This window comes from Mytilus californianus, unplaced genomic scaffold, assembly GCF_021869535.1.
Source record: "Mytilus californianus isolate M0D057914Y unplaced genomic scaffold, xbMytCali1.0.p SCAF_11, whole genome shotgun sequence".
Classification (NCBI taxonomy): Eukaryota; Metazoa; Mollusca; class Bivalvia; order Mytilida; family Mytilidae; genus Mytilus; species Mytilus californianus.
Genome location: NW_026262593.1, coordinates 69416509 through 69479525, shown reverse-complemented (window position 1 = coordinate 69479525; position 63017 = coordinate 69416509). Strand labels below are relative to the sequence as shown.

Below are 63017 nucleotides of genomic sequence, written 5' to 3'. Positions count from 1 at the left end.
AAAAACAACTAAAGACATGACATCATTACTGAATACCTCATGGAAAACAAATAAGATATCGACGAAGACAACCATTGACTACGTTGCCGAATTCAGGCGAACAGACGAACTTGCAAAAAAAAAAGTAAAATAATAAAAATACCGAGCTCTAAGGAAAATTCAAAACGGAAAGTCTTTTATCAAATGGCAAAATCAAAAGCTAAAACACATCAAACGAATGTAAAATAACTGTCGTATTCCTCACTTGGTACAGACATTTCCTTATGCAGAAAATGGTGGATTAACCTGATTTTATAGCTAGCTATATAAACCTTTCACTTATATGAAAGTCGTATAAAATTCCATTATATTGACAACAATGTGTGAAAAAAACCCAGACCTAATAGGTAAAAATGTCAAAAATTAGGATACAGCAGCCAACGTTGTGTTATTGTCTTAATCACTATAAAAACAAACAAATATGTCAACAAAGAAAAACAAAATCGCATATAGACAAAGCACATAAGCAAAAATGAAAGACAAGAATACAAAAAATGACTATAGCACAATAACACAATGGCGGGGTGTATAAGTACCGAGCCATGCCAAAAGAATATTACCAAAAATGGACTCAGCACTTCTGTATTGACATGAACTATCATTGATATGGTCATAATTACAAATTAACTGTTTACAAAACTTTGAATTTGTGAAAAACTAAGGGTTTTCTACCCCAGGAATAGATTACCTTAGCTGTATTTGGTATAACTTTTAGGAATTTTTGGTCCTCAATGCTCTTCAATTTCGTACTTTATTTGGTTTTTTTAACTTTTTTTTATTCGACCGTCACTAATGAGTCTTTTGTAGAGGAAACGCGCGTCTGGCGCAACTATGAAATAAAAGAACACTATAACACGTAATTAATATGATAAACAATGTCAGTACCTAAAATCTATACTTCAAGACCATCATGTATTATTTGTGAAGTTGATACGGAATATTTATCAACAAATTCTTGGTATCTTCTGATGAACTTTTTTTTAAAAAAGATGAGACGTTCTTTGACATAACCCTGGTTCATCAACTTTCTGTACGTTGACGTTTATAAATAAAATTGAGAATGGAAACGGGGAATATATAGTCAAAGCGACAACAACTTAATCAAAGAGCAGAAAACAGCTCAAGGCCACCAATGGGTCTTCAACACAGCGAGAAAATCTCGCCCCCGGAGGCGGGCTTTAGCTGGATCCTAAACAAAATACCGAATGAGTTGGGAAATGTATATCCCATATGCAGGTGAAGTTGGTACATTGCTACTAAGGTGGGCGAAATTGATAATTTCAAAATTAAAATCGTGTCGTTTGTCATAGATTCTGGTACTGAGATGACCGTTTATGTCAAATTCGAGGTATAAGTCTAAAAATGAGGCGAAGGAAGACGTGTCTGTTGTTACTCTAATTTCTAGTTCTGGAAGATATATTAATGGAACCCAATCATAAAAGTTTGGATTATTAATGGAAAGAACAGCATCAATATATCTGAATGTGAAATTAAATGATCTTGCTTTTTTTATCTTCTTGTTTTTGACAAGTGTCTGAAGGATTTCCGACTCATATGAAAATAAGAAGAGGTCGATAAGGAGAGGCGCACAGTTCGTTCCCATAGGAATGCCGACAATTTGTTGAAAACATCTACCTCCAAATTCAACAAATATGTTGTCAACAAGAAACTCCAGCATACTGATCACTTGTTCCTCGGTGTAGCATACTACTGTTGCCTTTATTTACCTTTTTGTTCACTATTAACAAAATATTCCGTATGGTATCCCAAAACAATAAAGACATTTTTATATTGAAAAGCATTGTAGATTATTTCTTATAAACGATTTTTCAATTTGACATGGGGAATGGTAGTATAAAGGGTTGAAAAATCAAAGGTTTTGATAGAAGTAATTTCAGAGATGATCGAGATTCAAAATTATCCAGAAGTTCTTTACAGTTTTTTAGAATCCGCATATGGTTAATACCACTACGAATGGGTTAAACTTGTTCCAGTTAAGTAGCAAAATGACACGTCTTTGTTCTTCATCAGTAGAAACAACAAAAGGTATAGAGAAACAATTATAACAGTCAGTATAATAAATAAAAAAAAATCGGGTTCATAAAATTAATCTTTTGAAAAAGGCAACAAGACTCCTTGTACTTTAATAAGACCATTGTTCTTCTACAAAAGTATTACACAACTACTAAAGGTGGAGTCCACATTTTCCTCTGAAATAATATATATAAACCCTGCGCACTAATATTTCATCCATCACTAAAGAAAAAACAAAACAAAACAAATAAAGTATTCAAACTATGTTTTATTTTGCAGATAAATCTATCAAGACATAATGGTTTCTAATTATATTGGATAATTCTATGCATTTTTGTAATTTGTTACACTACAAACCCGTAAAAAAACAGTTGTCATTAAATCGCTTACAGTTGAATCGCGTTCAAACAAAATTCCCCTGTATATAAAATTCGTAACACATAGTTTAAAAATTTATATCCATAGCCATGTAGTTAAATCTTTGTCACCGTACAAATATTTTCATAACTAACGTCATTTCAAACACATTTATTTCAAAACCGATAAGAACTTTTAGTACTCAAAGTTTATAAAAGTGCAACGGTCACTTTTAGGTTTGGATAAGCGATCGTAAAATAAGATAATAAATTCCTTCGGTTTAATTGGGTTTGTATGCAAACAAATTTACCCTGTACATAAATGCCTATAGTATTGAAATAAATGTACCGACTTGTGTTTTTGTGGTCATTATCAAGTTTAGCCTTTCATTTGTATCGTAACATACAGAAATCAACAAATCTGTGATTGAAATAGCAGAACTGGTCCCCATAGGAACACCAATACTTAATCATGTACCTAATATCTAAAACGAATTATAGCATGGCATTGACTCATCAGTTTTAAGAGAGCAACATGTAATCTGTGATAACTATCAGACTTAAATTTAGTGATTTAAATCGTTTGTCATAGATCTTAGTTTGAAGTCGTCCATCAGTGTCAATCACATGAATCAGAACGCTTTTTTTTAGTAGCATCTTTAATTTCAAGTACACTGGAGTATATGAGTTGCAAGCACTTACTGAAGTGTGGACTGTTGAATGACATGACATTATTAATATAACGATCTGTTAAAGTGGTATTAAAGAACCTCAAAAGATTTTCCCTTTTGGTAGAAGGCTCTGTTTGAATTGTATTTCATATTAGTACAAAATTATGTCGGTCTGTAAGGATGCACAATTAGTATTCACTTGAATACCGATTTTCTGTTTGAATAACAATTGAACAGACACAACAGATATGTTGTCGGCCATAAGTCCGTCATAATATTGTCTTCAATACATTAGTTGTTGGAATCAGTGTGGTTTTTATCAAATATATTTTTCATGACTAAAACCAATAACTTGAATCTACGATTTCCATTTGGTAGAAACAACACTGTTAAATAAAAATAGATAATGAAACGATACTATGTTACTCCCATAAAACTTTTAGTAACATCTAAAATGTAACCAATAACAGAAGTGAAAAAGAGCTTCAAATCACGAAAAAGAAATTTTGAACTATTGTTCTTGTGTTGATAAGTAAAAGGGCAATACAATTCAATAGTTTTACAAGAATTTTAAACTAAACTAAATAAAGACCACCAGGTTCGACGAAACAATCATTCACATATAGCTCCTAAATACTTTGGAATAAACTACCAAATGAAATAATTCTATGTGAAAATATTAGTTCTTTTTAAACAAAATGTGAAGATGTTTTTAGGTAACAACTCTCTCATGTCTTTAATGTTTGAGCATGTATAGTGTTTAGTATTGTTTTCTTTTTGTATAGACACTCATTTAGCATAAAAGTTGAATTATGTGTAGAAAAATTGATATGTTTGTTATTCTTGTTCTGCATGTTGTTTCTGAGGGCCTCGAGGTTGAATAGCGAAGGCTTATTGAGTCTCCCTCTTTAAGCGAAGTCATTATTATCATTAATATTATTACTAACCGGGCCGACATATTGAATCCATTATAACTTTGTAAAATGCATAGTACACATTTTATAGAGCAAACATATAGCATGTGCCAAAAGAGACATTGAAGCACCCAACCAGCTAATGTGTCAAAAAAAAACAACAACTGCAAAACGCCAATTTCTAAAAATAACCATAAGTGTTGAGGAACCGAACTGTTTATGAAATAGTTTAAACATTTAAAGATGAAAATGATATTTTTTGCGTCACCAATTATCCAAAATTCAATTCTGAACAAAACAGTAAATTAAAAATATAGGATAAACAGCAATGATTCATCAACATTTAAAACACACTCATACAAAATTATCTTAAAGTCAGCATATGTTCTTCAAAGATAGAAGTGTGCATTTTGTATAACGTAGAATTCGAATGTGCTTCTGAATGCATAACTGAATAGGAATTTTATGCGACTGTCATACAAGTAAGAGGTTTAGCTAGCTATAAAACCAGTTAATTCACCATTTTCTACATAAGAAAATGCCTGTACCAAGTCAGGAATATGACAGTTGTTATCCATTCGTTTGATGTGTTTGAGCTTTTGATTTTGCCATTTGCTTATTAACTTTCCGTTTAGAATTTTCCTCGGAGTTCGGTATTTTTGTTATTTTACTTTTTGATCCATTTTCATATAAAGTGTTTAGGTTTGGTTCATCTGGTTCAAGAGATCGAAGCTGCTACTCAGACTTTGTAAAACGTTATAGGTGTCTGTGCAAACATTTAATGAGCCACAGTTTTGTCAAAGAACGTCCATTTTCTCAAAAGTTCAACGAAAAGTACCAATATCTTATTGAGAAAAATTCAGTGTCTTACTCACAAATGATACAAGATTGTCTTGAGTTATAGATTGTTGGTGCTTAATTTGTGTATCTTTTCATTTTACTTTAATTTCCCCGTTATTTGTCTTCTTGCTATTATGTTTCTCTTTGTCGTTTGACTTTTGAATGTATTTATACATCCCGCCATCATGTTTTTGACTATTTAACTCTGGGAATTCCTGGTGCAAGTGAGTTCTGCGATTCGGACACAAAGGGGTTTTACAGAATTTACTACTTTTATCTTCTACACCTTTTTTTGTTGGCGTCTTTGTTCGATAAATTTATATGTTTGTTTGAATTTTTTACGTCTACCACTTTTCGTTGTCAACACAAATTTCAAATTAACTTAAATGACAATTACAAAAGTAGTTTGTTTTACACATTCCAGGTAACAAAACGAAAGAAGAACAACAACAGAAATATGCAATTATAGAATATGAGCAGGCTCAGGTTCATATAGTAAAACATAAATCACCTATTTTTATCAATCTGCGAAAACGTATTAACCTTATTCCACTAAAAGATAGTGACCTTGGAATCTGGGATTGTATTATCACTAACAGTCAGTTGGTGTTTACAGACTGTAGAAATAACAGGTTAATAATCTGCTTTGAAGATGGCAGTGGTGTACGGTATTTACCTCTATCATGGACACCAAATTATATAACAGAGGTAGCTATAAATATTGTTGCTGTATCCAGTCCATTGGATAAAACAATAGTAGAAATGAGTATATCCAAAGGTTATATCATTAGAAAAATCAGAACAAGTAAAGAATGTGAGGGATTGTCATGTTATAAAAACAAATTGTATGCTGTTATTGGAAATCAAATACATGAGATAAACCAGGAGGGTATTGTAACACGGACAATACCATTACCGTCTGACAACATTTACTACATTACAGTAGACAAAGATAAACTGTTTTATACTGATTACACAACGTTATATTGTTGTAATTTAGATGGTAAAGTTATATGGTTGTTTGAAAATGAGGAAAACAAATATCTAAAGGGCCTAACAACAGACAACGAGGGAAGCATATATGTTGCTTGCCATTATTCCAACGATGTAATTTGGGTGTCTTATGACGGAGAGAAACATAGAAATTTTTTCACAAAATCAGATGGGTTGAAATATCCTACTGGAATACAGTATGATAAAAGAGAAAATATCCTACTTGTTTCTAATTTTAGTGACAACATGGCATTTGTGTTTGAAGTGAAATATAAATAAATAAATGTTTACTCCTATTTCAACAGATTTCAAAGAAATACGAAACATTTTAGAATTTTTATGATGCTTACTTTTACAACTGTTTTCCTTAATCTGTTCAGAGCATTTTGCTTTGCTTTGCTTTTATATTATTTTAATTTCTTTTTTCTGTGTTTGCTGTCTTCGTTTTACAGAAGCAGTGAATGATGTAATGAATATTTAAGGTTGTTTACAATACATGTCATGTGGTATATGCCATTCAGTATGTAGTATTTAGAATTTCTATTAGGCAAAACTTAGAATATAAAAGTTTTCCGCAATGGAGCATTTTTAAATGACATCTCTTTAGTGAAAACATATACATGTAATAGCACTTTCTAGGGCTAATAAAACAATACTTTCTTCTGAGGTGGATTCGTTTTATTTCTTGACAAAATCAGGACAATAACAATAACTAAATAAAAAATACCCTGCAAAATAAATACAATAGTAAGATTCTGACCTTTTTATCAAATAAATAATCTGGTACATAGGTTTCTATCCAAGTAATATGATAAACAAATGTTTTACTATTAGAAATATAAATAAATCAGTTCTGCATGTCTTTACAACAATATGCTTATATTGTTGAGCGTATCTGACATAGTTCAGTCCATATGCACTTAACGACTCATATTATATAGACAAGTCTAATATACGAAAAATGACAAAAGCGGTTAACACAAACTTTAACATAAGCAAATTAACAAAACTAAAAGCAAAAGCAGCATGCTGTATAAATGCCGTAAGCATAAAGTAGCAACAAACAAAAATACGAACATTACAAAATTGACACTTAGCTTACCTCGCATGAGGTGCATAGGCCTCCTGAATTATCTAATTGGAATTAAATCACATCTTCCCAGGATTACTTAAAAATATACCTGTATAACAAATAAACAAATTGTAATCGATGTTTTACTGTGATAATCCACCTGTTTACGATATGTACTCTTAGTTAAAATAATCAATCAATACCACATAACTTTTATTACGTTTATATCTTTACCTTTAAAAGTATTTAAAGCATTCGTACCGGAACACTCGAATTCTCATACAATGTGTATTAAATTAATTCTTTACCAAATTAGTTAAAAGTACTTTATTTATGAAAATATGAAAATAACGTCTCTTAAACCATTTAATCAAATATAATACTTTACTGTACTTTATCTATTTTTTTTTTATCATTTTAAAGCATTCATCTCGCATTCAACATTTACGCATCGGCCTTTCATTCTAAACATTCATTCTAGGTAAAATAATACAGGCGGAAACCCAGTTGATTAGAACAAAAGAATCGAAGCTCTTTGTTAGAGAAGGCGATAAATGCTTACTGTAACGTTTACTATAGTAACAAAATTTTTAAAAGTTAATAGAAACAAATAAAATGACAGTTTTCGGCTAAATTACGAAGTATTTTATCATAAAAACACAATTTGCATAAGTTTTCAATTTATCTATTACATAATTAAGCAGAACAATTGGATATCAAGTCGACGACATGGGTGTCTATTCAGTTGGATCTAAAAATGCATAACCTCCGATTTTTTTTTTTACAACGGACGAAGAACATATCAATCTATTTGTTCCTTAATTTTCGTTTCTGCCCTTCCATTTTTTAACTCAAGAAAAAATTCAAAAAAATGGGTAACAATTGCATCGAAAAGATAAAATCGAGTGCACCTTTTTATGTTACGGCGTGTTTGAGTTAAATATTTTGTCTTGAAAACGTATAAAGCAAGAGTATTTAATACATCATCTCGCTTCAGATTCTATTATTTTTATATATCAAGGCTACAGGTTGACTTTATAACATCGAAAGTTCACAGTACTAAAAAATTAAATATATGGGTCAAGTGAAATACCTTTCTAATGAATCACAAAAGCAGAGTAGGTGTGTTCCAATAGAAAATTTTTACTAAAAGTACTTGACGACTGACTTTTAAGTTGGATCTTAAAAATGCATATCTTCGGAAAAACTTCATTTTTTGTGTGTGATAATTAGGATTTATAGTCTTCAACCTCTGAAAATTTTTAGTCTTCCCTTCCACGAAATATTTAATTAATACACCTGGCATATAAGGATCGTAATGGTGCTATGTGGATAAATTTATCGGTTTTCAAGAGCTAAATTGGAAGCGCGTCATCCCTACAATGGCTTCCATTTTTACGATTGTAAAAATGAACTGGCGTAATGGGGAGATAATTTTGACGAAGTAGAATCCTGACTGAATAAATATCTGGACTATTAACATATAATTAGTAATAGAAAAAGATAACTGACCTGTATACAGAATATAGAACACTAAGAAAGAATGTTACTTAAACTTAGAATTATATCAAACACATATGTCTATGTCCACCAGTATATCAAAAAGTGATAACCAGTATAAAGAACAAAAGAAATATAGCGCCAAAACATAATGACCAATAGAAATAAAGAAAGTGTGCGGTCCAATGAACCATGAAAAGAAAGCCTTTGAAGTAAAATACAGTGAAACCAAAGTTACCCAAACCAGTAGAAAATTCGTCTGTCAATAAGTCCAAATGTCAAGAGGAAATAAAATGAACTATGAAAATAAATATACTAATCAATTAATTACAATCTGTAATTAATATACTCATACCTTTTAATTAATCAATATAAGTCATATCCTATACAAAATACAACACTATGAACTAAATATAAAAATATACACAATTACTGTAAAACCTACAGTCTACCACATACTCCCCCAGCTGTTAAATGACGTCTCGTCATTTCTTGGCTGACGGTGTCTTGACAATGTCGAGTATGATCTTCGCTGTTTCTGACTGTAAATCCCGGAATAGATGAGGAATTGAAAATAGAAAACGAACTTGTTCATAAATTGTACTGTTACACCACTGTCGCAGGTTAGAGGAGGGTTGGCGCCTTAAAACTAGTTTAATCCCGCCACATTCTGTATGTGCCTGTCCCAAGTCAGGAGCCTGTAATTCAGTGGTTGTCGTTTGTTGCTGTATATCATGTTTGTTTTTCGTTCTTTATTTTGTACTTAAATCAGGCCGTTAGTTTTCTCGTTTGAATTGTTTTAAATTTGTCATTTCTGGTGCCTTTTATGCCTGACTATAAGGTATGGATTTTACCTATTTTTGAAGGCCGTACGGTGGCATATAGTTGCTAATTTCTGTCTCATTTTGTCACTTGTAGAGAGTTGTCTCATTGGCAATCATACCACATCTTCTTATTTTTATATTCATTTGTATTCTCAGTAAATGTTCATTTGAAAACTGCAGATCATTTGACATTTTCTATGAAAATAAATGTATACAACGCAATATCATTCTATTTCATAAAATTGTCGTGTCTGTTCGTTTCCATGGATGCGGGATCAGGTATCGTAGACAACGAAATAATTTTGAGGGTTCATTTTATGTTTGTTATAATTTGATTGTTATCAATTTTAATGCACAAGATGCACACTTCGGGAATCAATGTTTCTCCAGTAAAGCTCGAATCCAAAACCAAAATCGAGTAATACAATATATTAAAGAGCTGACAAAACCAAGAAGGGCCAAAAGTAAAGCCAAACTCTGACGAGAAATCAGATCGACGTATAAGGAAGATACATTCTTAATTTAAAATCTTTTCCAAATTTTTATAACAGCAAATAAAAATAAAACAATATCCGTTCAAGCACAAACAGTCATCCAGCAGAAGTATCGCCCAGTCATAGTAATAATATGAATGGTACCAATTTGAATAACGAGATGTCCTCTTCGCAATTAATGTCTCTCCAGTAAAAACTGCCAAATACTAAATCACTTGAAAATCCAAAACTTATTCAAACATTAAAGAGCTGATGAATCCTCGTAACAACCGTATTTGATTGATTGATTGTTGGTTGCTTAACATCCAGTGGAAAATATTTCATGCATATTCAGGACGAGAACAAGTTAACAATACATACAATAGGTAGGTTCTGTAATAGGGGCTTCCGGAATTAAGGTCGGAGAAAGTTAGACTGCACGGGAAATGAGGGTATATTGGATAGGGACAGAAGTGTAGCCTTGCAACAGGTCACCTACGGACCCCTCAAAGAGTTGTTGCAAGGGTTCTTTACTTGCGAAGAGTGTGGCACGCTCTTTACACGAGGCATCGGATTTAACGTCCCCATTCTGACCGGACGTGGCTGCAAATTTGTACATCCCGCACAGCCAAACGGACGCCCCACTTTAGCAAGGGTTTTACTGCCGGTCGGAGGAAGACCAATGGTGACCATACTTCTATTCTCAGTCACCCTTGGGGGCAACCGTACTTGAAGCACACTCACTTCAATAAAACTACTTAAACGGTTTGTCAATATCGAGTCTCTGTTGCATTCCATTATTGATAAGCTACTTACTTTTAAACTATCCCCTTTCGGTAAAAACAACTTGTTAGCAACGTGTCGCTACGGAACGCGTTTAATCATCTTACTTTTACTTGGAATGAGTAACGATTGCCATTTAGAAATTAGGAACTGCTTGCATATCCTTTCATATCATATTTCGTTGCTTAATTTTATCAAAAATATAGAGATAAGTATACCGCCATGAATTTAATAAGGAATGCTTTTTTACACCCAGTTGTATGTGATTATATCATTATGAGTTGCCTTTTAACTTACTGCATTGAAATTCTGTATATTTTTATATCAGTAGTATTGAAAAATTTTCTATTTTCAAAAACTGTTAAAGATTTTGCTGTATAAAATAGGCTTTGCACAGTCACTAGTTATAAAGTGTAAGACGTGAAATCATATCAACCTATAAAGTTGATTGAGTACATTAGGTTTATTTTCACTAGTGCGTACATCATTTGATATGTATGTGCTGTTCAATATTTGTTTTTTTTTGTATATAAACTTTTGTTTTCGTTGTACATAATACTTTACACTAAAGTGAGTTTTGTTGCCTTTTATTTAGCTTCTGTAAGTCTATTGAATGGTTAAAGGCGGAATGCTAAGACATAAAAAATAATTTAAACACAGTCACTTGTTACTTTATCTTTGTAAAGTAAGGAACATTTATAGTGGTTTTCTTATGTCTTATTTTTATATGTAGTGTAGTATTATGGGAAAATTGGTATTGATTATAATTATATTGGATAGTGTGTGTCAAATTATTAAAGAAATTCCTAGATTATTGTCAATGTACGTCTCGCTATATAATAAACACACCTCTCTATGTTGATAACTGTATATCGACTTTGGTATCTATCTTATTTGCCTTTACATCTAGTATTATGTCCACACAACCGTTTTTTTTTCGTTAAACAGTGTTAATTCAAAGTTAATTCATAATAGAATGCGCATTATTTAGATAAAGATTTACAAATAAACAAAAGAATAGCCATTCCATAAATTTGTGTTTTGAAAGTCTTACATTCATGACTTAAATTTGATTCTTTATTTTTTTGGGTCTACAATTAGAAGATCAGTTGTCGATTTTTTTCTTTAAGTTAAAGGAACAACATGGTATACGGAAATCACCCATGCTTATCCTTCATGAGCATATGCGTTCACCTCAGGTTTTTGGCAAGGTTCTTGGTGCTCAATCTTTAGTGTTCTATGTAATAATTTTTTTGTTGTTGTTTGTCGTATATTTCAATGTTTGTCATGGTGTGTCTGTTTAATCAGACTTAGACCTTTGATACGTATAGCATCTTGTCTCTCTATTCTTTAATTACAAATCAAAGATTTTGAAATCTTATGTTCAAAGCTGTACATGAAATAAAGTATAACAAAAATACCGAGCTCTAATGTAAATTCATAAAGGTTAAGTCCATAAAAACTGACAAAATCAAACGTTATTAATCATCCGTTTTGTCCAAATTTTCAAAAGAAAATTTAGAAACTCTTCATTTTAACAATTACATATGTGTATCTTTCTATTAAACATATCAGTTAAATCGCTTATAGCTACAGATTTTAGAGCTTACATGATAAAAACGTATTCCATACAACACTTCGCACAGTACTTATACATCCTTAGATTTCAATGTGTTGGCTTTTGGCGTTCCTGATAAAGGTAAATATAGCAAAACGTTTCGGACGCATACAACTTATAAAGTGTGATTCTAATTTTCTAGCACTGGGTCGATACAACTGCTAGTTGAAATAAAGTCCATTAGAATATCATCAGCTCAGTTGTCAGTGCTTCGGTACTGGCAAATTTAATAAATATTGCCGTTGATAAATTTTTAAATCAGTACAAACCAAGCGTCCATTTCCTTCAGGCAAAGTTGACCTCAGATGGATTTGGCTATTATTTCAAGGAACCTATAGCTCTTGGCGTGTTTCGGTACTTATATCCTTGGATTTCAATTGTTTGAATTTGCTTGCTCCTGAAGAATATAAATCCAGAAAAGTGCATCAGACCAATAAAGTGTATAACATGTTATTTTGATTTAGAAGGTGTATAAAACGTCCAATCTTCCAATACATTGATTGGTGATTGCTTTACGCCGCATCAGCATCTTTCAATACAAAGTCAAATAATACAAGTTGTGCACTATTTTTGCTTTATATTTTTTTGGACAAACCTTATGTTGAGGATCATTAATTCTATCGGAAAAGTCTTGACACGATCAAGGGTCGGAATAAAGTTTTTAAAACTGCCTTTTTTCATTAGATATTATTTCTTTTTAATACGGAAGCGTATTAGGGACATAGTAAAAATAAAATTGGCAATGAATTTTTTTTTAAATCTCGAAATTTTGACTTCAACTTGAAATTATGACTTTTTAAAATCTTTTAAAAAGTCGAAATTTCTACTTTTTTAAAACTCGAAATTTCTACTTTTAACTCGAAATTTTAACTATTCAAATCTCGAAATTTTGACTTCAACATGAAATTTTTACTTTTAAAATCTTGAAATTTTGACTTTTTTAGAACTCGAAATTTTGACTTTAAACTTAAAATTTCGACTTTTAAAATCTCGAAATTTCGACTTTTCAACACTGAAAATTTCTACTTTCCTCAGTTTTTATACGTTTGCGATTATCACATTCACAGTCAAAAGTAAAATCACAAAATACTGAACTCGGAGGAAAATTCAAAAAGGAAAGTCCCCAATCAAATGGCAAAATCAAAAGTTCAAACACATCAGACGAATGGATAACGTCTGTCATATTCCTGACTTGGTACAGGCATTTTCTTATGTAGAAAATGGTGGATTGAACCTGGTTTTAAAGCTAGCTAAACCTCTCATTTGTATGACAGTCGCATCAAATGCCATTATATTGACAACGATGTGTGAACAAAACAAACAAAAACAATAGGTAAAAATGTCACAAATAGGGGTAAATAGTCTAATTCGGTAGGTCATATTTGTGAAAAGGATACGGGATTGTAGTAACGACATAAGGAACATATCCGATTTCATCTGTGAAACGGATATTCCATAACGGTCCAACCAACTCGTGATGGCGTCCGTAAAATTTACAAAGTGATGATTTTAACTTCACCATTTGGAACTCTTGGTTTAAAAATGAAAATTCACAATTGGGAAGCTGAAATCATCTCTTTTGTCGTAAAATTTTGTTTTCAACCGACCCTCATAGTCAATTTCTAGATATAAGTCATAATCAAATGGCAAAATCAAAAGCTCAAACACATCAAACGAATGGATAACGTCTGTCATATTCCTGACTTGGTACAGGCATTTTCTTATGTAGAAAATGGTGGATTGAACCTGGTTTTATAGCTAGCTAAACCTCTCACTTGTATGACAGTCGCATCAAATTCCATTATATTGACAACGATGCGTGAACATAAAAAACAGACACAATAGGTAAAAATGTCAAAAATAGGGGTACAGCAGTCAACATTGTGTTATCATCTTAATCACTATAAAAACAAACAAATGTAACGAAGAAGCACAAAAAGGCATACATCAAATTTAACATCATTGTGCTTATATTATACGATTTTATTTATCTATGTAAAATCCACCCATAAAGGATGGAAGGTTTTAAGTACTGGTGTAAAATCGCGCGTTTGAAATTCGCACAGGTAGACATAAAATAATTTTGTCGTTCAAAGTATGACGGGATGCATAAATACAGAGTCACGTAAAATGGATATCACAAAACACAGACTTAACAGTAAAAGTAATATTAATAAATTAAATAATTGTGTGGTTCAAAGTCTGACGGGATACATAAGTACAGAGTCACGTCAAATGTATATCACAAAAAAACAGACTTAACAGTAAAAGTAATATTTATAAATAAAATAATTGTGTCGTTCAAAGTATGACGGGATACATAAGCACAGAGTCACGTCAAATGGATATCTAAAAAAACCAGACTTAACAGTAAAAGTAATATTAATAAAGACAAATAAAAGAATACTATAACACGTCATTGAGATGATAAACAACGTCAGTACGCAAAATCTATACTTCAAGACAATCGTGTATTATTTGTGAAGTTGATACGGAATATTTATCAACAAGTTATTGGTACCTTCCGATGAACTTTTTCAGAAAAAGGACGAGACGTTCTTTGACATACCCCTGGTTCATCAACTTTCTGCTCAGACACTGGTGACATTTTACAAAGTCTGAGTAGGAGCTGCAAGCTCTTGAATACCGAATAAGTTGGGAAATGTATATCCCATATGCAGGTGAAGTTGGTATATTGCTACTAAGGTGGGGGAAATTGATAATTTCAAAATTAAAATCGTCTCGTTTGTCATAGATTCTGGTACTGAGATGACTGTGTATGTCAAATTCGAGGTATAAGTCTAAAAATGAGGCGGATGAAGCCGTGTCTGTTGTTTCTTTAATTTCTAGTTCTGGTGGATTATATTAATGGAACACAATCAGAAAAGTTCGGATTGTTAATGAAAAGAACATCATCAATATATCTGAAAGTGAAATTAAATAACCTGGCTTCTTTGATCTTCTTGTTTTTGACAAGTGTCTGAAGGAACTCCGATTCATATGAAAATAAGAAGAGGTCGGCAAGGAGAGGCGCACAGTTCGTTTCCATATTTATATTTATATCAGCAAGCAGAGACCCATATACATCATAAACTTGATAAGTATTTTTTAATAAACAAAACCATTTGAAAGAGGTTATTTTAGATAGAAAATCTTTTTTTGCTGAAGAATAAATGTAATATGTTTCACGTACATATATCTACTTCAAGTCTGGACTTCAGATATGTGTATCAAGACAACTACGTTATTCCGACACACCTACATGTATATTACGCCATACTTTTATTCACAGTCTAATATATAAAGACACGTGTTAATAGTTATGTCATGAGACTGCCAACTTGTAGAGTTTAATTAATGTTTCAGAAAAAAGAACCAACATTTCAAAATTCCAAAAGTAGAAAATTGAGCAGCTCATGAGTCGTCCTGAATTTGCATGGTATATTTGCCACTTGATTTACCATTGTTTAAACAAGGCAAAGTGAGTGACTTGCGTTGGGGAACCCAACAGGCCTTTAAAACCAACCATAAAACATGGGATGTAAAATGTCCTCAGATCTGACGATCCTATGACAGTATTGTGGAAACTAAAACATGGAATATGCGAAAACAACATTTTTTTCTGTCAACATGCATGTTCTTTCCGAATGAAACACTTCAATACTAAATGCTAATCCATATCATAATTTAAGAACAAAACCAATTTCTGAATATGAATTGCCAAAATGTGTGGATGACGCTTTAGTAATTTGCGTCCATGTCTCCTCTTTTTAAAATTGTAACAACTGTGTTTTGTATACAAATATCAAAGTTTAAATACTTAGAAAAAGTAGAAATTTTTAGATTTTAAAAGTCGAAACTTCGAGATTAAAAAAGTCGAACTTTAAAAAGTAAAACTTTAAGTTAAAATCAAAAGTTCGAGATTTTTAAAGTTGCAATTTTGAGTTAAAAGTAAAAATTTTGACTTTTATAAAGTCGAAATATCGAGTTTTAAAAGAGTAAAAATTTCGAGTTTTTGGTACCCGTCGTGTTGTTCATGTAAGTACAAACCCGGTGATTGTTTACTTCGGTAGGTCACATTCGGGGGAAAGGGACGAGATTGTAGTTTCGACAATCAGAACATATCTGTCGACATCTGTGAAACAGATATTCCATAACGGTCAACCAATGGCGTCTGTAAAATTTTCGAAGGAATGATTTCAACTTCACCACTTATAACACTTCGTTTAAAAGCTTCCTTGTGAGCAGCAACCCTCTATCAAGGAAATTATGATAGGAAACACAAGCCTTAGAATATCATATCAACTGGGAGATATATACTCCGAATGCAGGCGCTGCTGGAATGTTGCTACAAAGAGATGGAAAGTTCACAATTGGGAAGCTGAAATCATTTCTTTCGTCGTAAAGTTTTGTTTTCAACAGGCCCTCATTGTCAATTTTTAGATATAAGTCAAGATATGAGGCAGGCTTAACTGTATCTGTTGTATCCTGTATCTCAAGTTCGATGGGATAGATGCGTTCAACATAGTCACCAAATTTTTAATTATTTAGTGATAGGACATCATCTATATAGCGGAAAGTGGTAACTTCTTTCCTTTCTTCCTACGAAGTTCCTGTATGAAGTCAGCCTCATATGAATAAACCACAAGTCGACAAGAAAAGGAGCACAGTTTGTTCCCATTAGAATGCCTATTGTTTGTTGAAAAGCACGTCCTCCAAAACATAACAAATATGTTGTCAATCTAAAAATGAAGCATCTTGATAATGTAAATTTCAGAGAATTTTTTTTTAATCAGAGTGATTTTTTACAAAGTACGATTTATCCCTCCCTAAGACAAGAAACTTTTATCTACGTAAGCCATTCTTTTTTTGAAGCAAAGCATGACCAACTCTTTCAATTTTTCTTTTAGTTTGGAATTGGGAATACTTGGGTAAAGTGTAGAAAATCAAATATTTTAAAACTGTTGGCAGATGAAAGAGTCTTCGATTGTATATACTCTAAAAGATCTATGAAAATTTTAGTATCCACATCTGATTCACACCACCTATAGAATAGGTAGTTTCACAATAACTTTGATTGCTGCTAAAATAGATGTTAATGATTTAGAAAACGGTTTCGTTGAGCACTTGGAATATCCAACAATATAACGTTGTTTGTAAGGATAATACCTAATTCATTTATCAAGCAGTTTATGTAGTGATTTAAACAAAAAGGGTACATAATACGCCTATTTCTATAGAAGAAAAAAACTTCAAGTACTCGGAAAGAGGTTTGTGTTCTTACCGGCCGCCAAAGCAGCCAACACTGTAGTGGTGGTATAACTTAAATACTACACGGAAGTTCTTAAGAATGAAATTATGAATTCTTCTACCTTCAGGTCCGTGCTCTCCACATAGAGTCATGTAGTAAACAATCATATCATTATCAAATCCCATCCTAAGGCCTCTTTTGAATATTTGAAGGTCCCTACTATGTTTATGACAGTTGTTTTCCATTCATTAGATGTGTTTGAGCTTTTGATCTTGCCATTTAAAAAGGACTTTCCGTTTTGAATTTCCCTTTTTTGTTATTTTACTTTTTAGTTATCTAAACAACACAACAAATCCATAAAATCTTGTTTCATCAGGCCTCCGTTAAGTGTTCTACAACTAATTTTTCATTAGCATTAGCACATCTCATTTCCATGGAGAATATTTGGTCCTTACCCCTCAGTCATGGTCTATTGACTTTGAAACTTTTGCTTAGTTTACATGTATTGGTGTGTGATTAGGTCAGTTTAAGATGAACCACTAACGTTAAGTCAATGATATTCGGTATGCAAATGTATTGGTATTTGCAAGTTTCATTTCCATGGAGATTATATAACCCCACCCCTTAATTATGGTTCATTGACTTTGAAACTTTTACATAGTTTACAAGTTAATGTTTGTGTTTAGGTTTGTTTAAAGGGAACGACTTATGAAAAGTCAATGGTATTTGGTTTGCAGTTGTATTAGCATTGGCACATCTCATTTCCATGGAGATTGTTTAGCCCTGTACCTTCAGTCATGGTTCATTGACTTTGAATATTTGCATAACTTACATGTTAAGGTATTGCTATTTTAATTTCAACATTTGCATTATCAAAATAACAAATAGGCGAGACATATATCTGTGTTAACAGTTTATGATTTATTAACACTTTACACTACACTTCCACACAATTTTATTTAACAAAAATTTTCCTATTCAACTGAATGTTCGTTTGAAAAATCTGAATGCAAATTTATTTGTTTACAAATCATATAAAGGCTTCTTCTCAAATGCTAGGTATGCTTACTGGCGATGTGATTAGATGATTAAAGCTGTAATTTTTCTCCTTTTAGTTTATCGATAGGTTGTAGGTATTCCTATGGGTACAAATTGCGCCCCTTTAATAGCAGACTTGTTCTTGTACGGTTATGAATCACAGTGTATGGCGAAACTCAGTAAAGAACCGTCTAAATTCCATTTAATTGATAAATTCAACAACACTTACCGTTATCTTGATGGTATTCTTTTCATGAGATAGTCAAGCATTTTCTAAATATACTGCCGAAATTTACTCAAAGGAACTTACTTTAAATAAATCAAATATAAACGATTATAACTCTCCTATCCTTAAAATATTTCAGTTTTACACGAAAACCTCAACACTAAAACTTACAACAAAATGGACAATTTTTGCTGTCCCTCTTGTGCATTTTTTTCTTTTTTTGGATGGTGATGTTCCTTTGGCACCATCTTACGGTATTTATATGTTCCAAACTCATTCGCTAAGCTCGTGTCTGTAGTGAAGTTTTGAATTTTAATGAACGTAATCTGTGTATTACTGCTAAGTTATTGAGTCAAATTACCACAAGTGACATAAAACCTTTACTAAATTCTTCCATAGATACAAATATTTGATTTGCAAGTTTCTATAATAAAACTTATTACAAACTGGATAACACATTCTAATTTTTACGATGATGTTTTTTAACGAGCCCGTATATTTAGATACGATCGGGATAACTTATCGATCCTTTAAATAAGCTTATCCTAAAAGGTTCAATTCAACACTGTAATAAGATATTTGAAAATTGTTTTTATCGGTATAAATATTGATTTTGTTATCAGTCAAATAAAGCCTAACTAGATATTATTGTTATACACATATGTTCATTCACGGTTCTATAATCTGTCGGTATCTATATTTTGACATTGCATTAGGTAAGGTTTTTCTCTGACTTTTCAAGACGTCTTTATACTAAATTCATTTGATGTTTGATGTTATTCAGTGGTTGTCATTTGTTTCTGTATATCACATTTGTTTTTCGTTTATTGTTTTGTACATAAATCGGGAAGTTAGTTTTCCTCGTTTGAATTGTTTTACAGTTCTCTTTCGGGACCTTTTATATCTTACTATGCGGTATGGGTTTTACCGATTGTTACAGGTCGAACGGTGACCTACTCTTGTTAACTTCTATGTCATTTGGTCTCTGGTAGAGAGTTGTCTTGTTTGCAATCATACCACATCTTCTCATTCTTATAGTCACAGAATTTTTCAATACACGTGAAATGTGCTAACAAATTTGTCATCAAAACAATCTTTATTATTTTATACAACAAACACAAAAATGTTGTAATGAAAGATTACTGTGTCTTAAAGTATTTAACCCAATACAAATGATTATAATGATAAAAACAATACTTAAAGTGAGCTACATTAAACCAGTTCCATACCAATTTTTTTGTAAACTCTGCAAGAACGTTAGTATTACTTGTGTTTGTGTTATTACGCAATCGAAGAACAGTGACTTATAATTCATTTTCTATTATTTAAAACATTAAATCTACAATTATAAAATGTTATTTTCATTTACGATTCTGCAGAAGAATTTTCCTCATTTCCTCTATTTTCATTCCCGGTTGCTATAGTAGTACAAGTGATTTCAAGATTGCCTTCAGTTGTTAGCAAAAAATTTAGTCCTGTCTGTTCTGGTCCTGTTCTACTTTCATTTTGTGATCTATCCCATCAGTATCTATCCCATCAGTACTGTCTGTTCTGGTCCTGTTCTACTTTCATTTTGTGATCTATCCCATCAGTATCTATCCCATCAGTACTGTCTGTTCTGGTCCTGTTCTACTTTCATTTTGTGATCTATCCCATCAGTATCTATCCCATCAGTACTGTCTGTTCTGGTCCTGTTCTACTTTCATTTTGTGATCTATCCCATCAGTATCTTCTGGTCCTGTTCTACTTTCATTTTGTGGTGGCTTATGATCTATCCCATCAGTATCTATCCCATCAGTATCTTTCCAATCCTTTTCAGCGTTTCGTATATAAAAGTTTTTAGTTACTATCACACCATATCCATCACTTCTGACTGGGTGGTCTTGACACAAGTACATATACTTCCCTTTACCAATATCACTAGGCTTTATGGACACATATGCCGTGTCTTTAGCTTTTTCGGGGAAAAAATCAATCCGAGAAAACCTTTGTACGACTGAAAAGCCAATCTTTGAAGTTTGCTCGAAATTGCCATTCGCCGTTTTAGAAAACTTTCCCAGAGCAATATGTCTATAATCATCTTTGGCACTATCTGATGAAACTCTTGCAAGAACGTTAGTATTACTTGCATTATAAACTGTAACAGGTTTCCTCCATGCCATTGTGTACTACAATAAGAACGTAATTTAATAAACTGGCTTATATATTGTGGCATGGAATATATTCAATTAAAAGATCAGACAATAATGTTGTAATGAAAGATTACTGTGTCTTAAAGTATTTAACCCAATACAAATGATCATAATGATAAAAACAATACTTAAAGTGAGCTACATGAACAAAGTTTTAAAATACCATTCTTAAGATAGCAACTTTAATGATTAATTAACCATTTTCTCTCTTTCGGTCCTTTTTTATCAACAATTCTTAAGCAGACAAGTAGAAAAAATTGCCCTATGCACACTGTATTAACATCCACGTAAACTAACGTATAACTCGCTATGTATTTTGGTGAAGTTTCTATTATTCTTGTACTTTGGAGTGACAGTTTATTTCATTTCATGATAATATTTGTAAATTGATTGTGTATTGATCTTGTATTCCTAAAATACAACATTGTTAAACGATGCAACATGGATCCTTTAAATGCCCTGTTTCACATGAAATCATGAAATCACATTGATAAGTGTAAAATTATATTTGCATCGAATTTTTTCTTGTAGTTATCAGTTTTATCGTATCTATCTAAATAACAAAAAACTCTTCACAATAACCCAGAGCTCTTGACCGATCATGCCGTTCTTCTTTAGTGAAACTTTATCAAAGAAATAGTAACAACATAAGTTTTCACGAGAAGCAAAACATAAGATCCACAGAATTTTGCAATAATTCAAAATTGAATTATTGGTTTAAATGAAAGTTTGTCTTCTAGAATACTTGGAATTTAGGACAATGCTATCAATATATATTTGACCAATTTGGAATAAAATATAACCTTCGATATTCCCATCCAGTTCCGTTTAGCTCATTAAATCATTCTATAGTATATTTAGCAACGAAGACTTCAAAAACAACTAAGGTGTTTGTCGTTGCAATTGTTTTTAAGATGTAAAAAAGTAAACTTAATGATATTGTTTATACCTTTTTAATGAAAAATGTATCGATCAGAATAAACAAAAAATATAAAAGATTCCATATTCGATTAAGATACGTGATACTATTAAAAAGTATCTGTTCTTCTGAATAAAGCTTAACTATTTTCAGTCATATTTTTGAGAAAGTGGTGACACATTAGAAGCGGGTCACGGTTCTTACGTTTTACGTCATGATTTATGCATGAATCGAATTGATTAAAGCATAGAATAACGATAACTTCTAATAAATGATCAAACTGGCCATAACACTGTGCTTATTTCGAGAAAAGGGCAAATGCTCTCACTGAGTATAATCTTATGGCGCTTTATTTGGTAGTTCATCCCATTTTATCAGGGATTTATTTTGTCATTTTAAAAATGAAAAAAAACAAAATACTGTAACAAAAAGTACTATAATCTGAAATATAATTGTTGGCTTAGATGAATATGAATATAACAAAATGTGGGGTTTTACATTTTATGTCATTCAGTTTTATGAATATGATAGCAGTCGATTGAGTGTTTGGTACGTATTCATCAATCGTTTTGTTATACAAACATGATGCTTATCTTAGACTATTGTGGTAGGAGTGATATTCTTTTGGTCACATGTTGATATTATTTCATTTCAAATTTGCAGTGGCCTCAGTGGCCGAGTGGTCTAGGTAGTCGAACTACCGTATCACTAGCTTGTCAACACTGATGTTGCGAATTCGAATCCCGCACATGGCAGGTGCGCCCAACTCCAATCTTAATTGACTTGGATTGTCAGTTTTCCATCCGAAGGTCGGTGGTTCTTTCCGGGCACTCCGGCTTCCTCCACAAATAAAAGCTAACAGCAACGAAATAGCCCAATAGTGTTGTAAGATAAATCAATCAAATTTGCAATTTATATTATCCGTACGATGCTTCTATGTGCTATTACGGTATATTCAAGTACGTTACCACCACACACATGGGGTAAACAAAACCTGTTGCTATGGAAAATCCCAAAACGTGGAAAAGGGGTAAAATTCTTAAAGCAACACCTTCAGATTTTAATAATCATTAAATAAATAAAGACTGTTACCCAATTCAGTGTTTGATAGTCAACTTGTTGTGTATTGTTGGCAAACTATGTAACTGTGACGTGATTTAAACTTTTTCTCATTGTTCATAGCAGTTCATTTAAAATTTTGAAAAAAATATAATTTGATTATTCAACTCAAAATATTCTACCAATCAGAAATTTAAACCAAATCATACTGTAGTAAAACCACAATTAAGTCATCGAAGTCCACAGTTATAAAATAAAGCACGCTAAGAATCCTATGAGACTTGCAAATTCAGGTTTTGTATTTAAATATTGCTTAAAATTTCTACTCGAATATTTATTGAAGCACCTCATTTGAAAGGTAAAATCGTCATTTGTGAATTGAACTAAAAATGTATCAATGTGTGTACCTACAAAACATAATTAGGATTTCTTTGCTTAATTTGGTATCCATCATTCTAGATCAAAAGCAAGCAATGGTTTTTTCGAATAACGACCATTAAATTAAAACTACATATAATTCTTACCTATATGACTTAATCTAAATATATGGCAAGCCGTCGAAACTATGTTTAAAACTTCGAAAAGATTAAACAATTAGATTTTTAATAAAACACACTGAGATTAAGATATTTAAAATCACACACTTAGAATTACAAATCACACACTTAGAATTACAAATCACACATTGAGATTTATGAAAAACACGTTGAAAAAGTAAACACTAAGATTAAAACAATAAACAATAAGAATTAATCAGTCCACTGAGAAATAAAAATTATACCCGGAGATGAAAAAATAAAAAATAAAAGGTTTACACTGAGATGTGTGCGCACACTTTATGCGTACATATCTCATAACCAAAACAATGGTGTGTTTGCATATGTATCTGAGGTTAACTAAAGCTATGATTACTCTAAGTTACCTCAGGCCACCTATCGTTGAAAACTGTGATAAAGAAATCATGTTTACGGTACACATGGTACAGTGTCATTCAAATCGAATTCTTTGTTGACTAATTTCAGGAGTACATGATAACCTCAAAAAGGCATAAGTTGATAAAATTTGTGTATTTGTGTCCGATCTGTTTTGTGTCTTTGAGCAAATAAAATGGTTATAAACTAACCACTAGTATAAAAAAATAAGGATACCAATTATCCAAATTTGGAGAAAATTTGAATATGTCTTTAACTTCCCTTTTAGTACATTAATTTAGTACTATCAGTTTTGCAGCAACCAAGTAGTTTTATTTTGCATATATTAGCACAGGCTACAAATTCCAAAAACATAATTCAGATTTCTAATATCATGTCCTTTAACGGTATTTGTTTGAGAGAGCCAAACCATGATGATTTCTGCTGTGAAAATAAAGTTTTTGAATGCTGGTATGCATCTTGTAATAAAGAAAATGAGTCTAAATTTTCTTAGTCTAAGGTAATAATTTAAAAATAGATTTGACTTAGTCAAAGTGCATACAGTGGAAACAGACCAAGTTCAGATATGGCTGCAACATTTTTTTTTTGTGCCAACCCAGGATAAATTTACAAAATTTAAGGTGTAGCTTTTCACAAGATAAATTCAAATAAATTTTATCTTATTCGATCTGGTTTCCATATCTAAATCTTGCTACAAATGGACGAGATGAGCTCGAAATCTCACTTCCATAAAAAAGAATAGGCTTAATAGTATGATCAAAAATATGTATACTAGTTTTTAAGCTAGGATTTAAAGATAATAAATATTTTCTAAGTTTAAAATTTGCTTTTAAAGCCTTCCTGTATAATTCATTCTGAGCATAGGAGAATGTATCTGAAGCACTAAAATACACACCTAGATATTTACAATGTTGTACACATTCTATATCTAATTTTTAATCATTTTTTCTTTGTATTTAAATTGGAGGCGGATATGTCTGCCTGCTTTGTTGAAAATCTCAATGTTCGTTTTATTTGGGTTTAGAGTAAGACACCAATCTTCACAATATTTTCCCATAATATAAAGTTTTGACTGATAACCAGCAGCTGTCGTAGATATTAAAATGATATCATCGGCATATTACATCAGACAATGGATAGGTCACCCATTTATTTTAACAGGGTCTAGAAATTTTTCCAGATAGTTTGGAAGGTCATTGATCTAAACAGGTTTGGGCTGATATTTAACTCCAAGCTGTATAGGGATAAATCTGTAATGCTATTCTTAATTCAGGATTTGCTTACCTCATACATTTGCTTAATGATATTGTAAAATAATGTGCTTACACCAATTTTTAAAAGCTTGATTTCCAATCCTGTGTGGAAAACAGTGTAAAAAACCATTTAAAAGTCAACAAAGCAGGCATACACCCTATCATCTTTTGAATTACATTATTCATTAATAATACATTTCAAAATAAATAAATGATCACAAGTTCTAGCCTTTCTTATAAAACCTATCTGACACTCATGTTACGACACAAGTTTTCCATCGGATAATATTTGGTCAAATATAAATGTATGCAATAAGTTTAATATTTCATATACTTTTATTATAGTTTATTGGTATACTTTCTAGCTACTTGTGGTGTGAACTATTATCATTATAATTATTGCCAACGTTCGGGTGATACTGAGTTATCAGAAATGAAACGATTGCAACTGTCATTCAAGTAAACTATTTTTAAATCTGCAGAGCCTTTGACAACAAATCACTCCATTTTGAAACCACCTCAACCTCTCTTTATATTATATATTTTACTTTTTTCAAAATGGTCTGATCAGACATTTACGTTCACTTAGATCCCGTGTCTGGACAATTTTGTCTGTTATAAATTGAATCTTACCTTAAAACAGGTGCAATTAAAAATGAAGTGTGCCCCCTTCTATTCAAATTATGAATTCCTTTGTGACGATGTTAGTCTTACACGTGTATTTCATATGTGTCTTTCGATCATTTTTGTTATCTGTACATATTTCTTTTTGTCTTTTATCAGTACAATAAAAACAAGACATTTTATCTTTTATCTGTACAATTTAAACAAACATAGTTCTATTCGATACAATACAAGTGTTTAGGTAAATCAGACATGTCAAAGATTTTCGTCAAATTTTGCATCCACTGCGTAATGTTAAATTTGAACAGAAAATCGAAAAAATAATGGATTTATTTCTTTTGTATTCGGACAGATTGCTGAATGAATTCTTTCAAAATAGGTGAATATTTGTGTAGAAAGCACGTAACAGCTGTTGGTTGGAGACTTTAAGTAAGGAAAAAGAAAACAGAAACGCTCCTACCAAGTTTTTATGAATTCTTATTATACGTTGAAATTGCAATTGGCTCATGAAATCACTATTATTTTTCAGAGGCCAGTTAAAACTGAAAATCATCAGATCAACGCAAGCAAGACATTTATAATGATTAAGTGAGTATAACATCCCGTAGTCCTTGTTGAAAAGATGTTAGACATTTTCCGAATATATATCAGTTTTTAATTTTTGTAAATGTAATAATAGTAAACGGTATTGCCAGGATTCACGGAATAACAGTGAACTGTAGAGTGAGAATAACTGTCGAACAATATGATTACGAAAAATATTTTATTTACAGATGAGACGTCCATTACGACTTTACTTTTTTTAAGGTATTTAAAACTTTGTTGTATCTGTTTCCCTGTTAACGTATTTTGTGTGATTATGCAAAGTTACATTCATTGAAGTCATTTACATTGAAACATATTCTAGCAAATTCTACAAGTTGTGAAATGACCATGCTATTGGTTGAGACAAGAGGGCAATCGCTGTACAATAAAAAATAATAAAAAATAGTGATGTCATAGTTGAAATTGTCCTTCTTATTGTATATTTTAGTGCTATTCTTGTACATTTTTAAACAAAACTCACCAAAAATAAAACGGACAATATTGACTATTTGCTTCATTAAGCTGAAGCTTTTTGGATAAATAAATATATTTTGAATTTACTTGGAATTATACAATGGATAATCGTTGGTTTGGTATAAAAAGTATAATAACACAAATACTGAACTCCAAGGAAAGTTCAAAACAGAAAGTCCCTTCTCAAATGGCAAAATCAAAATCTCAAACACATCAAATGAATGGAAAACAGCTGTCATATTCCTGACTTGGTACAGGCATTTTTGTATGTAGAAAATGGTGGATTAAACATGGTTTTGTAGCTAGCTAAACCTCTCACTTGTGAAACAGTCGCATAAAATGCCATTATATTGAGAACAATGTGTGAACAAAACAAACAGACATAATAGGTAAAAATGTCAAAGACATCACGTGAATGAGCCAAATTGTTGAACGGTAACTTTTGACGAAACAATGGGTATCCATTGTGAGCTTTTCTGTTGTCGTTGTTTGAACAATTACTGTGGTGTCTTTTTTAAATAATAGTTATTTAATTAAACAGACCCTATTATCGGGTAATTGAAATAACCACTTATGATCTTGAATGGATTACTTGATAAAACTCAAATTTCGAAATAAGAAATGCGTCCATAATTTACAAAATAAGACATATTCCAACAATTCTTTATGAATTAATGCATACAATGTATGTAACTGAACATCTAAGACAAATCATAACTCATCTTATTTATCGCTCATAGTAGTTTTCAAATATGTATTTGTAAAGATAGGTATTAAAAAAGATGATACTACCAATCTGTGTGTAGAAAGGACACAATTGAATGTTATTATTTCTTTAAGTATTGATATATTGGAAACAGCCAAACAATTAACAAATTACTCGGAGATGGAAATGGGGAATGTGTCAAAGAGACAACAACCCGACCAAAGAGCAGAAAACAGCCCAATGTCACCAATGGAGGCGGGTTTCAGCTGGTCTTTATAGATAAATTCAAATACGTGACTGGGGAATAGATATATGGTAACTTTGGTCTTCCTCCGGCCGTCAATAAAACCCTTGCCGAAGTGGGGTGTTCGTTTGGCTGTACAGGATGTATAAGTACGCAGCACACTTCAGGTCAGAATGGGGACAATAATCCGGTGCCTCATGAAAAAAGAGTGCCACGCTCTCTGGACGGTAAGAACCCTTGCAACAACTTTTTGAGGGGTCCTTGGTGGCCTGCTGCAAGGGAAAATTTCTGCCCTTATCCAATATACTCTCATTTTCCAGTAACAGTCCAAATGTCTCCGACCTTAATTTCGGACGGCCTCTATTATAGGACCTACCTATTGTATTTATTATTCATTTTTTCTCGTCCTGAACACGCATGAAATATTTGCCACTGGAAGTTAGGCAACCAACAATCAATCAATCATTATAGATAACAGGAAACACACAAAATAAAAATGCAAAAAAAAAACAAGAAGAAAAAAAAGAAAAGGAAAAAGATGAATCTTAAATATATAAACATTTGCTCCAAGCAGTAATTCTAGAATCCGACAAAATCTCGTTACTACTAACTTTCGTTATACGACAGTTGTTTTTACATATATGAAGTCACAAGCCCTATTTGTCTGTTGTAAATGTGTGCATCAGGTTTATAATCAATATCTGGTCACTAAAAAGTTGACAGACGAGTTAAAATGGAAATCATACTTAATTTATTGTATAAAATATAAAAAAAACTATTATTTGCTCATTTAAAAATAGAACCCTCAGACGGCGCGAAAATATAATACTGATATACTTAAAATAAGCATATTATCTTCGATCAATGTGTACCCGAGATGTTTCATCGGTGTCCTTGATATCAATTACACATTACAGATTTCATAGATGGAGTTCAATTCCCATAGCCGGAAAATTCAGTTGCAGAAATTCAAGGCAAGTTCGTGAACTAATTCTACATACATGTATGTTAACAGGAATCAGAAATTAATCTATTCAAACCTAAAGTAAAAGAAAGGCGAAAGATACAAAAGGAATATTCAAACTCATCAATCGAAAACAAAGTGAAAATGTCATGGCAAAAAAAACGAAATATGACGAAAAGACAAACAACATTTCACAAAACACAACATAGAAAACGAAAGATTAAGCAACACGACCCCGGGATTGATATCTGGTGATCCGGAAGGGTAAGCATATCCTACTCTCTACATATGACACCCGTCGCGTTGCTCATGTTAGTACAAACCCGGCGATAAGTCTAATTCGTAGGTCTAGGAAAAGAGTACGGGATTATGGTAGCGACAATTAAAACATATCGATCGTCATCTCTGAAACAGATATTCCATAACGGTCAACCAACTCGTGATGGCATCCGTAATATTTTCGAAGAAATGATTTCAATTTCACCATTTGGAACTCTTGGGTGAATAGCTTCATTGTAAACAGCAACCCTTTATCAAGGAAATAGTGATAGGAAATGCAAGCTCTGCATGCAAGCTCTTGAGTATCGTATTAATTGGGAGATATATTCCTCATATGCAGGCGCTGCTGGAGTGTTATATAGAAATGGAAAGTGTACAATTGGGAAGCTGAAATCATCTCTATTGTCGTAAGGTCTTGTTCTCAACCGACCCTCATTGTCAATTTCTAGATGTGAGGCATACTTAACTGTGTCTGTTGTATCTTTTATTTCAAGTTCAAGGGTATATATGTGTACAACATAGTCATCAAGCTTTGAATTATTTAGTGAGAGGACATCATCTATTTAGCGGAACGTGAAGTTAAACGATGAAGTTATTTTTTTTTATTCATCATCTTTTTAGCGGAACGTGAAGTTAAATGATGAAGTAATTTTTTTTTATTCATCATCTATTTAGTGGAACGTGAAGTTAAATGATGAAGTCATTTTTTTATTCTTTCTTCGAAGATCCTGAATGAAGTCACCCTCATATGAATAAAGGAACAAGCCGACAAGAAGAAGAGCACTGTTGGTTCCTACGGAAATGCCGATTGTCTTTTGAGAAACACGTCCTCCAAACGTAACAAATATGTTGTCAATCAAGAAATCAAGCAGTTTCAGAGAATTTATTGTTTGAATTAGAGTGAATATTTACAAAGTACGATGGAATGGGGGAATACTTGTGTAAAGGGTAGAAAAGTCAAATACTATTGCAAGAGGAAAGAGACTTAGATTTATTCACTCAAACAGATCTTTGGAATTTTCAAGTATCCACATCTGATTCACGTCGTCCCTAGAGTAGATAGTTTTACAATAAGTCCGGATTTAATTGCTGATGAAATTGATGTTAATAATTTAGAAAGAGGTTTCGTCGAGCACTTGGAAGACCCAACAATATAACGTTGTTTGTTGTTACACTTATGTAGTTTAGGTATTCAATATAATGATGGAAGATCCACTTTTTAAAAATTTTTGGTTTAAATTCCAAAGGAACAAAGAACATGTGATTATTCATGATTGCCTCCTTGGTAAGTGTCGTAGGAGTGTATTGACATTAACTGTAACAATTTCACATTACCAGAGTGCATATTGGTTTTGCCGTGGCGTTGTCATTTTATTTTTGACTTGTGAGTTTGAATGACCCTTTGGTATTTTTCGCCTCTCTTTTAATGACTCAAAATATTTGAAAACCAAAAACTTTTTTTCAAAAAAATTTAGAGCTGCCAAAACCAAAAAGGAAAACAAAATATAGCCAAAGCTGGGCACGGAATAAGAGCTTTGCATGAGGGAGATATATTCCTTAATCTAAAATGATTTCCAAAATTTTTCAACAGAAAATATCAATAACATATATATAATATCTGTATTTTCATGACAGTACCAAAGTACGTTGAGTTTCTAAGTGAATTGTCAATACCTAATCCTTTTATCAAGCAGTTTATATTATGTGATTTACACACTAAAATTATGTTGTTTGGAGCCTTATATGCGGGGACAACAACATAATTATTTGGCATGGAGGTAGGACAGGTGCTTAGCAACATTTTTCTCTTTAAAGATCGATCTATCATGTGTGTTCATAGACCAATCCAGTTTTTTCAAATCTAATTTGTATCAACAACCTCACAGCTTGAACTCATTCGGAAAGAGTATCTACGTCTTAATTTTGGAATTAAGCCAATTGCCTGGCATAATTCTCGACTTAATCCATCAGTATTTTGAAGTTTCCAATCGATGGATTTAGGCTCACGATATTTCCGGCCTTTGGATAACACATTTCGCAGAGAAGTGTTATTGGCAATTTTCAGGTAGCCATAAATAACGTGGCCAGTTGGATTTATGTGCATTGGGAGCTAACACAGGTGCCATCAGGAAGGTTTATACTTGGAGTCGTCAAAGTTGAGACCCTGCAACCCGTGTTTGTAATTAAACATTTTAGTTGCAATTGGTTTGGTTTATGTATAAAGAAAGGCAACAGAAGTATACCGCTGTTCAATTATGTAAAAGAGATGATCTTTAAAGAAGTGAGATATTTTCGAGTGAACTGATTTATGATGAAGGATATTGCCCAAGTTAATGTAGTTAAGCAATCAAAATGAACAATTCAATAAAATACGTTAACTCTGGTTCATCGACAGATCTATGAAAAGTTAATTTAAGAGAAAAGAAACAACGACTTATGAAAAGAATGACGTCACAACAATGACATAAGGCAATTAGGTTTTTGAAACCAGGATATTTACCAAAAGCATTCGAATCTGACTAAAATCGTTTAAGTTTATTTTTTTTAATTTAGTCACATGTCAGATAGGCTTGAACTTTATTAGTGTACTTATTGTTTTGTTTTTTTTTTAAGTTTCAGGTGATGGTGTATAAGATCTGATTTTTTTTTGGGGGGGGGGGGGGGGGGGAGGGAGCACATTAAATTAACTTACGTTTGTTTCTAAAGAGAGTGCCATGCTCTCCCAGGCAGACAGTGACCTTTTGCAAAAAGACCTAACATCATTAGAAGATTGGGAGAATAAATGGCAAATGAGCCTTAACGCAAAAAAATGCATAGTAATCAGAATATCACAGAAGAACAAAGAAGTTAGATACCTCATACAAACTTCACGGACATACACTAGACAATGTTGATGCCAGCAAATACTTAGGCGTAACCATCAGCAACAACCTATCCTGGGATAGACACATAGACAACATTGTAGGCAAAGGAAATAAAACATTGGGATTTATCCGACGAAATCTAAAAGACTGCACTAAACCAGTAAAAGCAGCAGCATATACAGCCATGGTAAGACCTTCAGTGGAATATGCCTGCACAGTTTGGGATCCATCAAGCCAAAAAAATCAAATCGTTAGAACAAGTTCAAAAAAGAGCAGCAAGATTTGTCCATAACAACTAAACAGATCGAACACCTGGTTGTGTAACATACATGGTAAAACAACTACAGTGGGAAAGCCTGGAAGAACGTAGGAAAACCAACAGACTATGTATGATATTTAAAATCCAGCATGGGATAAAAGATAAAGGCAGACAAAAATATCTAATCCCCAACGACAGCCGGAACAGAGGTAAAGGCCGCTTTTATCAAGAAAGAACAAAAACTGACACCTATGGACAGTCATTCTTCCCAAAGACCATTAGGGATTGGAACCAACTTCCATCTAAAGCCACCTGTGCCGACACGATAGAGGGATTCAGAGCTGCTCTGAAAGGAAGTAAACAGCACAGCATGTATATAGTTTTGATTGTAAATTGGTGAATGTTTTAAATGTAAATAGCTTCGAGAAGACTAGCTGTGTTGCCCGACACTACGCAAAGTTTTCACGGGACCATACACATTCATATATGAATTCGGTTCCTTACTTGGAAGAAGAAGAAGAAGAAGCGTAAATATGACGAAACGCTAGGAAGTTGGAACCTTATTTTCTTAATAATGTTTGAATCCATGTACAAAGCATGTCAGTAACCCTACTTTGTACTAGGCCAACAATCTGAGCCTGATTGTTCACAATGAAATAGTTCACAGGTAGACATGTCAGCCTACGCAGACATATTATTCTGACTCCGAGTCAACCAGTCTTTGCTCTTACTCCTAAATACAGGGTACCTAGCGGAATAGCAGCAAAAACGTATGTTTAGGTCTTTGGTTTGTCCCCGTCGGAATCAAACCCTCCACCTCCAGCACTCGGGGGGAGCACACTACCAAAAGACCACGAGGCGGTCGGAAAAAAAGGAAAATTACAATCAATTTTGTAAACCACGTGTTACCGTTTGTTTACCATTTATTTGTTACTAACCTAATGACCTTAATATAAACTAAATAAAATGAACTATATTTCGTTCTGGTGACATCCCCCCTTTTCCGAGAATTATCTGAATCAGCACTTAGCGTTTACTTAAAATTATTGTATTTCTAGTTCCATCTATAAAATGATAGAATAAGAATGCTGTGTATTGGACTCGGTGTATTGTATATATTACACGTTAATAAATAGATACTAATAAAATACAATCATGAGATGAAAGTATATATTGTCTCCGCGGTGTTAAGGAGATAAATAAATATCGTTTATACCATTCGTGATATGTGATAATTCTTGAAAACTGGATTTAAAATTAAAAACATATAGGCTTATAATGATTTAATCAAAATACGGAAGAACACATATAAATATCTTTGGAACAATTATTCTATAAGAACTATTTTACAAAATAAATGTATTCAATTTCATGTATTAATCCCATGTTAACTAGATGAAAAGAAATGAAACGTGATCGATTGATGATGTAACATAACTAGTGATGCGATGTATTATAGTAGATTCAGACTCAAGGTATACGTACTTCATCAAAACAAGATTAACCCGCCCACTCAAATATTCATGATTATTTACTGATTTATATTTTCACGACAAAACATGTTAATTTTACAAATATATGTTCTTCAAAAAATATTTCATGAAATTTCATTGATAATATCAATATATATGACGCGATAAAGAATATTGTTTAGCACTCGATAACGTCAGCGTATTTAAAAGAACATTGACAAATCGACATAGCATATGTTCGGATTCCCTCAAGGTCAACCTTGTAAAAATTAAATATCGCAGACTAAAATATCAATCAGTATACATCCAAAATCCAAAGGATCCAAAAAGACTATATCAACAGTCAGAGAAAAACATGACCTTGTGCAACCCCCAAATATATGTATCGACAGATTGAAGTATCATGAATGCACATATTTGTATAACAATAATATTTGGTTGGGTTTTAATTTATTGATAACAAAATCAATATTCATACCGATATAAACAATATTCAAATATGTATTTGCAGTCTTCACTTGGTAGCCTTTTAGAATAAGTTTATTTAAAGGATCGATTAGTTTACTCGGATCGTATCTACATTTACGGCTCGGTAAACAACATCACCGTTAAAATTAGGAGGTGCTATCCTGTTTGTTATAAATTTTCTACAGGTACAGCCAAACTTCCAAACCTAAGCTTTGTGTCTGTGAAAGAGTTCAGTATAGGTTTTGAGTCATTTGTGTTTACGAAATCATTGACATTTACTACAAGAGTTCTACTCCTTCAGAGCTGGGGATGACACAGTCCATCGGGGAGGACACCAGTTTTTATCATTTTTTGTTACATATCTTCAGTTACCTTCATAAGGTATGAGTACAGCGTTCGAACAATAATTAAATTTACGTCTTATCACAATATAATCTTAATAATATTTTATATTTGGCAAATTGTATATTTGAAATAAAGAACCCACTTTTTTCCCCATTTATTCTTCGCTTCTTAAATATCCTATTACTTTTTTAGTTCAAGCTTACTTATTTTGTCTCCTTAAAACATATGCATCGCGATGAAGTACAAGTAAAGAAGTGCCAACTGTGATTCCATTATATTTCATTGTAATTCAACAACATAACAATATATGGCTGTTACTTTATTATTAAGATAGTTTAAACCAACTCATTTGTTACATGTGAAGTGTTAAAATGTAAACACAACCTTATATCTTAATTCATAGTATACGGGTTTTTTTTTATAAATTAAAGGAGGCAAATTCAATCTTGAAAACTTCTTTGCATTTACCCTCCGTTGATACCCTCTATAGCACTAGACTGACAGGAAAAGGGTCCAAAAGCAGTAATTTCTGTAAAAATAGGATAAGTTCATTTTCTAGCTTTTCTCATGAAAATAACCGTTTACATTTGGCGCGTCCGAAGCGGTTTTCAAGATTTGCATCCATTTGGGACTATCAATACTACAATTAAAAGCCAAGGATGTATCAGTACATACACACGAATAGTGCGCTTTGACCAAAAGGGACCTTACATGTAATAGCCAAATCAACCTTTGTTCTTAATAATTTATCAATTTATCAATGGAGAAGGCGGACATTACAAATGGGACATTTAAAACTCAGAAACTTACAACGCAATGGCAACAAAAACCCGAAAAAAACGACTGAAAAGAAAATAAAGAACACACTACATAGAAAACTAAAGACTGAGCAACACGAGCCCCAATTAGAAACCAGGGATAATCTCAGGTAAGAGACATTAACTACTGAGCTGTTGATACTTAAGGGGAATAACAGTCCATCAGTAACGGAATCGAAGCAGTTCTAGAAAGAAAGAAAAAAAAACCTTTTTAAAGCCATAATCATCTTATGTAAAATTTGCCTGTGGGAGTTGGAACCTCAGTTTCTTAATAGATGGAACTACAAGAACAATTAATAACGGAGAAACAAACAAACCAGCAAATATGATATGCTCCGGAATTTCCGATACTGCACAAACGGGAAATTGGCGATTTTTAATTTCAGAATTATTTTCTTACTTTGTCTTGCAAATTTTCACAATTTCCATGCATTTTTTTCATATCAAATATAAATCAAGTGATTTTTATCATATTTCTCCTGTTTATTACAATTAAAACAATAGGATGAAGCTAACACTAACAGATTTGTAAGACTGTTTTTCTATCAGATAATAAGCTTTGTCTGACAGTTATCTTTAAACATATTTTTAGTTGATCGTAAACTTTCATCAGCGGTTTGATATGCATTATATTATTGAATACTTTGTTGAGAACGTGTACGAAATAATGAGTGATTTAGTTCGACGTGGTTTCCATAACATATCAGAAAACGATTACAGTTATTGCAGTGTAGCAGTGTCCCAGCTAGCAGGGTAATTGTTGACTGTGTAATAGATTATAAATCTCCTCTTTCGCCCATGACACTGGTTTCTTCACTTTCCTGACCTTGAAACTTACTTAAACAAACACCACCAGATTTGGTAGCATTATCATATCATTGTAACATTCACACTTTTTGATGGAAGTGTTACCATATTTACCTTTCAATCTTACATCCATGTACAATTCCCCTATAATAAGATACGATCACTACATGTATGATCATAAAAATCTTAAAACGTAAAATATGTTATTTCTCTATGTGCATAGGTGCACATTGTTGTCATTCAAATAAGATCCTGTTAGGTTGAATTTTTTGAACTGTGACGATGTCCAGACAGTGATACTAACCAATCACTCGGGATATGTGAATGATGCAAACATTGACATTGTACATACGTTTACAGTAACATCCGTTTAACAGGGACGTAAGGACATATATGTCATGTTCTTATTAATGTTCATTTCATTTTTGTTGTCATGTTCAGGTCAGTAATATGATACTATTTAACAATTGAATTTACATGATGTGAAAGTATACACATATATGTGTGCGCATTGTTAGCTAAAAACAGCTCACATTTTTAGATTAGTAACTTTTTTTCTGTTTATAGAGGTGGTTCTACTTTATTCGTGTGCTTTGCACACGAATAACCAAAAAACTATTACAAAAAATAAATCATATTTTCAATTCATATCAAGGTAGTTCCTAAAATCAGCATGTAAAGGCAGCTAGTATATAAAACGTAAAATATCTATTTTTCTGACTAAAATAAAAAGGTACCGTAAAAAAACCTATTGAATTCATTCTTTTTTATCATGCTAATTATCGGGTTGATAAACAGTAGATGTTCTATCGGTTTTTTGGTGTTTTTTTTAATTGTTTCATGATTCCCATTATATACATGTTACTAACCAACAAGGTTAACAATGGTCCTTCTTTCACAATTCAAGACATCACTACAGTTGATTTTTATAGAAAGAAGGTAAAAGTAAAGATTGTGTAACTTGAAAAACTGTTTCCGCGAAATAGCTTGTGCTATAGTTTGCATACAACGAGATTAACAGTTTGGCCATTGTCAATATTAATACAAAATTATGAGTTTCTACCTCAGGAAATAGATTACTTTAGCCGTATTTGACAAAAACCTTTCGGAATGTTGGGTCCTCAACGCTCTTTAACTTCGTATTTTATTTGACATTTTATTTTTTTTTTATTCGAGTGTCACTGATGAGTCTTTTGTAGACGAAAAGCGCGTCTGGCGAACAAAATGATAAGTCTGGTATTTATGAATTTATTTCATATTTTGTAAAGGGCATACAATATAGTGTTGGGACAAACTTTTAATTCATGTGAAAGCTCACAACTATTTGAAATCACGCCCACTATCGATATATTCTCTAAATAAAAGCAAATTATACAAATATAGATGATCATAACACTTCCTCGTTTCTTCGCAAAATTGCTTTAAACATTTTCCATTGATTATGATTTCTCCAAGATATCAGTTTCTTTTTATCCTCTTGTGTTAATTCCAGAAAAAAACTCTTTTCCGCAATATTTTGAATTTATATTTGATCCGATTTGTGTTAATGTTATTAGGTAATTATTTCAAAAATACCTTACTACTTCATAACGAAAGTAATTCCCAGCCATGGTTAAAGTGAAAAAAAAATGGGCACTGATAATCTCATGAATGCGTTTCGTAATTACCTCCGTCCTCTAAGAACTCAGTGCTACTTTTTATAGTTCATCAAGTTGTAAAAGAGTTGATTTTTTGTTTGAATGGTTTCAAATTTTGTCATGTCGGGTCTTTCATAGCTGACTTAATAGTATGGGTTTTGCTCATTGATGAAAGCAGTACGCTTGTCTACGTATGTTTTTTCCGCCTTACAGAAGTTACCCTGGACAATGCCATAACATCTGTTCCAGTTGGAACAAATATTCTATACATTTTATTACGTTAGGAACAAATAATGTAATATTTGTTCCAGTGAAAAAAATATTAGATAATATTTCTTCCACTTGGAACTCACATTATGAAGGAACTTCTATTTCAGGACAAGCTGTTGACGTATAGTAGCTTTCATCCCCGTCATCTGGAAAGTTGTCTCTTTGGAAGTCATACAACATATTTTTAAATCTAACCCCACCCCTTTACTGCTTAACACATTGTGTGTTCATCATACTGTACACTTTTGTGAATTGATCTGGGAATTGCCAATAGGTGTAGCAATCGTTTGTAACACTTAATTTAAGTTTGAAAAATCATATTGCAATTATTTGAACATTTTCTCCATTTAAGTATTATCAACTGAAGTAATTTTTTTCTCAATCGTCCTACCACCACCCAAACACTCTTATAGCATCTTGATTTAACTGTCCATCTCATGAAGATTCGGATTTTTGTGTGTCTTCTTTATTCCCTTTCTAAAATTATCTCGTTCTAGATACCTGATTATCTTTTTCATCACTTTGTGCCTGTTTTCGTTTGTATCTGTTGTTGTTTAGTGTAAAACATTTCCAACGTGAAAACTTGACACCTTTCTACCATTGAACATTCTTCCGTTTTATTTGTAGGACAAAAAATCAACAATGCTACTGCGCAGTGTAGCGGCTTCTCTGAAATTTCATTGGTTTTGAAATATTAGCATAGTGTGGTCCTCTGTCGGACTTTAAATCGTACATTTTATAAAGTCCAAAATGTCTGCTCTGAAGAATTATTGAACTTGATGAAGTTTTTCTAACCACAATATTTAAACAAATGGTAGTTATTTACTTACTTTCTCACTAACTTATCCTCTTCATCCGGAATGGAACACAAGGCGGCCACATGCTTCTTCCATACTTTTCTGTCCTTTGCAACATGCTGAGCTTACCCAAATCTCTTGTACTTCAGCAGCAACAGTACTCCAGGTGATAGAGGTCGGCCTGGTTTTCTCTTTCCTATAGTTGTCCAGTTGAGAGCTACTTTTGATGCTCTTCCACTTGGCATTCTCAGAACAAAGCCTAGCCATATAAAACGTCGTTAGTTTGATATAATGTTAATTGGACTGTCCTGTACTTCAGGTTTATGAATTAAATGCATCCTTGATTTTATTGGCATAAATATTGATTTTGTTATCAGTAAATTAAAACCATACTAAATATTACACATATGTACTTTCACGGTACTACAATCTGTCGATACTTATAGTTTGTCATTGCACAAGGTCATGTTTTTCTCTGACTGTTAATGACGTCTTTACACTAAATCCATTGGATGGTGGATGTGTACTGATTGATATTTTAGTCTTAGATACATGATTTTTTTTTCATTAGTTGTTATTGGCTTTGATCTAGCTGTCAGTAACTGCAAGAACTCGCAGATCTGTACTTTTTGGGATGTACAAGTACCCGTCCACGTCCACTGTGTGTTTTTGTTAGATGTATTTCTATTTGTATCCATCTGATAAGTTAAGTCTTTTTCAACAAATTTTTTATGTGCCTGTCCCAAGTCAGGAGCCTGTAGTTCAGTAGTTGTCGTTGGTTCACGTCTGTCATATTTGTTTTTCGTAAATTGGTTTGTTGTGAATTAGGCCGTTAGTGTTCTCAATTGAATTGTTTCATATTTTTCATGTCGGGGCCTTTTGTAGCCGACCATACGATATGGGTTTTTCTCATTGTTGAAGGCCGTACGGTTGCCTATAATTGCTTACATCGACTTCACTTGAACTTTGGTGGATATTTGTCTCATTGGCAATCATACCACATCTTCTTGTTTTTTTAGTTGGATATGTCTGATAATGTCCATGACCAGTGCGATCTAGCTTAATACAATTAATGAAAATAACGAAAGGAATCAATGCAAACAGCAAGACGCAATACAGCTAACTCACAGGTAGAAAATCAATGCTCTGACCCTAATAGGGTTCGATATTTCCCACCATTGAAATAAAAACTTTTAATCCTTATTCTAAGATTGAAGACGATAAGTAAAATACATTTCCCCTCCCCCACTGCCAACAACACCAAAAAAAAAATGAATAAATTACCTCTCAAACAAATTGGAATTCTAATTTGTACTAGTATAAATCGGAATTCTGATTTATACTGCTTAGAATCCAGAACTCTAGAATCAGAATTCTAATATCTGCTAGTAGAAACTGGGTTTTCCAGATATGTATTAGGTGGATCCTTGATTGTACTTTTTTTTAGTATTTTTACATGATTACTTAAAAAAACATAATAAAAAGAACATTTTGATTTACTTCATAGTGGTGTAGACTTATAATTAAAACCTGTCTTAATTTCTAACAAACATTGTCGGGGTGAAAGGACATGCTATTATAAGGGCGTTAGTCAGCCTAATTCTTCACTGAAATTTGAATTTCAAATTCAAGATTTCCAATTACATGTACATGTATGTCTATTGTAAAGTTTTAAAGTTTGTGTTGTATTTACAAAATTGATTGATCACCAAAATGCTATACATAATGTTATAATGAATGAGCGGATAATCTTTTAATTTTCTGGAGGGGTTTTGGAAATGAATATTAAGGCATGGTAGTAAGATCTAAACATACAAAATCATTTCGCCTATGACAGGATGGATATGAATGTTTTGCCCCACAAAATGTAGGAAATAGATGTGTACATGAAAGTTAACTCATTTGCACGGAATAAATAAGCTGACCTTACAATTGGTGAACAGGAATACTCCCCCACCCCAAATCTCAATGTAACAAAATGTCATTCTCTAAACACTTTTGAAAGAATTCCAAGAAAGTCTGCGTTTCTGTACTGTATTATTGATAGTGGCATTTTATTAGGTCTTTCCATTTTTCCGTAGAAAAACCATTTGATTTTGTTCTGATTATTTTTTTTTCTTCCACCTAATTTTTTTCTTGAGAGGTTTTGTTGTTTCGCAAGATGTCGCTTTGATATTTGGTAAATGATATCGGACAGATTATACGCTTTTGAAACTGACACCGCTTAACCGTTCACTTTACTTTGTAAGAGTTATCTCCCCGAACACTGTTTTTCTTGTGCAGACTGCGACAAAATTATTTTACCAAATTGCTCATTATATCCTCCGGTTGTCGAGAATATTTTTGATCGAAGAGATCTGAGGATTCCATATGAGAGTTATTTCCTTTATGTATTCGACATAAGTGAAATATATTAGTAACTCATAAACCATAAATGATAGAGACCTATGCTCTTTTGATTTGGGGTCCTTGGTCTGCCAAAAAGAAAATAAGGTCAAGGTCAAATGTCAAGGTCGTGTTTTAATTTTTTGCATTTGCTAGTGCATGCTACTCCTAAGAAACTGAAATATATACCGACAAAAGATTTTCACTAAATTGTTAATTGCGATATGTTGTAACAGGAATTTTTTTCTTTGAAGCTGAACGGTTACATTTTCTCCACTGGAATGTTAAAAAAAAGATGTATGGGAATATAACTTATAAACAATACATAGTAGAGATCCAAGGTCTTTTAATATGAGGTCCTTGCTTCATGAATTTCAAATTAAGGTCAAGGTCAAAGGTAAATTTGAAGTTCTAGACTTTGACCTTTGCTATAGCTTCATATTGATACATGATAAAGCCTTTGGGTCTTTTGCATTTGGTAGGAAAAAACATAACTTGAAGAAGTCAACCGGGTGTGACATTAAGTAAACCGGAAGCAGCCATCTTTTGCATTAATTTAATATAAAAGTATCTAGAACCATATAGTTTTGGAATCAGAGTCAAATGACCTATATATAATACAGGAAGTGACATTTTTTCAAACTTGAAGTAGCAATTTATCTCCATGATTTTAAGCAAGAGTGTATAGAAACCATATTTTTTTGGAATCAGTTTGAAGAAACTATCGCCTTACATCAGAAATAACATTTTGAACAGGCTTTAAATATTTCCATATCAAAATATGTGCATGTGGGGTAGAAAGAGACCTTCAATTGTTCTCTGAACAATTAGTTTTTAATTATTATTATTTTTTCTTTTCGTATTTTTCTGAAATACTTATAATAAAAAAATTAATCCAGTTAATTCTACTAAAATCCAGATTCCTCTCCGCAAAAATCTGCATATCCCCATTTCTACTAGTAGATTATGGAATTTTGATAGATGTGTACTGCCGTCCTTGATAGGATCAAGATCGTGTTATCTGTGGCTGGATATTTATCTTATCACGAATACAATCAGTTATCATTCAGGGAAAGACCCGATTATTCCATTCTCAATCTGACTCTGATTTGTATCTTTCGCAGGGTCAAAAAACGACCGAATCTGTCCTGACAGCGTCCCGATTCTTCCACATACGATCCGACAGAGATTAGACAGTAAACCGACACAGAAAATTATAACAATTTTGATCCGATACAGCAGAATCTGTAGTAAGATAGTTGAGTTTGAAATCCAACAAGGCAAATCGGCTGAATTTCCCGAATGTGACTGGACGAACCTTAATGTTAAAGTGCTTGACTGACCTCTCCAGATCATTCCTGATTTGAAGGACCTGTAACAAAATTTTACGATTGCGTTCAGATGATGATAGTACATTCCAGATAATTGAATTGAGAATAGTAGTCCTACATTTTTACTTTTTCACTTTCCGTGTTGTAGCGCAGTTTGATCTCAAACGAGATACAAAATCGGGTGATATGTGTGAACGCCGTTTAACTCAAAATTCAGATTTCTACAAGAAGATATTGGAATTCTATTAAGTACTAGGAGGATTCTAAACCTTACTGAATTCAAAGTTGAACTGTGACAGTTAAACTAATTAGAGTCAACATTATTTAAAGATCACCCTTATAGTTTACCTGTATGATAGGTAGTCTGTACTCGTATTCTGATTTAGAGTCCTACGGTTATAGTAAATCTCTATTAGCATGATTAGGAAGGTCCGAATATATTGACAACATTTGGTATCTTTTAAGGATGAAAATCAGTTCATATGGATTTGGTAGTAAGCTTTGCAGTCTATAAATGATGATGTTATTAATGCGCATATCATTTCTACTGTCTTTTACGTCAGGTCAGTAACACATTTTACAAAAGATTTATGTTGAACATGCTTATATAAATAAATATATTTGTTTCCTTTTCCAGTGCATATTTCCGGTCAATTTTAATTTAAATAGATGTCTTATTATTTATCAGTCTTTATTTGCTATATTGTGTTTTTGTTTACTGCTGTTTGTCATACGGTCGTTTTTCATTTTTTGCCATGGCATTGTCAGTTTGTTTTCGACTTATGAGTTTGATTATCCCTTTTGTATCGCTTGCCTAACTTTTATGAGAAACATATTTTATTACAAAAAAAAAACAACATGGAATAAATGTATTTTTGTTATCTTCTTCAAATCGTGTAATAGTTTTGTTTCAGTTATTCTTTGTTGATATTCATGCTGACTCTCAGGCGTACTTTTAAAAAATATTTATTTACTTCATTTTTTGTTTATTGGGAAATGGTTAACACCATTTTAATAACTGAAACAACATTTTATAGCATGGGATAGAGATACTTTTACAGCAACTTTAACTTTGCCTTTAAACGATCATGATAGCTTATTATCTGTGAAAAATGTTGTCAAATAAAACTTCAAATACTTCTAACACACAAAAGACGCACTAAATGTACAAAGTATAATTGTCATCTTTTAAGCATCTAAAGAAAATTTTTTAAATATTTTTACATATTAGACAAATACATGATAAAACAATCTGATTGTGACGTCATTAAATTGACGCAAGATTTTAACAGTGTTTTGGCAAAATAAGAAAAATTTAAAAACAATTTGGTTGGATGAATAAAAGAGCACAAAGTATGTTTTGCCAGTGAATAGATAAACATAACTATGATTTGAACTTGATTTTAATTTGTATCAAGGCTTAATCACACATAAGGATTTTACTGCCGTCCTTGATAGGACTATTCCCGATGGAAATTTGTAAAATTCAGATCAAGATCCTGTTATTTGTGGCTGGAAATTTATTTAATCACGACAACAATAAGATATTATTCAGGAAACGTCCCGATTATTCCGTTCTCATTCTGATTTTGATTAGATTTGTATCTTTCGCAGGGTAAAAAACAACCAAATCTGTCCTGCAGCGTATCGATTCTTCCACATATGATCCGACAGAGATCAGACAATGACCAGACAGTGAACCGACGCAGGAAATTATTTCGATTTTGATCCGATACAGCAGAATCTGTTATAAGATAGTTGAGTTTTTAATCCGACAGGACAAAATGGGCCGAATTTCCAGAATGTGACAGGACGAATCTTAATGTCGGAAGGGCTTAACCGAACTCTCCAAGTCATTCCAAATCCATAGGACCTGTGACGAAATTTTACGATTGCGTTCAGACGATGATAGAACATTCCAGATAATTGAATTGAGGATAGTAGTCCTACTTTTTCACTTTTTCACTTTTCGTGTTGTAGCGCAGTTTGATCTCATACGAGATACAAAATAGGCTAAGTGCAAACGCCGCATAACTCAGAATTCCGATTTGTACCAGAGGATATTGGAATTGTATTAAGTACTAGGAGGATTCTGAATCTTAATAAATTCTAATTTGTACTCAAACAGTTAAATTAATTAGAGTAAACATTATTTTGAGATCACCCTTATAGTTTACCTGTATGATAGTAGTAGGTAGTCTTATTTCGTATTCGAGGGGCCTCGGTGGCCGAGTGGTCTAAGTAGTTACTACTGTAATTACTAGCCAGTCAACACTGAGGTTGTGAGTTCGAACCCCGCTCGTGCGGGTGCACTCGACTCCAATCTTAATTGACTAGGATTGTCAGTTTTCCTATCGAAGGTCGGTGGTTTTCTCCGGGCACTCCGGCTTCCTCCACCAATAAAAACTGGCTGCCACGAAATAGTCAAAAAGCGGTGGTCAAAAGTCGCGTTAAAACACCAAAAATAATAAAATAAATATTTCGTATTCTGGTTTAGAGACTGGCGGTTATAGTAATTCTCTATTAGGAAGTTTCGAATATATTAACAACATTTGGTTACTTTGAAGGATGAAAATCAGTTCATATGGATTTGGTAGTAAGCTTCATAGTCTAACGATGATATTATTAATGTGCATATCATTTCTACTGTCTTTTTCGTCAGGTCAGTAACACATTTGACGAATGATTTATGTTAAACATGCTTATAAATATATATATTTGTTTCCTTTTCACGTGTTTCCGGTAAAAAAATAATTAATTTAAATAGATGTCTTATTGTTTATTAGTCTTTATTTTCAATGTTGTGTTTTTGTCTACTGTTGTGGCATAGTCAGTTTGTTTTCGACTTATGTGTTTGAATATCTCTTTGGTATCTTTTGCCAAATTTTATGAGAAATATCTTTTTTATTACTAAAGAAAACCACATGGAATAAACGTACTTATTATCTTTTTGAAATTAAGTAATAGTTTTGTTTCAATTATGCTTTGTTGATATTCATGCTGACGCTCAAGCGTACTTTTTAAAAATATTTAACTTCATCACTTTTAGTTTATTCGAAAATGGCAAATATCTTTTTAATAACCGAAACATTTTACAACCTGGGATAGTCATACTTTTACAGCATCTTTAACTTTGCCTTTAAGCAATCATGATAACTTTTATCTGTGAAAAATGTTGTCAAATAAAACTTCAAATACTTCTAACACACATAAGACGCACCAAATATACAAAGTAAAATTGTCATTTTTTAAGCATCTTGAGAACATCTTTTAAATTTTAAAATATTAGACAAATTTTCATAAAACAATCTGAAATTAAACTGACGCAAAATTTTTTATCAAACCTGCAATGTATTATTAGAGTACATAAATTCAGCATTTGTAATAGTGAAATTCAGAGAAATTTGAAATAACTTTGATTAAAGTGCCAATGTTGTCCCAAACTTCTCCTTATAAACAATGGTACTTACAAGTTATGTATCCTGACACATTATCAGATATATGGTTTGAAATTAACTCACAAATTCAATTTTTGACTATTTAAAGTTCTTTCAAGATTCATTCACTTTTGGGGTTCACGATGTTTGAAGGTAGTGAGTTTGCGCAATAACTTCAATTTTACGACTACTTAGTTAAAATTAACAAAGTGTCGAGCATACGTTGAATTATATTCAAAATAACAGACAGAAGATAACATCACATTAATGTAAAAAAAAAAAACATTAAAAGTTGAAATCCAGATCACAATTCTCGAATATTGTCAATCACAAATAACTTCACAAGTATTACTACCATCAAAAACAGATGCCAGTGTGCAGTTAACACGACATATCTAAAGTTTGTAACAATAAGAACATACTACCTTGTGATTAAAGACGAATATGAGTCAATTTCTATCAAATGCAGCATTAGAAAGAAGTCATTAAGTTTATATTTCTTGTAAATAAAATATGCGATCAATTGTGACATGCTAACCTAATAACGGTTGACCAATCAGTGAAGGTGACCGTTACACCAAATAACGGTTGACCAATCCGTGAAGGCGACCGTTACACCTAAAAACGGTTACCAATCCGTGAAGGCGACCGTTACACCTAATAACGGTTGACCAATCCGTGAAGGCGACCGTTACACCTAATAACGGTTGACCAATCCGTGAAGGCGACCCTTACACTTAATAACGGTTGACCAATCCGTGAAGGCGACCGTTACACCTAATAACGGTTGACCAATCCGTGAAGGCGACCGTTACACCTAATAAAGGTTGACCAATCCGTGAAGTCGACCGTTACAATCTTACTTTGATTATATCCATCATGGTTGAATGAACAAATACAGATGTCAGTGTTCAACCTTTTGAAGAGGTTCTTAGAAGCGATCATGTCCTGTGTTTAACACACACAAAAATGATCGTAAATATACTGAATTGTCTATTTTAGTCGTTCTTGTTTTTGTGAAACAGGAACCATCTGTGAAGTATCATTAAACGGCATAGGTATAGCGTATAATCATACGTCTATGGTATACTGAAATGGAAAATGTTGTAGGTAACATCCATTAATACTATGTTGTCATATAGTTTTGGATTAAATTGTATTTTCTGTCAATTTATTGACTTAGATCAATGAATAAAGGAGACCTTGGTTGTACAGTAGCATCCTTGTTTACTAGCCCATCGGAAATGTACAGATATTATGATTCAGATGAGTGTCATCGTGTATTAAGAGCAAACTAACATTATAGAGTTGGCTGATATCTTTTCAATTTTAACGATAATCCATCGGTTAATTTAATCTTTGATGAGTTTTTATACAATCCGCAAGAAACGGTGTTCAGATTGAAGCAAATTGTAATTCCAATAGTCTGTTTATATATCTGTCAAACACAAAGACGTCACCGATTAGTACTTCAGCATTCTGACAATATAAAGGGGACTTTTTTGTCAATCGAACTTTTTACACATTCCGGACAATTCGTTATTTCTGCTATCACGACATAATAAAACATATTTATGTCCTGTGAAAATCGCTTATTTTTCAGGTACATATTTAGATGAAATAAAAACGAAAATAAAGTGTCAAACAGCCTTTTCAACAAAAGACAAAAGGATAAAAAAACCTTTTGTTGAGAGTGTGTTACGCTTTAGCTGGGGGAAAAAGACGACACACGAATCTATGTTTAATTTTCAAATTGACTTTAAAGTTTATCCCCTTCGCTTTGATGACAGTTTCAATACAAATTCAAATTTTTCTTGAAGGTTAGCAGTCGAAATTTATAAACATAAACGCTACAGACTTGACTTTAAATGAAATACATGCCTTAAGAAAAACGTTACATAAGATTTTGTCAAGGACATTTAAAATTTATTTATTTCAAGTAAAGATCACCGAAAATTAGCATGCAAAATGATCGTGTTAACATTAGGAACTTCAACTAATAAACCATTTATTTTTTTCTAAACAAAGAGCGATTATAACGACGACACACAATTGAGGTTTGGTAAAAATTCCACAAGAAAGCTTAAATTATAGAAGTAGGTCACACGAAACAGCAATTAGGAATATTCTTTGTGAATAGGAAAATAGTGTTTGAGTCCGCATGCTCATCATCAGTGACGATTTTAAGAATATTGGCTTCGTAGGTAAAAATGCAGGACAATTTCATACAATAAATTCAGTAAACGTATTGCATTTATTTAAGGAATGACTGTAATATTTTTTCTGTCTATGAAGAAATAACATAAAAATGTGGTGCACGCTGAATAACCCGCGTAGCGGGTTATTTTAAAGTGTGCACCACATTTTTTATGTTATTTCGAATAGACAGAAAAAATATTACAGTCATTTCTTATAATTTAATTCTAAATTCCATTTTAAACCAGAGTAAACCATGAAAAAACGTTGAAGACGTCACGGTCACATGACAAAATTATGTCTATGAGCTGATAAACAAAACAACGTCAGCCAATCAGAAGACGCGTTACATCCAAAATTAAATTATAGGACCATATTAATATAATTTTATGATAAAGTTAAGTTGTATTGTATATTTGGTGTTTTATATGTATAAACCCTTAACTTTAATCAAAATAAGTAAAAAAAAATGAGAAAAAAACACTTGGTGATGTATGTATGTGGATGATATGTTTGTTTTAAAAGAGAGGCGAAATATATTAAGGGATATTCAAACTCATAAATCGAAAACAAATCCCATTCATAATTTGTTGAACAAAAACACGTCCATTTTAAATACCACACACATGTGGAGGACATTATTCTACATTTTTAGCAGCCACTCATAGTAAAGGTCAATGAAATCAGTATCAGTATCGGAAGCATAGCTTAAAGCGGAGGTTTGTGACGTCATCAGACTTTTCCCAGATAAGCATTTTATATGGCTTTTACTGACATTTACCCCATAATCACCTATTGTTTAATTGTTTATTATTTTTGTCTCATTGTCATATATGTCTAACCTTTATTTAAGTAGTTATAATATATAGTTAATAATCAAGGATTTAAAGGTTATTGTGGGTATACCCATAAAAATTTCGCCGAGCTACTGTATTTCAATTACGAGGTTTCACGTACATGTATTAAAACTTAGACGAAGTTTACCTTTCCTTAGACCGGTTTGACTATTCTGTTTGAGTTCTTTTTCTACGTTGTTGTCATCAGTATTATTATTCATTAACAGTGTGATCCGGAGTGTGTTGAAAACAACAAATGCGTGCACGACAAAAAAAAGATAAAAAATAAGTTACACGAACAGCAGAATTTTCGCTCAGGTTGAAGTAGGGTCGATTCTGTAAAATTTCATCCATTAATGCATGCACAATTCGTTATAAAAAATAAGGAGATGTGGTATGATTGCCAATGAGACAACAATCCACCAAATGAAGTGGATGTAAGCAATAATAGGCAATCGAACAGCCTTCATTAATGAGAAAACCCATACCGTATAGTCTAAATTTCAGGGCTCGGTAAACAACATCATCGTAAAAATAAGAATTTGCTATCCCGTTTTCTAGCCAAACTTCCAAACCAAATATTTGTATCTACGGAAGAATTTAGTAAAGGTTTTAAGTAATTTGTGATAACGATATCCCTGACTTAATAATTTACCAGTAATACATAGATTACGGTCATTGAAATCCAAAACGTCACTACAGACACGAGCATAGCGAACGAGTTATGATATATGAACACGTAAGACGGTGTCAAAGTACAGTGTTTATATTGTTGTGAAACGTAACGCTAAGAACAAAAATAGTCCAAATTTAAAATGGACAAGAAAATGGGGTCAAGTAATACAGTCCTTATAAAAGATTAGAAATACGGATATGGGATACGTAGAATTGTTAATTGTTTTCTCTCGAAAAAAATAATACTCTTTTTTATGATTTTGTGTGTATATCTTTTATGGAAAACCAGTTTGCAATAGTTGAACAAAATTGTAAATGATGCCGGAAAGGTGCACGTATTTGAAGATTTTCAAAGTACAATAGCAAGTTCAGATGATTTAATTTTCAAATTTTGTTCCTGAAAATGTTGACTGTACTTTTTTTTTTATTTATTTTGTAATTGTTTAAAAAGTAAGTTGGAAGTAAACCTTACACGATGTTGGTTGATATCTTCAGCAAATGTTAGGTCTTTTCGGTGTTGAGACTCACAAAGTATTTAGACTGTGCTTCCCAAAACTCTGGTTTGAGCTTAATCAATAGAAAAAATAACAGAAAAATGTGTTGTAGCGTAAGCATACGGTTATTTAATCCTATCTTTTAGTTGCAATTATATTATCTATTGACAAATTAGAAATAGAATATTCCAAATATTTGTTTAACTGAACAAAAATATTTTTATAAGATTTATCTACCATTTTACATCTGGTAAATACTTTTTTAAGCAATACTGCTTCCAAGGAAAAATCATTTTACAAATAGATTTTAATCTAATATAGACGTCGTCTCTCTGTGTACATGCTTTCTCGGTTGGTATTGCTCAATCGAAATTTCTGTTGGGGTTTTGTGGATAGTTGTTTGTCTTATGATTTGTATTTGATGCCCAATATTTGTTTCTATTCTTCGATTTATGACTAGGGGCCTCGGTGGCCGAGTGGTCTAAGTAGTTACTACTGTAATCACTAGCCAGTCAACACTGAGGTTGTGAGTTCGAACCCCGCTCGTGCGGGTGCACTCGACTCCAATCTTAATTGACTAGGATTGTCAGTTTTCCTATCGAAGGTCGGTGGTTTTCTCCGGGCGCTCCGGCTTCCTCCACCAATAAAAACTGGCCGCCACGAAATAGCCCAAAAGCGGTGCTTAAAAGTGGCGTTAAAACACCAAAAATCAAAATCAAATCGATTTATGACTTGAATCCCCCACCCAAACGGTTTACATCCTTTTCAAAAAGCTGGTGATAATGAATCCAATAAGCAAATTTTATATATTTTGAAAATGGTCTTTTTTCTCTATATTTGAATTTGACATGTTTGGAATTGAACTGGTAAATGTAGCTTTAAACCAGGTTTAATCCACCATTTTCTACATAAGGAAATGCCTGTACTAAGTCAGGAATATGACAGTTGTTTTCTATTCGTTTGATGTGTTTGAGCTTTTGATTTTGCCATTTGTTGAGGGACTTTCCGTTTTGAATTTTTGGAGTTCGGGATTTTTGTTATTTTACTTTTTTGAAACGTTTGAAATGAAGACAGTCATCTTGAATCTATAATACTAGTTTCGTACATGTATTCATGTGTTCTACAAAGTGTAGTGATAGAAGGCATATACTAATGGCAAATACAAGGATATGTTTCATTTATTTGATTAAAATTATTTTTATTGAAGTACACAAAAAAAAACTTTTTTTAATAATGTAGCCACAGACTGGAACAAGTTTGCAAAAGACAGCCTCAAATCAGCAATAAAACCTGATGTCAACACCAATGTTGCCAAAAACATCATTCTGTTTATCGGAGACGGTATGGGTATGTCTACCATAACTGCTTCTAGAATATACAAAGGCCAAAAACAAGGACGACCAGGGGAAGAAACAGTCTTAAAATTTGAAGAATTTCCACATGTTGCGTTGTCAAAGGTAAAAGTAATGTATGAAATATACTCAAGGATTGTAGGTAAAATAACAAAATAACTTCAGTAAATTTTAACACTATTCGGCAAACTTATAAAAAAAAGATGGAGTTGATATAAACAAAGTATATTACTTTGATGTTAAAAAAGATGAACACTAATAGCTGTGATCGTATTTGTTAATACTTACAGAAGATTGATATTAACACCATACATTCAAATGTCAATGTAAGACACCAATTTCAGTTACTACATACATGTAAATATGGTCAATTTTTGAAAACATACAATTAAACAAGTGTAAAAATATACCTAAATGAAGGCGTTTTCTTTTCCTAATGAATACTACCGTTCAATGTTTAGATACTTTTACATTGTTTAATCTCTAGAATTTACAGCCTTATTTCTTCATCGGCAACAGTTAGTCTTTTCTATCCAAAGTATTTGATAATACAACTCAAATCAAATCAAGAGTGCATTTCTTTCTAACACAAACGATGCAAACGGCTTAGCGCACACATGTTTTGATCACTTGTTTCTAACATACGTTTGCAAAGTTTACATAAACTTTGACAAACTATGCACTCGCTAAAAATGCGTCTACAGTTTGTCGTTCATCGTTTGTTGTACAAACGCTACATTTGTTTCAACTTCAACCTGATTAAACGATGTATTTGTTTCTACGTTTGCAAAAAGTCTGTTTACCAACAACATGTGCATGCATTATTGGAAGTTCAAACAGTAAACACTGATTTAACGATGTATTTGTTTCTACTTTTGTAGCGTTTAGAAAAAAAACAACAAATGCCACACAACGTTTACAAAATTTGGTTAGAAAGAAATGCACTCCAAATCAGTGTATTTCGTAATCAAAATGTCCTTCAAGGCATATCAATTGCAAACAAGAGAATAAGAAATAGGCATACATGTTCTCATTGGCACTCATACCACATCTTTTTATTTCTTTTTACACATTCATAGACATTACGTGCATTTAAACATTCTTATATGAAGACAAATAATTTTTGATAGAAGAGCCAACTGGGTAAAAGAAAAATAACCCCACTCTATATATTGTTAGAAAAACCTATAAATAGGTGTGTCAATTTGGTAATTTTTTTTGCCAGAGAAATTTACGACTGCAACGTCAACTGCTAACCAAGTAGTACAGTTTAACGCCAAAAATGTTACCTATATACTGCAATTCCACAGAGTCGACTGCATATAACTGTTTTAAGCCGCATAATTGCTAAAAGCAGACTGCAATGGGCGAGACAGAGGCATACTCAGTTATCTCACAAAACTGAACTTAAGATATCACCACAGAAATGGTCAATCATTTAGGCGTTAGTGTTAAGCAGTCTTTGACAGGGAACACATTCATTATAAGGAAAACATGGATTTCAGTGCATACCACATGATTTGCAAATTAAAGTGGCGTAATCAATTCAACTTCCACATTGAAACTTTATTTAGACGATGAAGTAATGAATGATAATTTTGTTTACATATGTATTTAACAAGTATTGCTATTCGAAAATGAAAAAAAAAATAAACAAAATAATCTCTTGTTGCGTTTTTATAGCCCATCTGTATATGTTATTTGATGTTCACGTTCGTCGTTATTCTTTTACATATTGTTCTTAGGTTTATGGTGTTGATCGACAGGTACCAGATTCTGCACAGACAGCTACAGCTTTGATGGGTGGGGTTAAGACAAACGTTAAAGTTATTGGATATACTGAAGATGTTAAAACTGACAACTGTTCTACGGAATCTATAACTAAAAGGGTGTATTCTATTTTAGATCACTTCCAAAATGCAGGTAGGGATATGTCCTATACATAACTCTGTAGTATTACTTGTAAATGAGTTCAAACGGGGTTTTTTTTTCTAATAATACTGTAATTTATATTGACTAATAATCGATAGTTTCAAACATTCAACATGTATAATTGACCATGATATCTTAATATTTTACATTTTCACAAGATCCAAAACTAGATTTTAAAGTCATTTACAATAACTTTTCATTTAATATCCGTGTACGTGTTTGACTTCACATACAGCTCCGCATCACGTCCTTGGACGTAATGATACTGTAATGATTTATGTAAATTTTGTAGATTTAAGAATGACAATATCTTTAACGGAATATGTATAAGTGGCTTTGACATAGTATGATCTTGTTAATGTTTGAAAAACAATGAAAATAAAAGGTAGTTTCCCCAAACATATGGTAGGACAACCGTATATTAACAGTTGTTGTTACTGCATAATTCTTTTTCCAATTTTTATAAACTTTACAAGGAAGAGGAACAGGAGTAGTGACAACAACCAGACTGACTCATGCTACACCTGCAGCTGCCTACGCCCACTCAGCACAGAGATATTGGGAGAATGATAAAGACTTGATTAACGCAGGAGTGACTGGTGGTTGTACCGACATTGCTTATCAACTTGTCAATGATAATTATGATATACAGGTGAGATACTCTTAATAATTGTAATTATAATAAGATGTTATATCAACAAAAATAACTGATTATCCTTCCTAATCATCTCAATTAAGAACTGGTGAAACATTGTGCTAATGGGATTAGTGTTAACGTTAGTCTTCATAATTTGCGTGATGTCATGCGATCCTTTCTAACATATTTTTGTTTGGAATTTTCATAAATTTTCTTTTACAATGTGCGAAGTAAATATCAGGTGAAATGACCGTCGATGACAATATCGAAAAGACACAACAAGACTACGGACTTTTACATAAGAGGTAACAGTAATACATTGATGTTCAAAACTTGTAAATACATTCGCATTATACAAATCAAAAGAATGTAAATCACAGGAACTTCAAGCGGAATAGAACGATAGTGCCTCGACGGGATAATTGTCTTTGTATGCATTCCCCGCCATGCAAAAATAAGGAAAAGTTCTCAGATCAGACAATTAATCGGGTACTTTAAGATATAAGACCTCAAAAAAGTAACTCGTGAATTGTAACACATACATGTTGTATTGGTCAACCAACTCGCATTGTAACCGTAAAACTTGTGTAGATTTGATTTTTAGTCGTTTTTTCCTCATAACCTTGCTGGAGTAATATTTATGTTAGCAAAACACCCCTGTTACTAATCAGTGATATCTTTTTTCTCGTGGAATTAAAGAGACTAATGTCAACATTCTGATAACCTTATTTAATTCGAGAAAAGAAATGAAATTAAAAGGGAGATCAATTTGACACTTTAGACAAATAACTAAACCACTTGACACTGTTGCATCAATGACTGTTACATGTAAATTGTAATTAGCAGGTTATGAAAACACGTGCATCTAAATACGTCTATTGGTGGCCTCGTTTCACAAATAAGTAATCAAATAAATGCTTGTCCTTTTAGAAGTTATCATTTAGTCGAGTATTAACGTTTACGGAATCAACCATATCAAAACTAAACAGCCTGTTACTGCTAAGATATATTGAACGGGAAATAAAGAACGTATTATATATTGCGTATTAAAAAGTTGACTAAATATTAAAATGAGGAGATGTTGTGTGATTGCCAATGAGACAACTGTCCACTGAAGTTAATATGAAGTGGTGATCAGCATTTGTAGGCCTTCAACAATGAAATAATTCAAACGAGAAAACTAGCGGCCTATTCTATAACAAAACAATTAACGAAAATCAAATATGACAGGTATGAACCAACGTCAACTTGGAAAATATTGTGTATGACGGAAAACAAAAGCATGTCCAAAGAACAATATTGCGTTTATCAATTTGATCTATTAATTTTAAAATCATCAGGTAGCAATGGGAGGTGGAAGACGAAATTTTCTGCCAAACACAACTACAGATCCAGAGTATGGGAAAATGGGAAAACGACAGGATGGACTTGATCTTACTATGGTATTGTCTTTTAAGACACCTGTACATGAAACGTGATCTATTTTTTTCATGGATTTGTTTTTTTTATTTCATTTTAATTCATCCTTTTTATTCAATGCTCGTTTTGGAATACTGCATTGCATTAGAAAAAAAGCAGTTGGATATCTAAATGATAAATGCATCAATAAAAGCAGAAGTATTGACCGAACAAATACAAGAGTCCTCATACTAGTTAAAGTTTTACCCCAGACCTAACTACTTATTATACTTGTCATAAACCCAGCCTATAAATTATATATTACCACAATCATTATTATTGTTATTTTTATTAATAGCATTATTATTATTATTATTGTTATTATTTGTTTTGTTTTTAATTTTCATTATTATTGTTATACGGTCATTTTGATCCTTACATTATATAAAATGCCAAACTTGAAAAAATTACTCATGTTATTATTTTCAAATATTTTATGTGCCGTAAAAGCTGTTCTGTTCAGACATTTCTCTTTTTTTAACAAATCAAAGCTGTTCAGTCACTTTTTAGATAATTCTACTATTGAACATTCTTTTATTGTATAAAAAAACAGCATTTACCCTGTAATTACAAATATATTTTAAAATATCTTGAATTCTAACTGTACACACATTGCTGAAAATTTTACATTATCATTCTGGTAGAATAAATTTGTAGTGCAGTTTGGTATATATCGATACTGGAATGCGTTAATTTCGTATTTGCATTATTTGTGTGAAATAATTTACTCTGTATAACTCCATACTTTACTTGAGTGTTCTATTTATGTTGGTCTTATGAGTTTTCTGCTCTCATACATTTGGTCACCAGCGTTTAGGATTAATGCTATTCCAGAAACACGTGTTGTGCATACTGAATTAAAATCGTTTGCTTTATTACGATTACTATAATTATCATTAAAGAGATGGAAAGAATTGCAATTGGCAAGAGGTCGAAGTCACCAATACGTGTGGAACAATCAACAATTTGATAGCATAAACCCAATGACTACTGATTATGTACTTGGTATGTATGGAAATTGAAAATATCTCGATACATTTTAATCATAAGTGTAAAACACGTTGTGTGCATACCAGAATTTTGTATTGTATTCTAACACAGAGAGGTGTACGTCTCTTTCGTTTTTTTCTTTATCTTTTTTTCGGGGCATATTTAACCAAATTGACATCAAAAGGGCAGCATATCTCCTTACCTTTGTACAATTATTCCTCGGTGTACAGTTAATTAGGAATTGAAACAAAATAATGTATGGACGAAGTAGATACAACTATGTGTGATAGAAAAGGACAAATCCTACTTTGTGCTGAAAAAATCCCCACTTCTTCTGACAAACTGACATCTTCAGAAATCTTTATTGACAAAATATTTGTAAGGTTTGGTGGACGTATCTTTTCATCAGACAGTCTGGATTCCTATGGAAACTAACAGCACTTATACATGTATGTTCGCCTACTTGTTCATTTATCCGTTTAAAGAGTAGACTTTTATACAGGTGCCATCTAAGTGAAAAGAAAAACATGCTTGTTACACTTTGGATTACGTGTTTTTCAACACACTGTCGGCATTTCTATGAGAAAAAACTGTGTTCCTCCTCTGACTGACTTCTTTCTCCTTTATTCGATGACGCAGAAATCCAACACAGGCTTTACAAAAAGAAAAATAAGAAGCTAGCTTTATCCTGAAATGTTGAATTTCGCAATTCAGCTAACTGTTGTCTCGTTGAATAGTTTCAAGATTAGGAGAATATGTTATTTTTCATTAATCAAAAGAGAGGACTCAAACTTTTCCCATTGCGAACTTTCCATTTTATTCAGAAACAATCCAACAGCTCTTGCAATCGAATTATACGTTTCCAAGTTAAAACAGTACTCCAGGGTTCTGTGTTTCATAACATGAGTTCTGTTTCATATCATGAATCAATTGATAAGGATTTACTGCTTACAATGAAGCTTTTGTACAAAAGGCGTTTAGTAGTGGAAAACATGAGAAACGTATGTGAATGTGCATTTAAATAGGTATATCTGCTGTCAAGACATTTTGTATTACATATATATACGGGGTCTGTAAAAAGGACCAATTTCTTAAGGTACAAATGTATGCTGTAAGAGCCCCATTGTCAAAACAATCGCGGTATTCAAGTCAACAAAATATAATACAAAACACATGTAACACGAAGTTGTCAACCATTGGATTACAAACTCATTGGTACAGTCATATTCAGCACTTGACGAGTTACACATGAATGATAGCGCTTAAATCTCTCCTCTTAGCCGTTACATTGTTTTTATTCCCTAAACAGCGCACCCTTTAATGTATGGAGAGAGCTGTCATATACAACCATATTCATAATCAAACCTAATCATTTGATACAAAAATCGTCATAATTGTTTTTCGAAAAATGGCCGTGATTTTATTCAAATTTCAGGTAACTTTTTTTCTTTACTTCGAAACATTTTTTCGGGACCGTACTCAGATGCATTATCTGTTATAAGATCGATCCGCCTATGTCTTTACTTTAGCTAAATCAAGAGCTAGGATAAAATCGGAGAATGCATATTACCAAGCAAGTGTTACGTTGCAAACCTTTGTTCTACTGTATTCCTTTTTGGTATTTACGGAGTATCATTATAATCAGTCCCTTTTAAGATACCATTCTCAGGGACGCCTTTCTGTGTTTTTTTGGATGGCGTCTTTGTGTTTATGTTTCATTGAGGTATACTTACCCTGGTATCTATGAGGAGTTTGTTTTTTACACCTTTTTGTATTGATGTCAGATATTTTAAATGCATATCTTGTAACACTTTCTTAGGTTTGTTCGAAAATTCTCACATGCAGTATGAGGTAGATCGTAATACAAGTTCAAATGGGGAACCAAGTATAGCTGAAATGACGGAAAAAGCTATAAATATACTAAAAAGAAACAAAAATGGATTTTTCTTAATGGTTGAGGGTGAGTAAATAGTGTTTCCCTTAAAAAAAATAATTTCTTGGGGTATCTAAATATATGTTAATCAACGGGTTTAAGTAAGAAAGTATGAATTATCGAAATTGTGATGTTAGATATCATTAAAGCCAATTGTAGTGATATGAAATGTAAAAAACAAAAACGATGTAAAAAAAAGAAGAGAAAAATAAACAAAAACAACCAAGAAAAAGGGTAAAACAATAGAAAACAAACATCTCTTAATAAAAAAAGAACAGCTAACAAGGAAATGTTTACAAATGTTATTTAAAGGAGTTTCGACTGTACTGTAAAAGGAAGCAAAATGTATTACGAAACTTTGTAAAAGCAATAAATTGCACCCCAAAAGTGTGCATTTAGTGGATTTTTCTTCTGAACAGAAACAGTTATAGATAAGTTAAACAGATTATATCCTTTGATCTGTATAATACTTTACCTCAAAGTGAGGGGAAAAATGGAAAACATTATCTCAATAGGTTAAATAATTATACTTTGCATTTAGTTAATTTAAAGAAAATATATGGTTTTGAAATAGTTAACCTGAAGTTAATGTGACGTGAAATAAGGTTTATTTAACAATAAACTAACAGTTGTCCATTAATATTGTCTATCAAATACATTTTTTGTTCAGGTGGTCGAATCGATCACGCACATCATGACACAAAAGGAGCTTTAGCACTAGAGGAAACCTTAGCTTTTGAGGAGGCTATATCTACAGCTTTAGAAATGACTGACAAGAGAGAGACATTAATTATCGTAACAGCTGACCATTCACATGTCTTCTCCATTGGTGGATACACGAACAGAGGCAATGATATTCTAGGTATGATATTATACAATTATTGACTGTTGATGAGGTTGATAAACTATTGTATCAACTGATGTTATAAATCAATTGTTTTATTATATGACTTTATGATCAATCTCAAATTTTCTAGCATTTCTTAAAAATATCAGATCAGATCACAGAGCATAGATACAATTGTCACAAAAGCGCCTTTGATTGTTTCCACCTTTAAAAGAGATGGCGAAAGTTACCAAAACTCATAATTAGAAAACAAAGTGACAATGCCATGGAAAAAAACGAAAAACGACGAAAATACAAACAACAGAACACAAAAAAACAACATAGAAAACTGAAGACTCAGCAACACGAATCAAACCAAAAACAGGGGGTGATAGTAATAGTGCTTTGCGATTTTTTTCTTTTGTGTTTTCTTATTCTTTTAAGAATAAATACATGTAATTACTGTGCAGTCTTAAAAACTATATGAAGTAATATTATTGAACGATTTTATTTTGATGGGTGACATTGGGTCACTTTTGGATATCTTAATTCCAGATTTGATGAAAAAGCAAAATATACAAGAATAAGATAATATAGAACTACCGAATATTATCTGAAATATAAAATGTGTGTGTGCAAGTAGAATATAAGGCTGTGCCGAGCATTTATTTCCTATTTGGAGGCTAGCACAGATGAAAAGTATGTTTTGGGACAGTACATGGTTGCTCATTTTATACTTCAACTAATTAAACTGTTAAGATTGAAATACTTTTGCTAAAATGACGATTATGAATTTGAAACTACGTGAAAATTCCGCAATCCATAAAATTTCCAGGACATCAAAGATGAATCTTTACGAAAACACATTATCAACGTCACAAACAAGACTTAATAAAGTCAAAGTGTATGTGGTCAATTCATTTGATTGAGCAAATAGAACATTTGCAGTATAAAATCAAATTCATTTATTTTCTGAAGTTTTAGTCAAAACATTTTAATAAAGATGCTACATGTGGAGAAGCTTATCCTTATCCTTCCGGAGCATATAAGATTTTTAGCTTTTTAGATTTCGATGTTGTGTTGTTCCCTACTGTTGTTTGTCCTTTTTGTCTTTTTAATTTTTGCCATGACGTTGTCAGTTTGTCTTCAGCTTGTGATTTGAATGTCCCTTGGGTATCTTCCGCCGTCTCTTCTAACACCAGTAACATAATTTTGTGTGATCTTATAGAATCAATAATTTTATTCTTTTTAGTTATATGTATAGCTTGACTATTGTTTAACAATCTACACTAATATTACACGTATTTTTCCTAAGGACTAGTGGAACCATTTGACGCCGAACCTTCTATTGACGGAATGCCGTATACGACTTTATCATACGGCAATGGCCCAGGAACAAATTTTACAGCAGGGCGACAAAATCTAAGCGGTATCGACACAAGTAAGTTAGAAATGATTGTTCTAGTTTAATATCTTGCACTACATTCATTTTTTTTGTTATTCAAATAGCCTAAGTTATATCTAGAATAACTTGCGGAATATGACGACAAGCTCTATATTACGACGAGCTTAAACAAAAAATGAATTCAATAGAGTTTGTAGAATTTTTGATATATCACTAACATTACACCAGCAAAACTTTGCAACAACCAATCAGTGGTAAATTAAATTTATGATAAACAAAAATGCTTTTTTTTACTTATACTGATCTCAAGTTTGTGTACATGAAACTGGCGCACAGTGTTAAGCCTTTCCTTTATTCCGATACGTCCACATCGAATAATTCAGTAATTATCATCCACTTCCATGTGACGTTTTTAATTGGCCTTATATAATCTTTAAGTCAATACAGACCATTCTCATGTGCTGAATATTACATATATTGAATTACCATACCAGTGATTAACAAGGTTTGGTGTGACTGCAAGAAAGTGATTTGTCACAACTGAAATAATCGGTAGAAAAGCTAAATCTGAAAGTTAAAAGGGGAGTTGAGATTTAATAAAAAAAAATCTACCGGGCCAAATACACATTGGCGGTTGTCTGATGGTATATTTAATGTGTTTTTGTTAAAGAAATCGGTACTTTGATAGTGTCTGTTTTATTCATACTAAACATTTTTAGACACGGGACTTTTAAGGGCTGTGTGTGTTGTATAGACACCTGTATATTTATCTCTTATATGTCTTTTGGTTATTTGTGATCGCCTTAACCCATACTAGAAAATTTAGATTGAATATGACATTCATCACAACATGCTAGTGCTCCTAAAGTGTAACCATTAACTTGGGCTTCCGAAAAGGTTGGAATTTTTGTCCAACATATGCAGTCTCACAATTTTTTTCAACCATTGAAGTTTTATACAGGACATCAACAGAACCAAAATAAAAAAATATGGAGATATGGTTTGATTGTCAAGGTGACATGTTCTAACTATCCACCAGTGACGTGTATATAACAACTTTATATGTAGTTCACCGTACGCCCTTCAACAGTGAGCAAAGAAAACCAATACCGAATAGTAAGCAATAAAAGGCAAGTTCTTTTTAGATCATTAATCAAGGCACTCAAGTGTTGCTGTAACTCAAATATCTGTGTTAGAAGTAGTTTAGAAAATTTGAAAACGAATAAATCGCACGACTTAAAATGAGAAAAGAAATGACATCAAATAATGGTGTAAGAATCTGTATTTGCTCCTTTCACGTGTAATCCGTTCTGGGAGTCGGGTTAGAGTGTTATATTTAATGTAAATGATCTCTTTATCTCATTATCAGGCAAAATGATGAGAAAATGAATTCAAGAATGCTGGATACCCCTGTTTGTCTTACAATGATGTACTTGTATTTTTGTTATTATTTTTTTATAGGATCGTTTGATTATATTCAACAAAGTGCTGTACCATTACAATTCGAAACTCACAGTGGAGAAGATGTTCCAATATTTGCTTCCGGTCCTGTTTCGTACTTAATTCATGGCGTTCAAGAACAACATTATGTGGCTCACGTTATGCAGTATGCTGCTTGCGTAGGCGATTATGCTAATGACTGTGATAGACAAATTGAAACTGTTCAAACTTGTGCCGCTTTTCATATATCTTACAAAAGTAGTATTTTCCTTATATCTTTTCTGATTTATTCATTTTTTTCGTGATTGTTGAAAGGCTGTAATATATGACGGTTAATAAGATATGAGAAAATCGGCACGGTATGGGTTTTTTCCCCGTCGAAATGCATTGTCATTATTTGTTATTAACAGATGCTCAAGTTTTCATTAGTTGCCAAAATATTTTAGTTAATATATTCACGCTGGAAAATATTCACTTTTACTTGTCTTTAAAATATTCGGCTTCGCTTCGGACGCATGAAATTTATAAAGTGTTGTTTTCATTTTTGTATTTGTATGCTTTAAAGAATTATCATGGTAAATAACCACAACGATTTCAATAACGAATAAGTTAATTAGTTCGACAATATCATAGACTATTTAATCGACCATATTTATGTATTTTGGTAAACTGATATTCCAAATCGATAGACCAATGGGTACTCATTGTCCACTGTAAGCCGTCGATTATTTTCTGTAATGAATGGAAGCAGAATTTACATCAATCCATATAACATACAGGTAGAGAAGCTTTAAAATTATTTTCAAAGATTCATGAAAACCGTATATCACTGTTGTTATTAAAATTGTTAATACATGAAATTGTTGACTGTCTTTCGCTTTGTAAACAAGGCAATGTACTAATTCTAATACAAACATAGGGTGCACATGCTTGATGCCTTAATTAAATTTGCAGCGTAATCGGATTTGAATGACTCTCTAGATCAAAATCGACATTTCTATGGGAGGTGCTTGTCGTAAAACATAATAATAAAATTGCAAAATAACTTTACTTTGAAATCGTTAAACGGTTGATTTTCCAGAATTGTTTG

At 32.4% G+C, this 63017-nt stretch overlaps 1 protein-coding gene across 2 annotated transcripts; it reads left to right on the top strand.

The window, feature by feature from the left end:
- Window positions 1-36153: 36153 nt before the first annotated feature.
- Window positions 36154-62799, top strand: LOC127720596 (alkaline phosphatase-like). Of its 2 annotated transcripts, none has more exons than XM_052227264.1 (10): window positions 36154-36337; window positions 51194-51411; window positions 53052-53229; window positions 53715-53890; window positions 55216-55317; window positions 56236-56338; window positions 58143-58283; window positions 58927-59118; window positions 60398-60523; window positions 61949-62799. In XM_052227264.1, the coding sequence occupies exons 1-10, from the start codon at window positions 36295-36297 to the stop codon at window positions 62230-62232; spliced, it is 1563 nt and encodes a 520-aa protein (XP_052083224.1). In that variant the 5' UTR covers window positions 36154-36294; the 3' UTR covers window positions 62233-62799. The 2 variants fall into 2 exon arrangements, with proteins under 2 accessions (XP_052083224.1, XP_052083223.1); XM_052227263.1 differs by lacking the exon at window positions 36154-36337 and adding an exon at window positions 42689-42879.
- The last annotated feature ends 218 nt before the right edge of the window (window positions 62800-63017 follow it).

What these genes read in the sequence shown, in the direction of transcription:
- LOC127720596 (XM_052227263.1), top strand. Translation starts at nt 42,831, where the DNA reads ATGATGATGTTATTAATGCGCATATCATTTCTACTGTCTTTTACGTCA. An exon ending in ATGGACTTGATCTTACTATG is followed by an intron (nt 55,318 to 56,235) that starts GTATTGTCTTTT and finishes TTATCATTAAAG; the next exon opens with AGATGGAAAGAATTGCAATT. An exon ending in GACTACTGATTATGTACTTG is followed by an intron (nt 56,339 to 58,142) that starts GTATGTATGGAA and finishes ACACTTTCTTAG; the next exon opens with GTTTGTTCGAAAATTCTCAC.